The sequence below is a fragment of the Notothenia rossii genome, assembly GCF_949606895.1.
Source record: "Notothenia rossii genome assembly, contig: scaffold_121, whole genome shotgun sequence".
NCBI classification, from domain to species: domain Eukaryota; kingdom Metazoa; phylum Chordata; class Actinopteri; order Perciformes; family Nototheniidae; genus Notothenia; species Notothenia rossii.
The window spans coordinates 1-72,089 of record NW_027639504.1 but is presented as its reverse complement, the minus strand read 5'-3'; the positions used below and the strand labels follow the sequence as shown (position 1 = coordinate 72,089).

General features: G+C 41.4%; 3 protein-coding genes across 6 annotated transcripts in view; all 3 read left to right on the top strand.

Annotated features, from left to right (window-relative positions):
- The window catches only part of grin2ba (glutamate receptor, ionotropic, N-methyl D-aspartate 2B-a), a 90,446-nt gene extending 71,827 nt beyond the window's left edge, over window positions 1-18,619 (top strand). The window contains exons 12-13 of the mRNA XM_079696059.1: window positions 792-1,030; window positions 10,901-18,619. Coding sequence (XP_079552185.1) covers window positions 792-1,030; window positions 10,901-13,219 — 2,558 coding nt within the window. The 3' untranslated portion in view covers window positions 13,220-18,619. The remainder of the gene's footprint in view (window positions 1-791; window positions 1,031-10,900) is intronic.
- A 20,208-nt stretch (window positions 18,620-38,827) lies between these two features.
- On the top strand, window positions 38,828-57,996 carry tcf20 (transcription factor 20). Of its 2 annotated transcripts, none has more exons than XM_079696061.1 (6): window positions 38,828-39,313; window positions 42,239-50,266; window positions 51,634-51,727; window positions 52,276-52,325; window positions 52,462-52,562; window positions 56,578-57,996. In XM_079696061.1, exons 2-5 carry the CDS (start codon window positions 43,334-43,336, stop codon window positions 52,519-52,521), a joined length of 7,137 nt encoding a protein of 2,378 aa, XP_079552187.1. In that variant the 5' UTR covers window positions 38,828-39,313; window positions 42,239-43,333; the 3' UTR covers window positions 52,522-52,562; window positions 56,578-57,996. The 2 variants fall into 2 exon arrangements, with proteins under 2 accessions (XP_079552187.1, XP_079552186.1); XM_079696060.1 differs by having other exon boundaries at window positions 52,276-52,339.
- Window positions 57,997-58,219: 223 nt separating this feature from the next.
- On the top strand, window positions 58,220-71,880 carry LOC307027754 (germ cell-specific gene 1-like protein). Of its 3 annotated transcripts, none has more exons than XM_079696062.1 (5): window positions 58,220-58,627; window positions 60,197-60,321; window positions 65,036-65,351; window positions 71,123-71,170; window positions 71,697-71,880. In XM_079696062.1, the coding sequence occupies exons 3-5, from the start codon at window positions 65,054-65,056 to the stop codon at window positions 71,876-71,878; spliced, it is 528 nt and encodes a 175-aa protein (XP_079552188.1). In that variant the 5' UTR covers window positions 58,220-58,627; window positions 60,197-60,321; window positions 65,036-65,053; the 3' UTR covers window positions 71,879-71,880. The 3 variants fall into 3 exon arrangements, with proteins under 3 accessions (XP_079552188.1, XP_079552190.1, XP_079552189.1); XM_079696064.1 differs by having other exon boundaries at window positions 71,123-71,166; window positions 71,697-71,785; XM_079696063.1 differs by lacking the exon at window positions 71,123-71,170.
- The last annotated feature ends 209 nt before the right edge of the window (window positions 71,881-72,089 follow it).

The following is a 72,089-nucleotide window of genomic DNA, read 5'->3' as shown; positions in this document are numbered from 1 at the left end:
TAGTTTCCCACCCTTTCTTTATTTCACTTCCCGACATGATCCTGTCTCGCCTCCTTTAACCTCCTTTCCTCTGTCCTTACTATTTTTCTTCTGAAAGAAATTGGCAAAAACATTATAACAAATATTCTCTAAATAACTTTTTACAAACAAATAAAATGAACAATATAATCAATTACGTCAAAAACATGTTTAAAAAATAACATTTTCTGGATAAGTGGGAACATATTTGTACATCTGGTGGTGGTGGGCTGATTTTGATGTATTTTGGGTCGATTTCAACGTTTTAGGGGACTCAAAACTGCCAATATTCATCTTTAAAATGTCAGAGTTTGATTCAACACCCTCAGTAACCTCCAAAACCACTCAGAAATTGTCCAAATCGGTGAAGCCATTTGTTAGCTATTGTCTGCGTATGCACTTATGCTTGTTGTGCAAATATGAGGAAGTTAGCATCTGGCATTTTCTATGTGCTGGGGACCCGTACTATACTTTTGTTACATAAAACTTTTAGGTTCTCAACATTTCCGGGTTCACAATCGGACTACGAGCCGGCAAATAAACAAATTATTATTATGCTTCAGGGTTTTGTCTAAACCGGTAACTTTCAGCGTGACGTTGTTGAGGCGCCATCTTGTTTACGGGCGTCATGCTCTCGCCTGAACTGATACATCTTATATACAAAATCAGCGCCACAGTATTGCCCTCAAACTATATTTTCCTAGATAAACCCCTGTGTTTATTGTAACTTCTTGTTACTCCTGCACAAGTCTTAATCTTCTCTTATCCTCCAGGTGAGATGGAGGAGCTGGAGTCGCTCTGGCTGACGGGAATCTGCCACCACGAGAAGAACGAGGTGATGTCCAGTCAGCTGGATATTGACAACATGGCGGGTGTTTTCTACATGCTGGGCGCCGCCATGGCTCTGTCGCTCATCACCTTCATCTGCGAGCACTGGTTCTACTGGCAGCTGCGCTTCTGCTTCATGGGAACCTGCTCCGGGCAGCCGGGCTTCGTCTTCTCCATCAGCAGGGTGAGGAAGGGAGGCTTGAGCTTCAACATCAGGATCCATGTATCTGTGATCCTCTCCAGAATGGAAGTAGTCATCACATACAGAGCATCAACTAGTTCCTGAACAGTGTCCTTCACGGTTAGAAAAAATCACGGTTGTAAAAAATACAGAATTTTGATATCAAAATTCTGTATTTTTTCAAAAGATCTTCAAATTCTGTCTTTTTTCTCAAAATCTCAAAATTCTGTCTTTTTTCTCAAAATCTCAAAATTCTGTATTTTTTCTAAAAATCTCAAAATTCTGTCTTTTTTTCAAAATCCTGTCTTTATCTAAAAATCTCAAAATTCTGTATTTTTTCTCAAAATCTCACAATTCTGTCTTTTTTTCTAAATCAAAAAATTCTGACTTTTTTTCAAAAAATTCTGTATTTTTCTCAAAATCTCAAAATTCTGTCTTTTTCCATAAAAATCTCAAAATTCTGTTTTTTAAAAAAAAATCCTGTCTTTTTTTCAAAATCCTGTCTTTTTTCTAAAAATCAAAAAATTATTGTATTTTTTCTAAAATATCCTGACTTTTTTTCTAAAAATCAAAAAATTATGTATTTTTTCTAAAAAATCCTGACTTTTTTTCTAAAAATCAAAAAATTATGTATTTTTTCTAAAAATCTAAAAATTATGTCTTTTCTGAATCTTTTCTCAAAAGCATTTTTCTAAATACTTCAAAACGTTAATAATCGTCACCGGCTTGAGCTTCAACATCAGGATCCATGTATCTGTGATCCTCTCCTGAATGGAAGTAGTCATCACATACAGAGCATCAACTAGTTCCTGAGCAGTGTCCTTCACATGCTGATATCCAAGAGAGGGAGTTACACAGTCTCAAGATGGAGGAATAGAAAGCAGTATTCAATGTTTACTTCAGATTAGCTGAGACCCACGTAAGCAATAAACATGACAGTCATGTCTATCTCCCTAGGGGCTGTGTCATGTTTAATCGTTGAACATAGCTATCATATGTTCAAGGCAGTGTCTCTTGAGCTTCTTCTATGTAAGTACACAGCTACGTACACAGCTACGTACACAGCTACGTAGGGCCTTTGTTATCATGTGTACTCTGATATTAGACGAGAACATTCAGTATTTTCCCAACAGGGAGGAAAAGGGCTCAGACAGGATAAAAGTCCAGAAATGATTCATTCTCAAGATTCAAGGCTTTTCTTGTAATTCGTACATACTGTAGCTACACTGTAGTTATGTCGATGTAAATCTTAGGTCCCAAGCTCCTTGGCTTGGACATGATAATAATGATAATAATAATAACTTAGTTTTATATAGCGCCTTTCAGGGGACCCAAGGTCGCTTTACAGAAAAAACTGTCAAGACCTCGACACAAACTGATGAACCCAAATGCACGACCCAGAGACAAAGTCTTGAATGTAATAAAAAAGAGTGTATTTATTTTCACAAATCAGGTAATCCCTCTTAACAGAATAGGTAGTGGAAATAACAAAAGGCGCTCATAAGGAGGAAAAAACTAAACGTAACAAAAAGAGGACTTAATAAAAACTTAAGCCTATAAAATAAACAAAACAACAAAACCTGACATGAGAGAGCTGAGGCATGGCACGACCATTCGGGGAAACAAACAAGACGCACTGACACAGGACAGGGGAGAGACAGGACTATTTAAACATGAGGTGAGAGGGAACAAGTGGAAACAAACAAGACGCACTGACACAGGACAGGGGAGGGACAGGACTATTTAAACATGAGGTGAGTGGGAACAGGTGGAAACAAACAAGACAAACTGACACAGGACAGGGGAGAGACAGGACTATTTAAACATGAGGTGAGAGGGAACAGGTGGAAACAAACAAGACAAACTGACACAGGACAGGGGAGAGACAGGACTATTTAAACATGAGGTGAGAGGGAACAGGTGGAAACAAATAAGACGAACTGACACAGGACAGGGGAGAGAAAGGACTATTTAAACACAATGTGAGAGGGAACAGGTGGAAACAAACAAGACAAACTGACACAGGACAGGGGAGAGACAGGACTATTTAAACACGAGGTGAGTGGGAACAGGTGGAAACAAACAAGACGAACTGACACAGGACAGGGGAGAGACGGGACTATTTAAACATGAGGTGAGTGGGAACAGGTGGAAACAAACAAGACAAACTGACACAGGACAGGGGAGAGACAGGACTATTTAAACACGAGGTGAGTGGGAACAGGTGGAAACAAACAAGACGAACTGACACAGGACAGGGGAGAGACGGGACTATTTAAACATGAGGTGAGAGGGAACAGGTGGAAACAAACAAGACAAACTGACACAGGACAGGGGAGAGACAGGACTATTTAAACATGAGGTGAGAGGGAACAGGTGGAAACAAACAAGACGAACTGACACAGGACTATTTAAACATGAGGTGAGAGGGAACAGGTGGAAACAAACAAGACAAACTGACACAGGACAGGGGAGAGACAGGACTATTTAAACACGAGGTGAGTGGGAACAGGTGGAAACAAACAAGACGAACTGACACAGGACAGGGGAGAGACGGGACTATTTAAACATGAGGTGAGAGGGAACAGGTGGAAACAAACAAGACGAACTGACACAGGACAGGGGAGAGACGGGACTATTTAAACATGAGGTGAGAGGGAACAAGTGGAAACAAACAAGACGAACTGACACAGGACAGGGGAGAGAAAGGACTATTTAAACACAAGGTGAGAGGGAACAGGTGGAAACAAACAAGACAAACTGACACAGGACAGGGGAGAGACAGGACTATTTAAACACGAGGTGAGTGGGAACAGGTGGAAACAAACAAGACGAACTGACACAGGACAGGGGAGAGACGGGACTATTTAAACATGAGGTGAGAGGGAACAGGTGGAAACAAACAAGACAAACTGACAGGGGACAGGGGAGAGACAGGACTATTTAAACACGAGGTGAGTGGGAACAGGTGGAAACAAACAAGACGAACTGACACAGGACAGGGGAGAGACGGGACTATTTAAACATGAGGTGAGAGGGAACAGGTGGAAACAAACAAGACGAACTGACACAGGACAGGGGAGAGACAGGACTATTTAAACATGAGGTGAGAGGGAACAGGTGGAAACAATCAGGGGCGGGGCAGACACTGATGATGGCGGGAAAAACACACAGGGGGAGGAAGAAACAGGGCCTGAAATTAAAGAAGTAAAACAACTGAAGTAAAAAAAATAAAAAAAACAGACAGACAAAACAACAAATAAATTAGGGGCCGACATGATGAAGGTCGACTAAGGTTGTTAAAATTAATCAATAAATCATCAATCAATCAAGGTTTATTTTTTATAGCACCTTTTAAACTGTTTCAGGCGCTTCTCAGATGACTGACAGGTGCTAAAATAACAGAAAAGACCAACAAAAAAAATTCCAAATGTAATAAAATAGAATTAGCTATAACAGTAAAGAGGGTAAACCAGTATGGAATAAAATCTAAATAAAATGAAGTCTGTTAGTCAGTAATGCATGTGTTTATTTCCTGGGCTTTTTATTTTGAAAGGGAGGTTGCAATCATGGTGTCATTATTCTACAACCATTTCATTGTGCAATAAACATTAACTACATAATGATAGGTCAAGTAAAAAGGTGGTCTATTGCCACTTTAACAAAACAACCACATTTTTTATTTATTTACTTTAGTCACACTGATTCCTCCTTGTCTGTAAAGTGACCTTCGCTATTCGTCCCTAAATCACCAGCCTGTAACCAAACGTCACTTCCAAATAGACACGGGGGCTTTTTTCCCTTTTTGTTTCCATGGTCAGGCCTTTCTGACATCCGCAGGGGTAAATATTTACAAAATCTTGAGCCAAAATCAATATTTCTCTCAACAAAAATCAGCCACACAACCGGAGAGGGTAGATTACTGGATCCCAGGAGACCAAAGTCACCCCGAGGTATTTGATTTGCATTGCAATTGTTTTGACATGGCTCCGGTGTAATTCACTGCCTCTGAAGGTGAACCACTGCGGGCTAAACCACGTGGCTAATTTACAGCACACACACACACACACACACACACACAAACACACACACACACACACACACACACACACACACACACACACACACACACACACACACACACACACACACACACACACACACACACACACACACACACACACACACACATACATTTGATATGCCGGGGCTGCTTGTACCAAGAGAGCAAAGCAGAAACAAACCAACATCACATTCTCCCCCTCCCTGCTCTAATATTACGCTCCAGTGCCCAACTTTGATTATTTTGTACAGTGTTAATTTTACGTTGTCCCCTTGTTTATGCTTGCGTCTGTTTGTGTAGAAGGAGTGTGAAATATCAGTCGCTAAAAATGTCTTCTCATTTCCAAACGACAGGCTGCTTGGTGTTGTTTTTGATTATTACATCATTAAACTGTGAATGGGGGTCTGGATCTGGGAAGCAATTATGCTTGTGTGTAACATTGGTTGATTGCTCCCATTTACAGACATCACCTTCGACAAATGAACAAAATAACGACCAGACGATTCAGATTTATTCAGGGCAAATATTCATCAAGTGCTCATTTGCATATGAAGCATACGGAAACACGGAAAGAAACAATGCAAATATGGAATCACAAATGAGCCAAAACACATGAAAATATTCACCAAATTCACAAAATATGCGCTTCTTTACTTAAAGCGCTGCATAAACGAAACACAAAACGCTACAAAAAGCTTCAGAATGAAAAAAGGGACACAAAAAAGTGATGATATTTGCAGTGTTTCGTTTATGCAGCGCTTTTTGAAAACGTCGGTGGATACGTTTCTCATTGCGTGTGTTTTGGGCCAATGTAGCGCTTTCAGCCACCATAGCTCAGGAATTGCAAAAAACAATGTTGGAAATGACGTGTTATTACCTTCCCACATTCCTCGACCAATGCCTCACATTGTCTCCGTCCCGAGTATTTTTCTCAGGCCAGTTATACACTTCTCCACTCCCCCCTCCTCCCTTTCCTGATTCTGCTTTTTTAATTTCACAGCATAATCCAATAAACTTTATTGTCCGCAATTAACATTTAAGCTCTGGAGTGTAAAAAATTAGACATCTGTCACGGTTGGCGTGAGCCACGTCACGGTCTTCATGCCCGGTTAGCCCCCCCCCCCCTCGGCTACCTGCTCCAGGACACACCTGCTACACTGAGACAAATTAATTATATCGATTTAAAAAGCCCCTAATGACTTAAGACCTGTAAATGTATTAGAGGTTTAATCGCTCCTTCTTTCAGCCCTCGGTTCATTCGCATTAGGCGCCATATTCTTACAGAAATGATTAGCGGCAGCATGTACAAAAGGCACTCTATATGCAATCGTACATTACAGCCGCGGCTAGTTATTTGTTGATTTCCTGCCTCTCTGTACCAGTGTAATCACTTATAGATTTTGCTGCGATCCCCGGGTGGATTTAAAATTCCTACAAACCCTCAGGCCACAGTTATTGCTATTCACACATCCTGCCCAAATAATCAGCGACTGTAGCTCTGGGCCCGGCAGCAATCTGCCAACTGTGACTTTCTGTGGGCATGTAGGGTAGACAAAATCTGCTGCTGAATACGAAGCAGCAATCTCTTTGTTAAATGCCCAAGAATTGAATGTACAACAGTTCTTTGTTCCTCAATTAGAAGTAGAAATTCAGGATGCGAATGAAAACCCTCTTTATTGAAACCAAACACATGTTCACACTGCAAAATGTGGCATCTGAATTCAAACCATCCTTGTACCAGAAGCAGTTGGCAGCTAATATATGGCAGTTTGGGGAGATGGTGGATCACGGCATAAAAGCATGAAAGAAAAGCTAAGAAAAAGCTTGAAACCATAAAAAAATATTTATCCTGAACTTGCTTTTACACACCGTCAATGCTGAATACAAAACATAACCTAAAGTGGGGGATGTCTTACTAAAATGATTGTGGATGCTTCTGGAAAAGTCTGACCGAAATGGATTGTTGTCATAGATGCCACGAGAGGGAAGAGACGTGACAGCTTTGGCAGCAGGTGCGGTGTAATCAAGACAATAAAAGAAGGAAAACAAAAGATATGAAGTGATGACAAATTATATCAACAGGCAGATGGAGGAAGGAAACACAGATGAGACAAGATAAACATTGAAATATGGGTACAAATAAATCTGGTTTGATGTATTCAATTGTCCTCCTCTGCAAGACTCTCATCCAAAAGCCATATTTCTGAAGTCTTTTCTGTTTATGTGAACTTCTTTGAGTTGTAGCCATTGTCCGGCTTTATATACTCGGGTGTTAACAGACTGTGAAATTGAAATAAGTAATACAGTTATCCATAAAAGCGGAATGAAGGATGAAGGACTCTTTTTGCTGCAATGCAGGCACTGTCCATGTCGCTAATTAACTAGCAGAAAGGGGCGGCTAGGGAAAGGAGAGCCGAGGGTCAACGAGTGGAATTAGTGGATAAACGACGAATGCTTGAGTCGTAGCTTAGCAGCGGAGAATATTTGACAGCCAGCTGACCTCTTGTCTTGACCTCTGCATCTGCAGGTCAGCTGGTCTTTTAAAGGTCCCCTATTGTACTGTTTTTCATTACTTTATTTTAGGTCTCAGATATATCCAGAGCCTGTCTCTGATTGTCTGAAACACCAAAGAGATCATTGCAGCATTACCCATAATCCCCTCTGTTTCAGCCCTGTTTCCAAAGTGCTGATTCTCTGCCTGTTACTTTAGATGAAAACAAGGAGCCCCTCCCCACGCCCCTCTGAGAGACATTTGGTTACAAAGAACTCAATGGTGCTCTAGGAGGAGATTCAGGTGATAAGGGGGGGGGGGGTTACCTTGGTTGCTGATTGGCTAATGGTTGCACAAGACAAAACATCGTTATGACATCATAAAGTGGCCAAAATCTGATCAGCTCATTTTCAGACAGGTTTTTATAGAAATGGATCAAAAAGAGAGAGAATCTTTGTTCCTGAAAGTTTCAGAGTCTCTTTCCACAGAGGGGACACATGTTGATGTAGAAGAGACATGAAGAAGAGGGGACACAAGTTGATGTAGAAGAGACATGAAGAAGAGGGGACACATGTTGATGTAGAAGAGACATGAAGAAGAGGGGACACATGTTGATGTAGAAGAGACATGAAGAAGAGGGGACACATGTTGATGTAGAAGAGACATGAAGAAGAGGGGAAACATGTTGATGTAGAAGAGACATGAAGAAGAGGGGACACATGTTGATGTAGAAGAGACATGAAGCAGAGGGGACACATGTTGATGTAGAAGAGACATGAAGAAGAGGGGACACATGTTGATGTAGAAGAGACATGAAGAAGAGGGGACACATGTTGATATAGAAGAGACATGAAGAAGAGGGGACACATGTTGATATAGAAGAGACATGAAGAAGAGGGGACACATGTTGATGTAGAAGAGACATGAAGAAGAGGGGACACATGTTGATGAAGAAGAGACATGAAGAAGAGGGGACACATGTTGATGTAGAAGAGACATGAAGAAGAGGGGACACATGTTGATGTAGAAGAGACATGAAGAAGAGGGGACACATGTTGATATAGAAGAGACATGAAGAAGAGGGGACACATGTTGATGTAGAAGAGACATGAAGAAGAGGGGACACATGTTGATATAGAAGAGACATGAAGAAGAGGGGACACATGTTGATATAGAAGAGACATGAAGAAGAGGGGACACATGTTGATGTAGAAGAGACATGAAGAAGAGGGGACACATGTTGATGAAGAAGAGACATGAAGAAGAGGGGACACATGTTGATGTAGAAGAGACATGAAGAAGAGGGGACACATGTTGATGTAGAAGAGACATGAGGAAGAGGGGACACATGTTGATGTAGAAAAGATATGGAGAAGAGGGGACACATGTTGATTTAGAAGAGACATGAAGAAGAGGGGACACATGTTGATGTAGAAGAGACGTGAAGAAGAGGGGACACATGTTGATGTAGAAGAGACATGGAGAAGAGGGGACACATGTTGATGTAGAAGAGACATGAAGAAGAGAGGACACATGTTGATGTAGAAGAGACATGAAGAAGAGGGGACACATGTTGATGTAGAAGAGACATGAAGAAGAGGGGACACATGTTGATGTAGAAGAGACGTGAAGAAGAGGGGACACATGTTGATGTAGAAGAGACATGAAGAAGAGGGGACACATGTTGATGTAGAAGAGACGTGAAGAAGAGGGGACACATGTTGATGTAGAAGAGACATGAAGAAGAGGGGACACATGTTGATGTAGAAGAGACATGAAGAAGAGGGGACACATGTTGATGTAGAAGAGACATGAAGAAGAGGGGACACATGTTGATGTAGAAGAGACATGAAGAAGAGGGGACACATATTGATGTAGAAGAGACATGGAGAAGAGGGGACACATATTGATGTAGAAGAGACATGAAGAAGAGGGGACACATATTGATGTAGAAGAGACATGGAGAAGTGGATTTTGGATAATAGGTGACCTTTGAAAGTGACCGAAAGCATTCCTTTGTTTCGTTCTAAAGACGTCCAGAAAAACTGAGCAAAATCATTGTCTTGAATTGATCTGATGCTGCACCGCACCGTGCCCATCCGTCACGCCTGGTTTGCTCTCCTCTGTACATCCATTGTTATCTGAATATTGTATCGTACATCACTGGATGCAAATGGAGCAGTTTGTCTTTCTGCCACCGTCTCCTTGGTTAAGCCTTTCTCTTTCGAAAGGGAGATTGTGTTCGCCGCAGTGGAACTGAGGTGTTTAATAACTACCGGAGGATATTGTTCAGCTGAATTCTAATCACATTGATTAAAGGTATTGACCAGCAGGACCCAGGTTCTTTTTACAGCCCCTTTGCCTTTATCAATCACCCGCCGTGCAGCCACACTGTCCCCCCTGAATCTTCTTACTATACGCTCACTTGCACACCAGCTAATGTACAACACGCTACAGTCTATAAATCACACGTTGCATCTGTTTTTACCGATGTATTGAGTAAGGTTTTGACAGAATCAGTGAAAAAGAGCTTCTACTCATCAGGACGCGAAACAGCTGCAGTCTCGTATTTTTGGCAAGCAGCTGCATTCTTCAAAATACGTTCACAATACACAGTAAATCATGTCCATTTAACAAAATGCCTACTAACATTCAAAAGCAGTTCCAAACCACAGTCATGAAATACCCAACCAGGCCTCCTAACTGGTTGGGTAGCAAGCCCTGTGGAACAACCATCAAATCACACGGCTGATCCATAATCGGAGTTAGAACGTGGAGGGGACTTCACCCAGACCTTTCAAGTGTTACTAATCATCAACAATTCAAAACTAAAGTAAAAACAATTATATTTGCAGATTACTCCAGCTAACAAGTATTGGATATTCCCAGTATTACTTATATATGCATTTACTTTTTTTCCTGCCCTAACTTTTTTTTTTTTTTTTTTTTTTTTTCCAGTTTTCTTTATTTCTTTGGACTCCTTAATTTCTATACGTTTTTTACGAAATAAATGCCATTATTATTATATTGATGCTAATGATGATGCACGGGAGGGCTACTCCCCATAAGCTATGCTTCAGCCCTCCCGCTTCTACTAATTTTGTTCATTTGTGTGTATGAATTATACGTTTTTGTTTTTGTATGATTTTAGTAGAATAAATAAAAAAAGTCAATTTTGACCAACTATAGCTCCTACACTGACCATAGAGCATGTGGAAGGTCTAACAGACCATTTACATGCCGTTATAATTCAATATTGGTCCACTATTTACAGAATGCTCCCTCCCTAATGCTTCCTCTTGCCTGTGTTTCCCCACAGGGCATCTGGAGCTGCATCCACGGGGTGCAGATCGAGGAGAAGAGCAACAGCTCGGCGTTGAACTCCCCATCCGCCACCATGAACAACACCCACTCCAACATCATGCGCCTCCTACGAACCGCCAAGAACATGGCGTCCCTGTCCGGAGTGAACGGATCGCCCCACAGCGCGCTGGACTTCATCCGCCGCGAATCTTCCGTCTACGACATCTCCGAACACCGGCGCAGCTTGGCGGGACACTCAGACTGCAAGCCGTCGTACCCACCGGAAGACAACATGTTCAGCGACTACATCAGCGAGGTGGAGAGGACGTTTGGTAACCTCCACCTGAAGGACAGCAATCTGTACCAGGATCACTACCTGCACCACCACGGCTCGACGCTAGGGCTCAGCGGGCCGCCGCCGCCCAGGCCTCATAGCTTGGGTAGCGCAAGTTCTCTGGAAGGGGGGATGTTTGATTGTGAGAGCATTGGAGGAGGGGTGGCGCCTATTTTCACCACCCAGCCCTGCTCGGCATTGACCCACAGGAACATGAGCAAGTTTGATTTGCTGTCTGGACAAACCCCTCCCTCAGGGCAGAGCTTTAAGGGAGGCTTGCCGGACCTTTACGGGAAGTTTTCCTTTAAGGGAGGTGCCTCAAGCGCCACGTTTATCCCCGGGCACGGATACTGCGGAGGTAGAGGAGACGACGATGGGAATATGGATCGACGGTCGGACGTCTCGGATATATCCACGCACACGGTGACTTACGGAAACCTGGAGGGTAACGCCAAGAAACGCAAACAGTACCGCGATAGCCTTAAAAAAAGGCCGGCCTCTGCCAAGTCCAGACGGGAGCTGGACGAGATCGAGCTGGGCTACCGGAGGAAACCCTACCACATCAGCCACCATCACTACCACGGCCACCGCTCCGCCTCCCCGCCGCTGCTGCCCCCGGAACGGAAGAGAGGCTTAAGTGGGAACAGCGACGGGAACTACATGTTCAGAGAGAAGGAAAGCGTTAGGGATTTCTATTTGGACCAGTTTCGGCCCAAAGAGGGCGTTCCTCAGTGGGAACACGTGGACCTGACGGAAGGCCCTGGGAGTAGAGATGGAGGCAACTGCACCACCCTGGTTCCAGTTGATGACTTTCTCAAGCAAAGCAAACCCAAAAAGTCTGATTTAAAGAGTGGTGTGGGAGGATCTGGGCTGGCAGGGGGAGAGTGGGAGTGCAGGAACTGTCGGGCTAGCGGGGGAGGCAAGCAGATGTCGATGCACGGCGGTGTGTACGGTGGTGGTATGAGCTGTGGGACGTCGGGAGGCGGAGTCAACAGCCGCCCCAGCTCTGCGACCTGCATGCGCTGCGAGGGTTGTAAAAAGACAGGAAACCTCTACGATATCAGCGAGGACAACAACCACCTCTTGGAACAGATGGGGGGAGGGAATGGCGTTGGTGGGGGAGGTGGAGTCATGGGCCCGGGCCCTCAATCTCAGGGCCAGCAGAGGAGGAAGAGCGGAGGACTCGGGAAACCACTGAGGCGGCAGCACTCGTACGACGCTTTTGTTGACCTACAGAAAGAGGAATCGGGCGGGATGGGCAGTTTAATGGGTCTGGGAGGTGTTGGGGGGGGAATGGGGAGCCAAGTTATGGGAGGGATGCTGCCCCCACCCCGGAGCGTTAGCTTGAAGGAGAAAGAGCGCTACATGGAGGGCACCAGCCCCTTCGCACACATATTCGAGCGCCACGGGGGCTCGGAGCGAGAACGGGAACGAGACCGGGACCCGTTGTTTTACGAGGCTCGCAAACGACCCGGGTCACCGTTCGGTTTGTTCAGAGGAGACGGCCTTCACCGCCGCTCCATCGGAGAGAGAGACATGCGAGACAGGGACAGGTCTCTGATGGAAGGAGGAGGCGGGGGAGGGTTCTCTTTATCCAAATCTCTTTACCCAGACAGGGTCAACCAAAACCCCTTTATACCCACCTTTGGCGACGACCAGTGTCTGATGCACGGAGCCAAACAATATTACATGAAGAAGCAGCAGCAGCAGCAGCAGCAGCAGCAGCAGCAGCAGCAGCAGCAGCAGCAGCAGCAGCAGCAGCAGCAAGTTCCCAAACCAAGCCGAAGTGACTTCAGGAGCCAGATGAGCACGACGTCATATCTGTCGGCGTCCGCCACGGCCGGGGTGATGACCAACGCCACGCCCCGGTTCCCAAAAGAGCTCAGCCTTGGCGGGATGAACCACCACGGCTCCATGCTGGGGGTCGGCCCCCCGCGTCCCTTCAATGGAAGCAATGGCCATGTGTACGAGAAACTGTCCAGCATTGAGTCTGACGTGTGAGATCGACAATTGGCGAGTTAGGAGTGGACGATGGGCGAGGGGAGGTGGAAGGGAGGAAATCGAGGCGTGTCGTGTTCGGAGATCAGGGATGATTTTACAGACACTGTCCAACACACTGCAACTCTAGCCCCATATTGGGACAGCACGGTGAAAGGGGAGAGAGCTGTGAAACGGAAAAGGGTCAAATCCCTGTGGAGCTGTGGGACCCTAACCCCTCTCTCTCAGTAACGGGCAAAGCTACTTTTATGTCCAAAACACAGTCAATCAACATTCCCCTTAACATCGCACTCAAATCCAAGCCTGTCATTTCGTGAGGCAGAAGTCGATGTTCTTAGAGAGGTGACACTTCGTCTCAGTTTGATATTGGACTGTCTGGTGCGATGGCTGTCTGACAGATCTCCCGCTGAGTGCTCTTGAGGAAAAAGTGCGAGAAACGAGCTGCCCATCTGCCCCTCGAGACAATTTCACGTTTTACCCCCGAGCTGCGGTCCTTTATCTCTTCACCCCCAACCCTCCTCCCCCTCCTCCCCCTCATCTCTGACGCCAAAAGAGCTGATCTTGTTTGCTATGAGAAATACAATCATGAATGATAATAAGATATTCTTATAGAAAAAAACAGGGTATAAGAACAACAATAATAATATTGTGAATAACAAAGATGTTAGTGCTGATTACGATAACACTGCTTACGATAAGTTTTTTCTTGTTTTATGTTTTGTTGGTATAATATTTCACTACTGTTTTAGTATCTGTAGTTGTAATCCTGTGTGCAAGCAGGACGGTTGTTAAGTTCAACCAACAAGCCAGAAAGACTGAGAACTTCTTTTGAATTCTGTTTTTACGCCATGCTCATACATTGATTTGCTCCTTGTGGAAATGACTGGACACGTTTAGAGCTGACAGATCCTTCGTTTGATGTTTTCAAGACATTACAAATCACACACACTTAAAACACAACTTGTGTTACTGTGAACGACGTCCCGAAGCTGAAGACACCGAGAGGAAGGACGTGCCTTAATGGTCTCCGGTGGATGTGTCCTCCGGTTCAAACCAGGGACGGACCGGCATGTTTTTCAGGCTGATCTCTTTTTCGTGTATGAGCCAAAAAAAACTGCAGTGAAAAAATTGACATCAGGCTCGAGGCGCTGCTGCAGCCGATGGTTTCCATTCCAAGAGACGTTTTATAACTTCGTAAACAAATATTTCATACGGCGAGTTTGAGCAGCGCTTTACGTAGAAAAAGCATTCAGGATGTCACGGAGAGCGTCTCACTTCACAACACGGCAGCCTTTAGACCACTTATTTTATTCAGGTTACATGATAACAGTCACCGGGCACTCTTTCTTTATTTCTTTGTTTGGGCCTCTCAACCGGTATCTCGTTGAAGGCGTTACTTTCCACTTACAGAAAGCTTTGTTTGTACATTGTGTGTGATTAATATATGCACTGTTATGTTGGCGAAACAAAACAACGTGTAGGAGATGTGTTCCTGCGACAATGATGCCCGTTAAAGCTCGAGCTGAGGAAGGTGTCTATTTGAGGCGTACCGGAAGACGGCCATCTTGCGAAATCTTGATGTAGATATCGTCCTTTTTTTTTCGCTTGAGAGGCCTCATTTATTGCACAGGACCTTTTTACTCAGTGTAGGTTCAGGCACTCAGTAGACATGCCTTATCATCCCCACCCCCCCCCCCCCCCCCCCCCCCCCTTCCCACCTGGAGCTGTCTAATGATGACTCATCACATTACTGTACAGAATAAAGAAGCCTGTATTTAAAGGTTTGATCTTCGATTAGCTGGCGGTGTCAGAAGTTCAAGGGCTGCGGGAAGATTGTGCAGAGGGATCTATTGTTCATCTTTTAACCCCTAATCTAAATGCATCAATGTAAGAGGTTTGGTGTGTGTGTGTGTGTGTGTGTGTGTGTGTGTGTGTGTGTGTGTGTGTGTGTGTGTGTGTGTGTGTGTGTGTGTGTGTGTGTGTGTGTGTGTGTGTGTGTGTGTGTGTGTGTGTGTGTGTGTGTGTGTGTGTGTGTGTGTGTGTGTGTGTGTGTGTGTGTGTGTGTGTGTGTGTGTGTGTGTGTGTGTGTGTGTGTGTGTGTGTGTGTGTGAGTGAGTGTGTGAGGAGGGAAATCACGATTGAATGATAACAGCTGTTTTTTCTCGCGACTGGTAACTGCTCATAGGTTCAACCCCTTGCTCCACAGATAACACGGACGAAATGAGACCGATCGAGTTAGCCTTAAATCAAACAGATCTTACCCCCCCTCCACCATGACTCTCCTAATAAATAGATTGGGATCTCTGGAATTTTTATACGCACACATTTTTGAAAGTTCAGGTTTCAACTATTGTCAGCGAGACGGTTTGAAAGAAGGATAACGGGATAAAAACGACGAGGAAATAAGACGGAGCAGACGAGAGAGACCTCGGTGTGTGGGCATCAATCAGCGTCAGCATTTGTACGTTTCAATCTTTTTCCTTGTAAATAATCTATTTAAAATACTCTTTTCACTTTGTACAGTAAACAGACAGACAGGATGTAACTTTCAATATGTTTTACAGCAATTTAAGAAATAAAACCAGGATAAAAAACTCTTTAAAAAAACTGGAAAATTACACAAATAAAAATATGCAAAATATAGTTAAGACACAAATATTACTAATCATAAGTGATATAATTGAACCTCTTTTTTCTTTGAATCTCATGTTATTTAATTATAATAGTTTACCAATCAGTATACTGATTATGTTAAGAATTATGCTTTCTTTCATATTTTCACTAAAGTGTTGGAAATCGAGGATACTTTACTGTAGGTGTAGACGTTTGGTGATAAAAAGGGGAAAGTTTAGTTTTAGGAGTCTTTGCTAAGTTTCCCTTGAATTGTGTTAGATTCTCTCTTTTTAAGGTAAGCTCTTCTTCATGCTTTTTGAGATAAATTCAATTATCTACACATTTATGGAATACAATATTACATGTATACATAGATGATATTTGCATATAGAGGCAGTATATTGTGATCCTTCATTTTTAGGCAGTTAAAAACAAATACTTGTGTTTTTGTTGCCCGTTTTTTTTTTTTTTTTTAACCTGGGCTCTGATGGTGATTGCACAGAATTTAGAGCCATTGTCGGCCCCCGGCCTATCCTGTTCCCTCTCTTTCTGTGTGGGATAGACATCACTGTGGTAAAGAATATACACACACACACGTATCAACACACACACACATTGAACGCTGCAGTCTTTCAGCACAATATTAATGCGAAAAAACAAGAGCGAGATTGAGTATTGAGAACCCAACAGGGAATGGGAAACAGGGTGCATTCTGGGGCCATCTTTGGAGGATAGCGTCCGTAGCAACAGCATGGTTATGGCTAGAAAGGATCCGTCTTGTGTAAATATGACGTCACGTTCTCGTTGTAACTCTCGTTGGAGCGGAAAACACTTCTACAGCAGTAAAAATGCAACATACAAATTAATGCAGCAGGATAATAGTGAAACACTGAAAGGGAACATTATATTGCACCAGGAGCTATCTTGGGACTTTTACTGCGACAACGTTGACTTGCCTGTGAATAAAAAATAAACCATAGTGTTGGTGATCTACAGTGTTGTCATTCTTCTTTGAACACCAGCAAGACCGCTAACACCCTATTTCAACAATCACACTCCCTGTCATTGACATAATTAATAGATAGTTTAGCTTCTCACCATCATTTGCTGTGGCCCACTGATGTTAACGATTGTAACTGAAAGGCTGCCTGCCAAACGTAAACATTCAGCATTATTGCAAACTCTCGCGAGAGTTTTACACTAGACGGATCCTTTCCAGCCATAACCCAACAACAGCAGCCGCCAATATACTGTATATCAGCATTTCCTGGTCACCTGGCGTTTTTTTTTTAATCCAAAATGAATAAAGTATGCGTGAAATATTAACGACTTACAAATACAAACTATAGGAGCGTTATTTTACAAAATAAAGTTAATTAATGCCATCTGTACTTATGAATTAAGAGAAGAATGAACCAATCACGGTTATTGATGTCGGTCCTCTCTGGTCTTTGGAGTGAGTGTCTCCAGCTGACGGAAAATTCAGAATATTAAATATTTACAGGCCCATGTCAAGTTTACAAACAGGTTGATACCGGACCTTCAAATCTACAGGTTTATAGAAAACGATAGTCATCCGAAGACAACTAATGTTATGCTACAAAACGCCGGCTTATCATGCATAAGTAATCTTGTGGTGTATGCAAGTATACTGCTATATGTTATGTTATAAATCATATTCCCAGTGTAGTGGTTTGTGTTCCTGTAGTTCAGAAGAACACAATTCAGCGCCTCTTGCTGATGTCTCCCTCCTCTGCCTTTTAAAGGAATAAAATCTAATCACATGGTCCTTGTTTTTGTTTTGTTCATTGATCATAGGAGTGGTTGTTACAGTGACATAACAGTGCCTACCGAGCATGTTTTAGAAAGTGAACAAGTTAACCTCCTTTGCTCGCCGTACTACAGGTTAAGTCAATAAGTTGCATTCGCCGGTATCCTCCAAAGATGGACGACTTGCCGTTAGCGACGCCACATTCCCATTCCCTATTGAATGCATTTGTGCAACCCCCTTATTAATTAAAAGGTGCAACATTTGTCATCTCATGTAGACTTCTGCTTCAGGGGAATATAATTCAGCTCACATTTTACTAAACTGTATTATTTGACAGATGAAAACACTTGAGAAGCGTTGGATTCTTATTTATACTTGTGCCGTGCTTGTTCTCTCAGTACGAGACGGGATATATCATTTGTAATTTGTTGTATATGCAATTTTTGGTAGGACTTATTCCCCCCCGCTCTTCTTCTGTACGCTACTTATACCAATAAGTCTTTTTAATCGTCACCCGGACCCGGAGAGAAGGAATCCATCTCTCTTCTGTTTTTCTCCTCAACTGCTTTCATGTCTACAGGGTTGATTGAAAAGTGAAAAATGAATCTACGTAAACTCCGACATATTTTTCCTTATTTCCAATAAACAAGATGACCAAACAGTGAAAAGACCTCACTGTACGTGCCAAGTCATCACTTCCTGGGTTTTGTTTTCCATGCGTTTCAAGGGCGAGTGATATTTAAGGCCAGTTTTCTTTTCCAGCTGCTGGTATATGGAAGTGAAGGTGCACCTGACACTGTGGTAAACATGCTATCATCAGGCCTTTACCACCTCCAGCTGCTCCGCTCTAAAGCCAGATAGTGCAGGTCGGGGTCGTGATGCAGAGTAAATCTTTATTTCCCTCCTGGGTCTTCTGCACACGAACATACCACAACGCATTTGTTCAACAAAAAAAAAGGGAGGTCGTGTAGAGCAAAACACTGTGTCACATTTTTACAACGCAAGGAAAAAAATGGCGATTATAAGTAGGGAGGGATCATCCTCAGCGATACTGACACACGGGACCAAATAAGAGCAGGACATGGTCAGCTGCAGGGATCGATGTACCGGTTAAACTGACTCGTGAACATTTGATGTGTTTTTGGAGGGAAGTTATTTGAAATTTCTAACATTTTAATTTGCTTATCCCACCGGCTTGTTTTTTTTTTCTTAATCCAAGAATTATACTGTGATATTACATGATTGTGTGAAGGTCCATGTATTTTAGCTGCTTATGATTTCAACCCTAATTCAATGCATATTTGAAACCTGTGTGTACTTGTGTTCATATGTATTGATATCGCTTTATATTGATGCATACAGAATTTTCTATTAAATTGTGTACAGTTTTGTTTGTTTGTTAATATATTGCTATTTTCCATCGTCGTCATTTATACAGATTGCTTTACCTGAATGACATATAAGGGGTTGCCACCAAATGTGAACACACAAACTACATGATTACATTTACTGTGGGTTGACAAATGTAACTTAATGATATACATAATATTATTCTCGGCCATTCTTTTTCTCTTTTTGTGGCCCGTTTCTTTGAGATAAATCCCCCACATTTTTACACCATATGAACAGAACAACGACACAAAAACAAATAATTGTACAGGTTGTGTAAATACTGAATATTGAGGGGGGGGGGCATTTACCTTGTTTTTTTGTATGGAAACGTAATCTCAATAACAAAATTAACCACGTCATGACAAATTGCAAAAAACATCATTAAGGTACTTTCTAATAAGAATAATACTGATATCTACGATTATAAGTGCTCAAATAAGACTATTCTTTCTCTTTGTACATGATGAACAAAATGAAGTGTTGAGTATTAATAATAAAAAACTATAAGTTTCACGCACATGGCACTGACTCTTTTTAACCTGTTTTGTGTTTACCTCTGAATTTTGATACTTCATTCCTTTCGTTTTGCTGCTGTATTTTGGACATAAAACCCATTTTCATTTGGTTTGTAATCATTCGAATTACAATATATGTTTTTCATTGTATCTGTCACGCATAAGCACTCCAAACAAGATCTCTGGAAGTCTTACACAAGGCTTTAACTCAGGAGACGGCTGTTCGTGTCTCATATCTAAAAGTCAACCAACAGCTAAGCGTAACTTAATTTTCATAACCTACTTATTTTTACCTTAACATCAATCTTTTCGTAAACCAAACCAAGTCATTTAGTTTGAAATGTTAACTGTGTGTTTCTGCTGTTGAGCGTCAATACGGTCCGTATATAAGGCTTCACGTTGATTGCTTAATTTACCGAAATAAATTACTTATTTTAATCAAAAAACATGATATTTTCTAACATCTAACCAAGTAGTTTTAATGCCTTAACTTAACCAAGAAGTTTTGTTTGAATTCACAATGTTTACGTTTGCTACTTGACCTAAATACATCACTTAATGTTCAAATGTTTAACCCAAACAATGATCTTAACCTACACTAACCATGTCGTTTTGTTGGAAATTATAATATTAACCATGTGTTTCAGAGTGCTGCCCAATCCAAGTGTGTTTGCGTGATGACGTATTGTAGCAAACATATTTATTTAAGTACTTATTTTAAACAAATATCTTATACCAAGATTACCCAATTTGTTTTGTTGGCTAAACTCAACATCAATATTTTAGTTTGAATTGACATGGGTTTAAAACTTGGGAAGAGAACAGGGCATTAAATAACTTGTGAACTTCAACACGAAAGCTAAAAACTCACTGGAAATGTGTTGAGTGAGCTAGCTGAGTTATGAATGATAACATTGGTAGCTAAATAACTAGCTACCAATATTATCATTCACAATACCAAGTCATTACATATTGCTTAATTAACCTATTTAGCACACTGATGACTCATATCCTTCAACAGAATAGTGGTTCTTACATTAAATATTGTAAGAAACTCACATGTATAGTGCAGTGTTATCTAACGCAATAACTATTGGTCCTCGACTTCTGTTATGTAGCCAAAATGGCGATTGAGACACCTCAAGCGTTTCACACTCAAATTTGTCAAAATGAGTCACAGGAACACTTTCATAATCTGAAACCCTTCATTTATTCCTTTTCATCTCTTTTTTTGTTGTGCTTTCTGTCACAAATGCGTTGTCTTCCTTTCACACACAAGCTGGCTCAGTCTCTCTATAAGGCAGGGATTCCTGGGGGAGGAGGGTGTGGAGAGGCAAGCCTGAGAAAGTAGGGCCATATGGTGACTGTGGGGTGGAGTGGTTGGGTCTTCCCCCCTCAACAACCAACACTGCTGCTGGCGCTACACACAGCTTCGTCTGAAGGGCTCCATCAGGCTGCTTTATCCTCTAAAGCTGTCCAGTTGCCCCGTGTTAGACCTGTTGTGAGTCCTCAAATTGACATAAATATGATACGATAGGATAATACTTTAATGGTCAGATCAAGTCTGAAATTTTACTTCCATCACAGCAAATTTCCGACTTGATCTGACCATTAAAGTATTATCGTATCGTGGGTTAAAAATCACTGTTTCCATTTCAATTAAATTATGATTTTACATGATTTTCTTCAAGACACTCCAACATGAGGTTGAGGATGTCTTTCACGGTGCATAATAACTATCTGAGGTCAGGGAAGCGGGACCGATTGAAAAATCTGGTGGATAGAAGTTAATGAAAAAAAAAGAGAAACTCTCCCCTGTCTCGCCAATTGCCATCAAACTGACATTGAAAAGGGCATTTATCTTCCAGCAGCAGTCTCCATCGCTGTTCAGTTGCCAATAGTGTAATATTGTGTTTGTAACCAGCAGGTCCCTTGTGCAAATGTATTTAAATGTGTGAATAATAAGCAGGAGGATACAGGCGAAACATGCCAGAGAAAATCAAAGCTGAACTCCTGTCGATGAAGCTACTCTCTTTTTCAGCAGCTTGCATTTTAAACATTGCTTTTCTTCCATGTTGTACAATTATATACACCAGAATCTATCCAGGTTTTAAATTATGATGCTTCATTGAATTGGAAATCCATTTTCAACGTGGAGGTGTGTTTGATTAGCCGTGATTGCCTCGCATTAAAATAACAAAACTGTTTTGTTGTTGAGTAGAGCTGGGTTGTGTGGTCTGTACATTTTATATTTTGACATTTTAACAAGCAGATCTTATCCAGAGGGACTTGCAGTAACATTTGTACTGCCACTGCAAGATGGCCACTATATATCTATTATTGTTGATCAATAGCAATGACTCAACGACTATGCTAGGTACTTTCAACGCTCTGTATGTCGCACATCTGGTCAAGAGAAAGGATGTTTGTCTATCATTGGCATAGTGAAATACTATCTTGCTAATATTTTGAAGGTAATATCTACCATGTTCTCTAGTTCAGGGGTTCCCAAAGTGGGGGTCGCGAGATGATTACAAAATAAAAATGGGAAAAAAAAGGAAAAAAAATGGAAATGTGTCATTTTTTAAATAATTTTTTTCTTTTTTAAATGTATTATTAATAATAACGTTTGCATAGACATTCTCAGGGGCAGATTAGCCATCTGTATAATTTCCCCGCAAGGAGGCTCTGTTTCTGTTTCACTGGGGGGGGGGGGTGCTAGTGATTTTGGGGGGGTGTTATTTTGGGGGTCGCGGGCTGAAAAGTTTGGGAACCCCTGCTATAGTTAAGGATTATAGCATGCTAAAACTTTGGATGCTAACACACTAAACTAGCATGCTTAGTGTTAGCATGCTAGCACTCGATTGCTAAAGAGTAGCATCAACAGAAACCACACTACAAACTGATGGGAATACTAGTTTTTGGTCATAAACTGAAGTATTTAACTAATTCAACCAAATGTAAAGGCCAATCCATCCAATAATTGTTAAATTATATCAGATTGGAGTCATTGGACCAATGTTCAAATTGATTTATCTACTGACACAATCATCACTGGAGTTGCTAGCATGGCATGGCTTTGCTAGCGTGGCTAAATATTTATTGGGGTTAGAAGATACATTGAGTGAAAAATGAAAAGATGTATTGATTGTGGGGTATAGAAGAAATAAAGGGTTTTTAGAAGGAGAACAGAGCGAGAGAGTCACATATAGGGTTAACTCATCTTTACAGCCACCTCCCAAAATAGTGAAGACGAGATTAAGTGGCTGGACTGTCTCCCTGAGCAGACTCTCACCTGCTTCAGTCCCCACAGACCACAGCTAGGAAATTAGGTGTCTGGGAGGGAACATGATGGTGAACTCGACCAGACAAGACAAACACAGTCTTGTTTCTGCAATGTAGTACAACTCTGACCTGGAATTATTTATAGGCGATCAAAATTGTTACGTTAAACTTTGTAATGGAATGAAATCAGAAACTAGAAAGAGTTTTAAGACAAAAACATGGAATAGGTAGCAACATCGTAAAAAGGATACCAAATGGGACCATCTTTTAAAAAAATAACATCATGTATCATTTTCTGTGGGACCAATAAAGGTATTCTGATTCTGATATTCTGATCATGCTGTACTGAATAAAACGTCAAAAGCTATTGAGACCATAAACTCCAACCCAGTCTCACGGCATTTCGTGTCATAGTCACGAAATTAATGTAATCTATTGATTTGTGTTCACCAACATGATTTTAGCATTTTTTTCGTGTCAAACAGAGCGATTTTAAAAGCAATGTATTTCCATTGGTAATATGTCTCGTGCCTGCAAAACGTCTTTTTGTCCGGTCGGGTCTTGGAAGACCAGAAGCTGTGTGGTTCATAAAAACATTTTCTTACTCAATATCTTACCCTAAGCCTAACCCTTTTATTTTAAATGTTATAATGTCGGAGATTTTTGCCGTCCGTGAGAAAAAGAAATGGCTCAGAGCCTCAGAACACTGACATCTGTACTTTTGTTTTTTTAAATGTTCCTTCTAATTTGTTATTATTTGGTGCAGGCACGAAACATGCTACCAGTAGAAATACATTGCTTCTAAAATCGTTCTGTGTCAGAATACTGAAATCTGATTAATTTTTTTACTATAACACAAAATGCCGGCAGGAATATGTTTACTAAGGTAATATAGCAAGGTATAAGTCATGTCATTTTTTTCATAGACTTCTATACAATCAGACTTATTTCTGCAAGGAGTGGGGTTAGAAAGAATTGAGGTTTAAGGACCAAATGTCCAATAAGGTTTCTGTCAATGTTTCCTGACTCTTCCTATGGATTTTCTGCTTTAGTTTCTTCGTAACATCCTGGTTGGTTCTTCGTTCTGTGTTTGCTGCTTTTCCATGTTTCGTTATTTTGCCTGCTCATTTAGTTTAGTGTTTTTGAACCAGCTTCACTTTACCAAAGTTTGCCTTTTGTTGTTTATACCGTGGGTCCTGTTCTCTTCTGTGTTTGGGTCTAACTGCCTTCGAGACCTTGTGAAATCCCCGCTCTACGTTCATCAGATTGAGCAGCTCATGCACAAAGTCTGAGAGCAAGCGTCTTCTGGTTGGTGCTAATGGGGAAAAAAACCTTGTCAAACTAATGTGCGAACAAATTATTTCAAGCAAGGAAGAAAAGCTAGTCTGTCATACGAAAGCAATGATGAGCCGATTTTTATTCCATATTTTATTCCTTCTTATTCCATCCCATTGCAATGTAAATACCGTTATATATTTTAATATATAATATATAACAGTATATTAAAATATTTGTTATCCCTAGGGAGGTGTTCCAGGCACGTCCAGCTGGGAAGAGACCAAGGGGTAGACCTAGAACCAGATGGAGGGATTATATCTCTTCGCTGGCGTGGGAGCGCCTTGGGACCCCCCAGTCAGAGCTGGTTGATGTGGCCAGGGAAAAGAAAGTTTGGGGCTCTCTGCTGGAACTGCTACCTCCGAGACCCGACCACGGATAAGCGGGAGAAGATGGATGGATGGATATATATTTTAATATATTTTTATTATTTTTAACATTTGTTCTAGTTCTCTACCTGACCTGTGTTTTTCATTTTTGTTTGACACCAAGTAAAATTCCTCGCACGTGTAAACCTACCTGGTAATAAACCTGATTCTGATTCTGATGAGATATAGTTGTCATAAAAACATTCTCCCAGAACAAGAGGCTATTTTGACACGGGGCCAAACACATTGGTTTTACTTTTCTAACCCTGAGGTTGCCACTATCTGCCGTACACAACTATAACCAACTAACTCAACATCCACTCTGTATGCTAAATATCTGCCCTCCCCTCACCTCTACACCTGCACCCAGCTATGATGACACCCACGTCCTCATCCATCATCTCTGGATCCGCACGCCCCCCTCACTCCGAGCTTACATTAATTCCACACCGACGAGCAAGATTTATTAAATTATTGATGGAGGGGAGTGAGGTGCGAGGGGAAAAAGGGATGAGATATATAAGATAGAGATCCACACGCAACCTAACTGTGATTCTGCGCTGCTATTTTTGTCAAATCTTTTTTTCCTTCTGATTTGGAGACCGTGTGAACTTTTGTACAGAAGCCCGACGTCTATGTGAAGGCCGAAACCTCAAATAGCTCTGATTTAAAAGCCAGTCCGAGGCAAAAGCTTTCCTTTTATCTCCCTCTCGTCACTCCATCTTATTCTCTTATATTCACCTGATACTCTCCCGACTGTTTTCCTTCCCTTTATCCTCACTTGACCCCACCTTTCTGCCTCTGTCCCCTCTCTCTCCACCTCATATTGTGCTTCAGGTTGAATTATTAGGACGGAAGAAGGGGTGGATGTTGCCTCCCTTTAGCATGATCTTGATTTGGGTATGTTATGATCTCTGCTTTATTTTGTAGGAACAGTCTTCTGTTGTGGTTTGGTTTCACTTCCTGACTTTGTGTTTTCCCGTCTGTTTGTGATTGCTTGCCCCACCCTGATAATGTCAACCTGTGCAAAACGTCAACATCTCTGATTTAAAAGCCAGTCTGAGGTTGCGGTCCAATTGTCAAGTTTGCTTTGGAAGGTTCCTAACAGAGTGAGATGACCCGGTAGTATCTAGGTTGCAGCCATGATGAGAGATGTTGGATTCTTTATATGATAGGAAAGGATCCTCAATGCTTCCTTTATAATCTCCTTTAGTTTAGGAAACAGTGGACCACCCTTTACGAAAAGAAAGAGGTAAATGCTGTCCAAACTCACTTACGTTCTGGTGCCTATTAAAGGCCCATGTCATGCTTTTCCAGTTATTACCCGTCCCCTTGTGTGTTAAGAAGGTTTCTCTGCATGTAAACGGTCTGCAGAGTCACAAACCCTCAAAGTACAGCCTGTAGCGAGTAAAACTCTAACACAGAGAAGACCTGTCTATGCTGCCCCAAAACGCCTCGTTGGACATTTCACTTTTTTCATTGTTTGCTTCCTGGGTTCTGTGACGTGTGAACACCCAAATCAACAACGAATGACCGGATTGGCCCAAATGGACCAATCAGCGGAGCCCCTCACACACCAGGATCCCTTGGCTAACAAACAGGGAGTCCCATTGACTTGCATAGAGCTCCCTGAACGCCGGTAATAGACGAGTTGGGATGGTGGAGAAATGCTCTCCGCAGACCCATTCTCACAGCGTTACAAACCTTTTTCTTACTCAATATCAAGCCACACTTATTGTTTTTACTTCGGCTGTGAGTGTTTGTGTGCTCAGGATGAGTTTCGCTTGTTCTCGCTGTATCGCCGACCCGGAAACCTGTCCGCTCCTCGCAGCAACGAGCCTCGCAACGTCCAGACCAATCAGAGCACACTGGGCTCACAGGGAGGGGGGGGGGGGGGGGGGCAGGAGCTCCAACAAGCCGTGTAGGACAGAGAGTGAATACACATACTACATAGAGATGCTGTCTGAGAAACCAATGTGAGTTTGGAACTTTGCAAAATTTAAATCTATTCTAGTAGACCTCAACAATGGAAATATGATCAGTAGAAATGGCCATGACATGGGAGCTTTAAGTCCTTTTCCAAAGTGCTTTTGCATTGTGTTGAAGTTTAAACACAGTATTAAATCAAAAGGGGAAATATGAACATAGTGTCTATTACAATAAAATGATCAAAGTAAAGAATTCATAGTGTTTGCCGAGTTGTGTGGGACTTCTTAAACTTTTTAAAACATGTTTGATGGATGTGTAGTCCTAACAAGTTATGCATATATTGAATAGAGTTGTTTATTTTACAATATCTTAATACAATCATACGCATTGGCATTCATGTGGATTAATACGTGTGAACCGGAGGGTGAGTGCGAGTTACCTTAAGTTTAACTTTCCTTAAAAAAATGTGATTCCAACCTGTAATGAAGAATATACTATATTTGCCATTGTTGTCCACGTTCACAAAACAACTCCATTAGAGCGCAGGGTGTATCTAGGTGCGCTCATAGTAGTCTGATTTAAGGAATACTGTATTTTCTTAACGTCCGTGGGCATATCATAATGACGTCGGATAGTTTAAGTGCAGGCGGATTCTCGAAGCACCGCATTTGTCTTTTCCTAAGTCCTGATGAGTTGTCCTATCATCTTTCCTTAACGCCATGACGTTTCTCACATAGGTTAAGGAATAGCGGTTAGGAAAAGACGATATGGGCTGATTTTTCAATTCGACTGCAACTCAAGGCAAAAGCTTTCCCCGTAACTCTCGTCACTCCATCTTATTCTCCTATCTTCACAAGGTACTCTCCTGACTGTTTTCCTTCCCTTTACCCTCCTTTGACCCCTACTTCTCTGACTCTTTCCATCTCTGTCCCCCTCTCTCTCCACCTTATATTGTGCGTCAGGTTGAATTATTAGGACGGAGGAAGGGGTGGATGTTGCCTCCCTTTAGCATTATCTTGATTTGGGTATGTTATGATCTCTGTTTTGGTTTGGTTTCACTTCCTGACTTTGTGTTTCCCCTCCTTTTCTGATTGCTTGCCCCACCCAAATACTATCCACCTGTGCAAAACTTCAACTGATTGAAAAGCCAGTTGTCTTTTCATAAGTCTGGATGAATTCTCCTATCCTCTTTCATTAACTCCATGATGTTTCTCACAGAGGTTAAGGAATAGTGGTTAGGAAAAGACGATATGGGCTGATTGTTGGACAATTTGACCGCAACTCAAGGCAAAAGCTTTCCATCTACCTCCCTCTCGTCACTCCATCTTACGGTAAGTCCACACGGCAGCGTCGCGTTGAAGCTTGCCGGTGGGCGTGTCTGCCGTGTGACCAACAACCAATCAGATTAATCTCCCGCCCCGGACACACAAGCACGCGGTTTGATTGGCTAGAGCTTGTACTGGCATATGATTTGATTGGCTGGCTTGAACTTTTCTCAACTTTCGAAGCGAGCAACGGAACCACAATGCAGTTCGGGAAAGCGTGACGTCACCCCATTCAAAGTGAAGGGTTGAAGCACGCAAAGCTGCCGTGTGGACGTACCGTTATTATATATATATATATATATACTATCTTCACAAGACACTCTCCTGACTGTTTTCCTTCCCTTTATCCTCCTTTGACCTCTACTCTTTCTCTTTCCATCTCTCTCCCTCTCTCTCCAACTTATATTGTGCGTCAGGTTGAATTATTAGGGCGCAGGAAGGGGTGGAGTCGGTGTGGGGCCATCGTGGTAATAAAAGAAAGAGGGGCACCGTGAGTTATGGACCAGAGTTCACTGGATTATGGAGAATGAGAGGGGGAGGAAGAAGAGGGCTAGAAAAGGACAGATGACAGAGAAGCAGCCCTTCCATTGGTCCAATGAAGCAAACGTCCAACACAACTCACTCCATCCTTGAAACGCACGACCTTAGACGACTCATGTGTTCGCTGAATATCGCTCGGCTTTTAGTGCTGCGTCGCATCAAAACACTGCCACTCTTTTTTTCTGTTCCTGTCCTTTCTGTTTCTGCTCTTTATAAAGTACCTGCATTTTAACAATTAACAGTTACCTAGCAACTAGATATATTATTTAAAATAAAACAGAGAGAAAAAGGGGTCTGAGGCAGTGATGAAATATGAATCACGTTAGTGACTGTGATATTGTTCCCACCAATAATGCCTTTTTGCATTTAATTCCCACATTTGGTACAATGGAAGTCTGATGTGCGACACGTGTTGATTACTCACCTCCGCACACACACTGATTTAATTTGTCTGTGTGTGTGTGTGTGTGTGTGTGTGTGTGTGTGTGTGTGTGTGTGTGTGTGTGTGTGTGTGTGTGTGTGTGTGTGTGTGTGTTTGTGTGTGTGTGTGTGTGACAGAGATGAATACTTACAGTTTAACAATTAAGGAAATACAAATATTAGCTTTTTTGGCTATAGCAGATTGATATCACTCGTGTCTGAATGCTAGATATGAAGCTACAGTCAGTCCCTGGTTAGCTTAGCTTAGTTTAACATAAAGACTGGAAAAATCGCGGACACAGTTATAAATAACTCTGTAATAAATACAGAGTTATACACGGACTGTATAAGAAGTAGACGTTGTTACTGTGAAATCACCGAAACATTGGTGGACTATTGTTTAGAAGCCCAGAGTTTGGGTTTTTGGCAGTTGCCATCTTGTTTTTGCAACCTGTTGGGTTCAGAATTCCAGAAGAGACAGACAACTTCGAAGTTTAACTATTTATTGTAAAGAGAGCAAAATATATATATTACTTGGCCAAGGACTCATCACGTCTTTGGGAATCACAGGCAGCAAAGCTGTAATCTGTAACCACCAAATCCGTCAAGAGCCTCGAACCTCGTGCGACAATACATTTTATTACACTGGGCGTTTCCCGTACATTTATGATTGGTCAAGACTAGCTGAAGAGATACCGCGGTTTAGACTTGGTTCTCTTTGGTTGGTGCGCTGACTCAGATAGAGTCTCTTGGCAACACGATCCTCCAATCATCATTCGGCCGGCTGGTGAAGTCCCTCCCTACTCTGTCTCTATCATACGTAATTTGTTGTCTCTAACGTTTTTTCAGATATAGCGGAAATCCATTTATTCCTAAATCACAGCACATACAATGAGCACAATAAGCAAATAATGTAATAATAAGAATCTTGTAATGTTATATAAAAATAGACTCCGCAAACCAGCAGTGACATGATTGGGTGAATCAAAATAAAATGTAACAATTACTTTAATCACTATGTCACACTCGCTCTTCTATAGAGAGGCGAAGTCCCGCCCATCTAATTCCGGCCCATGGGACCTTATTTCGGAAAACGTATGTGTTGAAGTCAATGGAGAGAGAAAGATTATCTTTCGATCCCGTTTGAATTGTGCCACGAATTACACATATGATGTTTGTCAATCTTAAAAAATCATTTCCATGTCAAAAAAGTCGTAAGACTATAGACTATAAGACTATGAAAAATACGCAACTAGAAAGACTACAAATCCCAGAGTCCCGGTCCCGCATGCTGGCTCTTACGAAACCGACTAACTCCCCTTGTGTGTGTGTACAGCTCTCAACATGCCCAGACTTGGAGTGATTTTCACCTCTTTTAATACTTTTCGCCTCATTCTGAAAGAAAGAATTGAAATGTGCCAACGTGACGGCCGTCTTGGTGTGTGGTGCGAGGCGGAAGATGTAGTTCATTGAGCGCTTTCACACAAAACAAAGTGTTACTTCACAGTTTTACGACACATTTTTATTTTTTTGACTTGCAAAATTATCTTTTAAATTGACAAACATCGTATGTGTAATTCGTGGCACAATTCAAACGGGATCAAAAGATAATCTTTCTCTCTCCATTGACTTCAATACATACTTTTTCAGAAATAAGGTCCCATGGAGCTCCCCCGGAAAGGGAGGGACTTCGCCTCTCTATTGTCTAGCGCTCCAACACATCACACGTGATAGTCTAAGGGGCGGGACATCTCTAAGCGGTTGACTAATCACAACAGAGCAAGGCAGCTAACCAATCAGAGCAGACTCAGGCTCTGGTTTCAGAAAGAGGGTGAAAAGAGGTGCTGCAGCACAGGCAGTATGAGAAAACACATGTCACAATAGAGGCACAAAATACAGATTTGTACCTGAAAATGAGCAGAATAGAGCCTCTTTAAATCCAACTAAGTGCTTGTTTTTCCTGTCTGGTGTATATTTCAAATATACAAACATTCACATCCTGTCCAAAATGACTGATTAGTATTGTTGGCATTTATTTATTTACTGTACTTAACGTTCCTACATACCAGCAGTCGTGTTCGAGCCCCATGTTTGTAAAGTTTTCACATCCTCAATAACACCTGCAGTGAAACATTGACTTCCGGACACTTAACACAGTTTAACAGAAATCGTTACTGTTCTCGAGCACAGTGTGTTAACAAAGCACATGTGTGCCGACAAAATGACAGGTGTGCCGCCATGAGGGTGAATAATCAAGAGGAGGACGAGAGCGAAAAGCCTCACAAATCAAGAGTCTGAGAGAGATGGATCTGCGTGGGGAAGAGGCACAGATGGAGTGACAGGACATCAACAAGTGAGAGAGAGTGCTGCCATGGTAAAAGACAGAAGGTGAAAAGGAAGTGCCGAGGAGAAAGGGTTAAAGAGGAGAGGGGAGAGAGACGGTTGCCTCGGCAACAGCAGCCAGCATTTCCCTCACTTCCTTGTGCCCACACACACAGATTCACACACACACACACACACACACACACACACACACACACACACACACACACACACACACACACACACGCACACGCACACGCACACACACACATTCAGACACACACACACATTCAGACACATACACACACACACACACACAGACACACACACACATTCAGACACATACACACACAGACATATATACACATGTTCTCTCTCCCGCCTTCGTCTCAGAGTTAAAGTTTTTTGCAGGCGTACATTGACAGATTTCTTCAAAGCACGGTGTGTGTGTGTGTGTGTGTGTGTGTGTGTGTGTGTGTGTGTGTGTGTGTGTGTGTGTGTGTGTGTGTGCGTGCGTGCGTGCGTGCGTGTGTGTGTGTGTGTGTGTGATGCCGTGGCAGCAGTCAGAAGCACAGGATGTTCTTTGAAATGAATGGTGTTGTGCAACAAATTCAACCATTAAGCTAAGTCATGTAAAATATGATCATATTATATATCAGTATACGAGCAGAAATAATTGTAGTAGTGACTTAGAAAATATGAATTATATCCTAGTTGTATGTTTGTTTATATCGTATTCTTACACTGCTAAGCTAAAGGCAGCTAATGTTAGCATTATGACCATTAGTCGTCTCGTTTAGTCATGTGTTAGCAATTTCTAGGACACATAGAAGCTTAAGAAATTCACCAGTAGGGTATTTACTGACATATTTCATATAGAAAACCCTTGAAGTGCTAAAATGCTCACTAATCTGGGTTTAAGGACTCATTCCATCACTTTACTCCCATTAGAAAAACTCTCACATGTGCAACTACATCACAAAATGTAGGATCATATTGTATTTAGTCTGTTTCTCGTCTCATGTCACTTTTCAGGTATCGTATTTTCATACTGAACCTGCAGTCATGCATGTTTCTGTGTGACAGCGACCGCGGGGGGGAGGAGATCTACTGTCTAAGGTCACACGAGGGGTGTGTGAAAGCGAGTGTGTGACTGTGAGTGACGATCATGTGTAGGTGTGTGTGTGTGAAAGTGCGCTTTCTTTGTAGTCTGCACGCATTACATGTACAGGGAATCTTTGTGTGTCGCGCGGAATTAAATGTGAAGTGTGTGATGCTATGTAAGATTGCACTTATTATGGTTTTTATTTATACAATATGATATTTGTTAGAGTTAATAAAAATCACATGTTTTAGAAATTTATAAAATGTTGTGTTTTTTTTAAATATGATATTCTTTTAATGTTTTTAAAAGTTTTAAAAAATATGATGCTTTTTAGAATTTCTTGTATTTTTTATTTTTTCAGAGTTTATAGAATGTTATATTTGACAATTATGATGTTTTCAGGGAATTACACAATTTTAGAATTTTTTAGAATTGATAAAATTGTGACGTTTCATATGGTTTATAAAAAAGGATATTATTTGAATTTATAAAATAGCTTGTTATGAATAAACAAACCAACAGTTTATACAGCTTGTAAAAGGATTAAGAGATCATTAAACAATTATTTTCAATATATTGGGTGTTTTTATTTTCGTTCTACCCTGGGCACATTTAAAGTGCGTTTAATACTGTCACTGTAAATATACTTTTACATTTTAAACATTTCAAATGCAGGGCTACACCATGGTATAAATACTTTTACTTCACTAAAGGATTCTTCCCCCACTGCCCGTGTGTGAGAGAGACATAGATCACCTTAGAGACCCCCGGAGGACGAGGGGAGTAATAAAGCACCGCAGCGAGTCACAAGGACAGAGCGGGATGATGATGGCACCATCAAATGTAATGTGCTGGTGAGAGTAGAAGAAGAGGAAGAAGAGGGAGAGGAGGACGAGGAGCTGAGGGTGGGAGGACCCTGAGCGGCAGGGACCCTCAAGACAAACAGGCTTAATTGGGGCAATCACTCTCTTCCACTTCACAATCTGCAATATGCCTGATTTGAATTATGATCTCAATTTGTTCCCAAGAACCTTGGCTCTGTGATTCACCTCACACACCCCCACCAGGGCTCAACATGCTGTATAATAACCTGTAGAAAGAAATGTAATCAGTTACCTAATCTAAGTATGACAATAATGAAATAGAAATAATGTAACCTGTTATTTGCATTGATTACTGCCCTTAATTCAGTTAACAGACGTATGTAAACAATGATCTGAACCAGGGGTGTCAAACTCAAATACACAATGGTCCAAAATAAAAAGATGGGTACTAGTTGAGGGCCGGACTGGTTCAATGTTTATTGCAGAACGTATTGAAATGAACTTATTGCACATATTAAACCTGGAACTAACAAAGCTTAAATGATTGCCTATAAAAACAACATTAAACGTTAAATAATCAGTTGCATTCATTTCTTATGGCTGTATGTGTCTCTACTTTAAAGAGTCCTCTCCTGTTGATGTTCAGGTGTATATCAGTATGTAGTGTCTCTACTTTAAAGAGTCCTGTCCTGCTGATGTTCAGGTGTATATCAGTATGTAGTGTCTTTACTTTAAAGAGTCCTCTCCTGCTGATGTTCAGGTGTATATCAGTATGAAGTGTCTCTACTTTAAAGAGTCCTCTCCTGCTGATGTTCAGGTGTATATCAGTATGTAGTGTCTCTACTTTAAAGAGTCCTCTCCTGCTGATGTTCAGGTGTATATCAGTATGTAGTGTCTCTACTTTAAAGAGTCCTCTCCTGCTGATGTTCAGGTGTATATCAGTATGTAGTGTCTCTACTTTAAAGAGTCCTCTCCTGCTGATGTTCAGGTGTATATTAGTATGTAGTGTCTCTACTTTAAAGAGTCCTCTCCTGCTGATCTTCAGGTGTATATCAGTATGTAGTGTCTCTACTTTAAAGAGTCCTCTCCTGCTGATGTTCAGGTGTATATCAGTATGTAGTGTCTCTACTTTAAAGAGTCCTCTCCTGCTGATGTTCAGGTGTATATCAGTATGTAGTGTCTCTACTTTAAAGAGTCCTCTCCTGCTGATGTTCAGGTGTATATCAGTATGTAGTGTCTCTACTTTAAAGAGTCCTCTCCTGCTGATGTTCAGGTGTATATCAGTATGTAGTGTCTCTACTTTAAAGAGTCCTCTCCTGCTGATGTTCAGGTGTATATCAGTATGTAGTGTCTCTACTTTAAAGAGTCCTCTCCTGCTGATATTCAGGTGTATATCAGTATGTATTGTCTCTACTGGGACATGTCTCCATGCTTTAATGTTCAAAAAGCTCTTTATTTTTCTTATACTTCCTGTGCTGCAGCACCTCTTTTCACCCTCTGTCTGAAAGCAGAGCCCAGTCTGCTCTGATTGGTCAACCGCTTAGAGATGTCCCGCCCCTTACCCTATCATGTACAATGTGTTGGAGCGCTAGCCAATAGAAGAGCGAGTGTTACATAGTGATGTCACTTTGTTAGAGAAGAACACAGGAGTCCATTTACATGCACTAAAACCTACATAACATAACAGGAAAGGGAAAATCCCAAAAAGCACATTGGGCCTCTTTAACCTTTGCACACTTTCAGTTTTCCTTCCCCCTCTTCCTCGTTTCACACCCTCCCTCCCTCCCTCCCGGTATCCGTAGTGATTGGAGGCAGGAATCTGCGGTTGCTAGGAGACGAGGATGAGTGTGGCAGCCGGCCTCAGTGTGAGAGCGTTAGGGGAGAGAGAGGGGGGAGGAATATTAGGAGAGAGCCCCCCCTGCTGGTGGACATTGATACCTGCAGGATGGATCTGTTTAATAGCATGGATAACACAGAAGTCAGAAGTAAAAAAAACAACCAGAATAAGTGTAGGCTATATCTTTTGTAAACATGTTAAATATAGAGACGAAAAGCACACAATAGTAATAGAATTATAAATAAAGATACATCCATCACATAAGTAACACATTAAGGCGTTGAAACATTATAGAAATGTTGGGACATTTATACAAATGTGTGTTTTTACCTCAAAGTGATTATTGCACAGTACAATTTGCACAAAAAAACAGTTGTTAGCCAAAGTGTTATAGCAGGTAAAAAAAAAGGCAAGCAATAATAAAGCCATTAAGCTAACATTAAATATAGAGAAGAAAAGCCCTTTAGAAATGCATAAAACAATAAAGACATCCATTGCATAAGTAACACATTAAGACGTTGTGATATGTATAAAAATGTGTTTTTACCACAAAGTGATTATTGCAAAGTACAATTTGCCAAAAAAACGTATTGATATTCCACATTGCAGGTAATGTGTCCAGGTGGGATAACTTATGTGTAACTCTTACTGGATTTGGTGATGGTGGTTTGCATTTTGATTATGCACTCTTGTTCCTTTGCGTTTGCATCATGGTTCTTTGTTAAGGTCACAGATTTAGAGATGGGAGTGTATTTCGTCCGGCTGCATCATGCTCTTTAATCTAGGAGAGTTTCTCTGAGGTTGTGAAAAGGGGGCAGCTCCACACCGAGCAGCAGCAATCAGAGTTCAACATCTCATCCGTCCACAAACTCAGAGTGACGATTCCAGCCTATTTTATCAAAGCCTTTCCACTGAAATAATACTAAATGTCCGTGGGACTCTAATTGTGATACAGCAGGATCAAAGACTGTGAAATTGTACCCAAGTATAACTTTGGAAGCTTCAAAGAGATTGAGGAGTTCAGAGAAAATCATTTAAGGGCTGTTTCTCCATCTCTTTCAGACAGCTGCTGCGAGGACGGCTCTGAGCATGTTTGTTGTCTGACCCTGACTCCATGTGGTCATCCAGGAAACTGCAAATCTCTGCTGCTGTGGGGCACCTCAGAGACTGTTGCTGCATTCATTGGCTGCAGCAGGATGGTGCGTATAGTCTAGTATTTATTTCATGTGTTATTATAATTAAATATAGATAGTCCTATTAAAATAGTTTTTTAATAACTGTATTTCGATGTTTTCTATTGAGACAAATATATCTTTTATTTTATACAAAATTAATGGCAATAAGAATATTATTTTATTAAGATTATCCTTATTAATTTTATACATATATGATATTTTCAAAACAACATTTTATAGAGGTATTTTCATATACACATATATTTTTTTATATATCTTAGTAAAAAATCTATGGCACAATTTTAAAGGCATTTTTTATGTACACTTTTTTAAATCTATATATTTTTCAACTCATCAAATGTTATAGCCATATTTTTATATAGGCATATTTGGTATCTATATATATATATGTTTTGATCTATTTGAAAAATGAATGGCACTTTTTATAAGCGTATTTTTTGAATAGGCATTTTTTAAGCATACATTCGTTATCTTATTAAAATAAATAAGTGGCACAAATATATAGCCAATTTCTAAATATGCATATTTCCTATCCATAATATATTTGCTTTACCTTACGAAAAGAAAAGAGGCAGGATTTGTATACGCATATACTGAATAAAACCCATTTCTATTAAATGTATATTTTATAGTCAATAAAAATTAATATCAAAATAGATGCACCACCTGTTAATGAAATATTTGTTCTTATTGTCTGTATAAAACTCACAAAATCCTAACGCATGTTCTTTGTAAAGGCCGTTCTGCCTTTGGAACAAGTGATTCTAACAACTATTATCACAGCACTCAGAAAGCAGCCATTACTGGTTATTATATCCACCGGCGGCATTCAGCAGCAGAGAGAACCTTGTACCTCTGCTCACTCCGTCACATAAAACCCACACTTCAGAGCGGGTTGTATTCACGCTTATTACCCGCTCTTCTCTGCATGCACTCAGGTTATAGAGGTAGGCTGTGTTCCAGTTTTAATTGCCCATTCACTAACATCCAACGAGTCTCAGGCCTGCAGGCACTGTGGACCTTCTGCAGGAAAAAACATTAAATCCATGTAAGTGTTTTTCGTAAAATATCTTCATTTAGTTTTGACATTTCAAGGACAATTCATTTCTTTTTGTGAGAGGGATTTTAAATGGCAACTCATATTTTCTCTTATTTTGGTAAAAGTAGTAAAAGTGCTTTTTCGTGCAACATGTCTCTACCTAAATGAGGTGTTTTTGTCTTTGTTAGAGTCCACATGTTGTTAAGTTCTCATAATTATTCAAGGATTTTTTTTTAACATAATGACAATGTTTCACAGCCTTGAGATGTTCCCTGTCATTAAACTATATTAAATGATTCCTATTTTTATCATGATTTGAAAGTTCAAAAACCTTGTCAATGGTTATAAGACAACAAAAATGGTCATTTTAAAGCATGGAGACATGTCACAGTAGAGACACTAAATATTGACACTGATATTAACCTGTATTAATATAATAACCCACCTTTAAAGCACTATCAATGGTTTGTCTTATTTGAAGGCTACATACAGTATGTACAAAAGGTTGCTTTCATCCTCTACAACCGTGTGCTTGGAGCCTCCTCTGTAGAAGATTGTGTGCCCTTGTCCGTGATGGAGAGAGAGAGAGAGTGTGTGTGTGTGTGTGTGTGTGTGTGTGTGTGTGTGTGTGTGTGTGTGTGTGTGTGTGTGTGTGTGTGTGTGTGTGTGTGTGTGTGTGTGTGTGTCCCAGCAGGCGTTCCTGTTGATTGGATAGGCCTGGCTGGCTGACTTTCTGGCCCAGAGTATCATCGCCCTTTATCTCGCATCTCTTTCGACTTCAGTGTCAACACAAACAGCACAACACACAACAAAACGTGAGCGTCTTGCTTCAAATCACACATGTTTAAAAAAAAAAAAGAGGCAAAGTGTAGATACGAACCCTCAAAATTATCCACAGTTAAAGGCTCTGTGATGCAGTTGCTATGGCAACTATGATAGAAATAGACGTGTATCTGCGAGGGAATGAAATGTATTGAACTGTTGTTTGGAAACTGAGAGATTTTATTCTTGTGATTGGCAGGTTAAGTGAGAAATGTGTGTGTATATGTGTATTTTCTTTGTACATTCATGTAGGGTTCTTTGTGTGTGTGTGCATGTGTGACACACAGCAGTACATTAAAAGTGGATGGGGGGCATAGGGCACATCATTATGAAGGTGGGGGAGTGTGTGTGTGTGTGTGGGGGGGGGGGGGCTGCAGTGCACTCGGCCCTGTGTGAGAGCAGATAAGCTCAGGCGGAGACAACACAGTAAATTAAATGGGGGAAAGGATTCTGTGTGTAGCCCCTCCATTGTTGTTCTGAGTGTGTCAAACATTAACCAAGATATAATGATATGGTTTAAGTGGCTTTTCTTTATGGAAAAACAATAATATAGCTACTCTCCAGCATCAACAGACCAGCATAAACTGCTTGCAATCTGTTTCTAATGCAGGCGTGCATATTTGCACACATTCTCTGTTATTGACTTATTCATTGTCAGACATAACCCTCTTTTCATTCAGCCCCTGTCTCCTCTACATATTGCCTTTGTACCCTGGTGCCTTCATTAGTCTACCCTAATTCATTTTCACTGTGGAGATGCAATAAGAACAAAGGAGCTGTGATTAAAAACCCTCTAGCGCAGGCATGCAAAAATAAAATGTATTAGAAATATTACTATAATGTTATTTTTTGTATGTTGAAAATAAATAAAAAAGCAATAGGGAAAGCTTTAAGGAGAGGGAGGGGAGGTGGAGGGATGTGATGGAGAGAGATGAGGGAGGAGGAGGGGGTGCAGGAATATGAGTGTGTATGCATTTTCAAGGCGGTCTTTCTGTTGCAAGAAGAAGAAAAAAAAACACACAGAACAGGAAAACGAATAGGTCGTAGCTGCTGATGAAGGAATGCAATTCTTGGTGACGGGAAACAGGCGTGTGTATGCGGTATAGAGGAGGCTAGCGAGATGTTTAGTTGGAGATATAGGTGGAATAGGTGAAAGAGGGAGAGAGAGAAGAGGGAACAAGAGAGGGGGCGGGGGTGTGTGGACCTCACTGGCTACGGGACCCACAGGCACCCCGATTGTGCTCATCATTTCTGGAGGTGAGGACAAAAGAAAAAAAGGAGCAAATCGGAATAAAACGGGCCGGGGATCCGAGCGTCGTGACGGGGCCCCCCTCCCCGACTCCGGTTGTCTGGACGGGAAAAGGGTGAGGGGAAAGCGGCGGAGAGAGTCGACTCAACACCGGGGTTTCCTGCCACAGATTGTCACAAAACGAGGGGCCTTGTATTGCTACGTTTTCAGGTATGCTTTACGTTAGCTAGCATCTCCGTAGCTACCACATTAGCTCTGTTTATGCAGGGAAAATGTCACGCTGTGTGGAGATCATTTTCTGATGCAGTGCTTTCACTATGTACGCATTTATTCACAGTTTTTTTGTGTCTGTACAGGGGGGAACATCTGCACCTAATCACTTCTCGTTTGTAGCTTTAGCCTGCTCCTGTTTAATAACGTAATAAAGGCAAATTAGCTTGGATGCTAACTAGTGGTTGTAGCTTAGCTTAGCTTAGCTACCCGGCTGCAACGCACATTCTATTTGAATTATGTGAGGTATTCTGGCTAAAGCTAAAGAGCTACAAAGCTAATTGTAATGCGTATACCTTGCTATTGGCTAATGTTTCTACTGTGCTGGGTTGATGAGACGCAACACCATCAGAATAAAACAGAGCTGGAGTTTTATCTGCATTAACATTGCGTATGTCAATCAGTGATGGATAGTAACTGAGTACATTTACTTGAGTACCATTTTGAGGTACTTGTACTTTACCTGAGTATTCTCAGTTAATGTTACTTTATATACTTCTACTCCACTACATTTTTTAGGCAAATGTTGTACTTTTTACTCCACTACATTTTCTACATCACTCACAGTTACCAGTTGCGTTGTACATGTAACAGACATGATATGCAGTGGTAGGAGTACTCACTCAGATCTTGTACTTGAGCAAAAGTGGAAGTCCCAGACTGTAGGAATACTCTGTTACAAGTAAAAGTCCTGCTTTCAAAATGTTACTCAAGTAAAAGTACTAAAGTATTGGCATCTAAATATACTTAAAGTACCAAAAGTAAAAGTAGTCATTGTGCAGATTGGTCCATTTCAGAATAATATGATATGTTTTGTAATGGTTGATCATTATAAGTGTTATAAAAGCTGTTAAAGGTGTAGCTAGTTATAATGACTGCGGGGTAGCTTGTGAATTTGCTCCAGGTGTAACTAAAGTCTGATTTAAGTGTTGATTACATTTCACATAATTTAAACTAAATCGACAAAAGTAAAGTAGGCCTACAAGTCCCTAATAATTATACGTAAGTAAAGTACTTGAGTAAATCTACTTTTACTTAATTAATATTTTGAAATCGGGACTTTTACTTGTAATGGAGTATTTTATTACCATAGTATTTGTACTTTTACTTAAGTAAAGGATCTAAGTACTTTGTTGCTAGTGTGCTGGGTTGATGAGATGCAACACCATCAGAATATAACAGAGCTGGAGTTGTATCTGCATTAACATTGCATATGTCAATTAGGCAGCTATGTAATTGATGGACTTGCTGACAGACTGCAATGAGAATCTGTTGTATTGTTATTATTATCAATGCTGCAATATTCTGTTACGCACAGTGAGCTGCTGTGATTTAATTAGTAACCAAGGCAGGAGCTGATAGTTTTTCTAACCGTTTTCTAATAATACATTGCATCTCCCACTACCTTAACCTTTAAAAGTGTCACTCAATCTTTATTAGAATTGCAAGCATCAAATTGAACTCAAATACATTAACAAGGTATGACCAAATATAAGTAATCTTCCTTTTTCTGTTTTTTCCCATGCTCCTTCAACTGCTCGTCGCTTTCTCTGCTTTAAAATAGACATACATTACATTAATGAATAACAGCAGTTACCCTTAGACTTATGTCTGTAATCATAAACAATGATGCCTTGTTATTGTGTTGCTCAGTGTAAGGCGACACTACAATAACAAAAGTCACCTAAAGTTGCCATTAACCATTTTACTGCGGGACAATAGAGGCTTGTGTCACACGAGGCAATTATGGGGCTGACCTCATAAAGGTAGCGTCATGCCTTTTTAATTATCCCCCATAATCGTTAAAGACCATTAAAACAGTTTAAAAAAACACTAACATTAATCGTTTAAAGTGTTGTTTTGTGGTGGTAGGAAAGTTACTGCTTCTGTTTTGGCACCACAGCTTTGTTTGTTTACATGTTGTGACCTTTTCTATGCTACTTTGTTGACTAAATTGTATGCTGCCCCTCAACCTATTTTCTCTTCTCTAACTCTGTTTGTTATCAATCAGAAGAAGCAGCATTGTTAACGATCCAAACCATATTAAAAGTGTTATTTCCAGTGTGTTACAAAAACAATAGTGTTGATATAAAGCCAACAAGGCAATCTTGTTAAAACTATTGGTGGTTTGATGAATATATTTGTGATGCATCTGTGTGACTTCAGTGGTTAAAATAAGTTCACATGGGAAATAATGATGTCATCTCTAATATTTGACACCGTGTTTTGAGTGCAAATGCTCAAAACTGATTACATTTATTAAGATTGTAGTTGCATTAATAAAAATGTCATGCGTCATCACTGAATTGTTGAATTAAAAAAACACTGTCAAACAGCTTTAAAGGTGGGGTAGGTACGTTTGAGAAACCGGCTCGAGATACACTTTTTGATATATTCCATGGAATGCTCTTAACATCCCGATAGCAATGAATATCTGAAGTGCTTTGACAATAAATACATAAAAAAATGTCATCTGTGGAAGCCAGTAAAGTAAAAAGCATGACCAATCATCTGAGCCGGCCTGTCTATAATAACTGGATGGCCTACCTGCTTGTCAGCCTTCCATCTGTGCACAAACTTATCTCGTGCCCTCATTGGTCATGTGTGCGTTCGTGTGTGTTGGAGGAGGGGCTCTGTAAGGAAGTGGCCGATTTTTTCCGGCTGTGTATTTTCAAATTCTAGCGCACTCCAGCTGGTTTCTCCAAAAGTACCTACCCCACCTTTAACTATCAAAAAGCGTTTTAGTGTTATTAAGACTGCAGTTAATTTCTCTTTTTAATTATTTACTACTAGCACAAGTTACATTTAAGGTTGAGTATTATTGCGTGTTTACTTTTTTTGATGAATTCCTTTGTTTTTATGCAGGATTATGAAGGCCAGCAACTCCCGGTGAAACCGAACTTCTCTGCATTGGAATACTGAAGAGAGGACAGAAAAACTGGAGCTTGATTTGACTGAACCTGAAGTGGAACAAATGGATTATCCTCCTTTTGGAAAATTGTTGCCATGGAACTAGGTAGAGTTGGATAATGGTTGACAGAAAGAAACAAAGGTAAGGCAGTTACATGCTGAAGATACAGGAGAGAACCAAGAAGAATCTGAATCAAGGAAAGAACAAATACTAAATAGGGACCAAAGACTTAAAAAAAAAAAAACTGTATTCGAAGGGAATGACCAAGACAAAGAACATTACACTCCAAGAGCCGATGAGAATATCGATGGAGTGTTTGCCTCTGAGAGTGTTTAATGAGGGTCTGTATTCAGACCTCCTGATTCGTGCAGTTTTGGTCTCACGCAGGTGTGAGGCAGGTCGTGGCAAACATATTGATGAACTGAAGGATTGTTGTGAAAGAAAACATTCTCAATGGTTTTATTGAGTTTTTTTTTTCAATTTTGCACCAGTTGCTTTTGTACCACGACACAATTCAATCCTTAAAATAGCTCTGTTTGCTTGAGCTGCTCGTATAAAGTTGAGCATATACATGTAAAGACATTTGAACATATCACGTGGTGGTGTGTCATGTGTTCATGATATCATTGCCTGCTCAGTGCCAAACGCTTCAGCTTCAGTTCAAATCTTATTCTGCAGTAGAAGCCTGTTTCTCTACATATCTTTTCCCTTTTTTTTAAGTCCCATTTTTTAAGACCCAGCTGTTTTAAAAAAAAAGTGAACTCAACCATAACATTTCACATTGAAGAAGACTTTTACCATTTGGCCTTTTCACATATTGACAAAATCAACCCGACTAACTTTCTGATACAAGAAAGGGACATCTGCGATATATATATTCCTCAGCTTGAACTCTTTGCTTGTTCAAAGCATTTCCTTGTTTTACTGCCAGGCCATCGACTCTCTCTTTGTCATTTATGGTCACTGCCGTAAGCCTTCCAGTTCCTGATCAGAAGCATTCCCTGGTGTAGACACTTACCGATATTTCCATTTCTAATCCAAACAAAACAATGCAGAATTTTTCTAACAGCCCGGCTCCCCCCTCTGTCCCCCCGGGGTTCAGTGGGAGGGGTGCAGGGGGAACTCCCTATCCCCCTCAGCCAGCAGACCCCCAGATCTCCCCCAGGATGACGGATGATTACGCGGGGATGCAACAGCAGAGCCTGCACAGAGGCCATCACCACCCCAGTCAGGCTAGCCACATGCTAGCTTACAGTGCTAGAAACAGAGGGGCTGTCGAGGCGCCGCCACCACAGGGTAGCATTCACAACACTAACAACCCTTACAGGAAGGAGGCCATGGATTATTATTTTGCAATGGGTGGAAAGGACAGGCACCGAAGAGGGGGGATGGCTTACGGGGCAGGATTTGGATATCCTAATATCGATGGACATATACCTCACCAGTACCGACATGCTGGGTCTGGCTCTGCAGCAGCGTCTGGGCTGATGTCACCGTACCCAGTAGATTATGGATCCAGTGCTGGTTCTGGTGGAGGTGCTGGTGCCGGAGCGTTTTCTCCCTCTCATCAGTACAATATGAGTCAGAACGCTGCAATGCAGGCAGTGCCCGGATCTCAGATGCAGCACCGCCAGCTTGGACAAACCTTCCCGGCTGTCCACCACGGGCAGCAGCAGCAGCAGCAGCATCGCAGCTACCCCCACTCCGGGCACAGGATGACCCCCCAGTACCCACACTACTCTCCGCAGGGTGGATCATCCACAGCAGCGTCGTCAGGAATGTACAGCCCGCCTCCGCAGAGGTATCTTGACGGGGCTGCGAGCGCCGGGTTCGATCCCAAGGTCAACAGTTCGCCTGGCCTCAACGCCAATTCAAACTCAATCTCCGGGGCAGTTGCTGCTAACAACGTGGGGCAGATGGAGAGCATTCAACAGAGTTACCATGCTGCGAATTATCCCGGATATTCCCCACAGACACTTTCACTTCACAAGCAAGCCACACTACAGCACCGCAACTCACAGCACAATTTAGGGGTAGGTTATGACAACTCGCTCAAGATGCAGCACCAGGGCCCGTCTCCAGGCTCTGTTTACGCTAAACATCATCATGCCTCCAATCCCAGTATACCTCAAGCAGCATCTCAAGAAATAGCCAAATCCCCAATGCATCCCAACGCTCAACAAACCCAAATTAACCAAAACTTCAGCCCAATTTCGAACCCATCACCAGCTGCCTCTGCAGTGCATTCCCCCAGTTGTAGCTCCTCCCCTTCCCCTTTGATGGGTGTCTCAGATGTTCATGGCCACCCCTCAGGTCACGGCCCTTCGCATCCTCCTACATCAAACCCCCGTAGCAGCCATGGTCAAGGTAGATTACTGCAGACCATGCCACAGTTGAGTCCCACGCCCAACTCCAACAGCAGCATCAGTAGTTGTGGTAGCAGTGGCAGTCATAAAGCTCACAGTTTGAGTGTTGGAGGGAGTAGCCTTCCTCCAACAGGCCGCAACAAATTAGGTCTCGGCCCAGGAATGGGATCTCGAGAGGAGGGCGCCTCTATTTATTCCTCCTCTCCACTTGACAAACTGCAGGATTCTGCCCTGAATAGTCTTAATGCCTTGAGTTCACAAGTAGCCAATTTACCAAACACAGTTCAGCACATGCTCCTCACCGACTCAATGCTTTCGCAGAAGAAGGGGAAAGACACCGGGCATATTCAACAGGCACCATCGCAACCGAGGAGTCGAAACGCAAGCGCAGCCTCGAGCACGAGCACGGTTAAAGATGGAAGTGCGCTGGGGATCGGGGATGGCGTCGGCTTAGATGCCGGCGCTGATGAAGACTCGTCATTGATGTCGGCTGGAGGCTCGACTGGGACCAAGGTGGAGCGTGAGGAGCAGTTTTCTGAGGGGGAACATGGGAGAATAAGGCAGATGAGCGGCGCAAGCAGTGGATCTGAACCCACCGGTTATCGACCTCCCTCACAGAGTCATACTGGGCAAGCATCAGCTGTAAAAACCTCAGATTTGCGGTCAAAAGAACCAAATGTGTCTAAAACAAAAGCAAATGAAGCCCCCCCTTCATTAGCATCTCCCTCCTTTGGATGTCAGTCATCAGAGACCGGCCACACTTCACGTTCAACACCTCAAGTTTCCTCACCCCCCTCCTCTAATATTCCTCCCCAGCAGCCAAATAGTGTCTCAGAGCCTGGTGTAAGATATAATGACCACAGAGGGGGCCATAGGAAGACACCAGAAATAAATAATGAAGTCATCAAAAATGAAAGTGAAGTTGAAAAAACAGGAAGGGGCAGAAGCCAAAGGCAGCGAGATGGAGGAGTCAATCCACAAAACTGTCAGGACAAAGAAGAGAGTTTGCACACTGCATCCAGATTACACAATAATGAGAGGGGAGAAAAGCTCCAGTCGGAGGAACAGCAGAGTGTTGGTGTGATTGTTTCAGCGCGGTCCGAAGGAAGTCAAGCTGAAAAGAGCAAGGAAAACTGTTTAGAAGAAAAAACGTGTAAAAGAGAAAGCAGTCACAACGGGGAGGAAGGTGTGGATCTGAGTTTATATTCCCAGAAATCTAATTTTGGACGGCCTCAAAACCCTCCCCAGTCTGGACCGAATAAATACAGCTATCCAGAATCAACATATGGCTCCGATTTATCAATGAAAAACAGAGGGCGGGCTGGCCCAGCAGAATCAAATTCCAGATATTTAGGGTACCAGCAATCACAAGCTGGTTATGGCTCTAAAGACGCTGGTCCTGCAGCAGAGGCTTTGGTGAAGAGAGGACAAGGAGCTAAAGGTCACGAAGATAATTCCCAGCAATTTCCAAGCCTCTTACAAGAGGTTCTTCAAGGTTACAACTTAGATAGACGTTATGGCAGACCAGAGCAGGCATTTCCTGCCCATCTCCAAGCTCAACAACAGTTTCAAAGCAGAAACCCGTATGGAGAAGCTGAAGCTTTGGGTCACTCTGGACAAATGGGGAGCTCTGGAAAGTCCCCACATGCAAACCAGAGGCATGGGAATGAGCCAGAATTTTCCACAGATGCTCATTCGTCAGTGAAGTCAGAAGTGGCTATTACTAAGATATTGCAAAATGCTCCGAAATCTGAAGTGGGTGGGTCCCAGAGTCATTTAACACAGGCTGCAGAGTCTGAGCAGCCCCCGACAAAACACATCAACTTAGCAGACTATTCTCTCCCACAGAGAAAAGCCTTATCTAACATTTCCACGCCGTCCTCCGCTGTGCAGGAACTCCTTTTGCAAGAGCCAGAGCCGCTAACGGGCAACATTGGTCAAGCTGAGTCTCAGAAATCATCCATATTAGCCCCGTCAGAGCGGCGCTCCGTCATTTGTGATGTGTCTCCAAACAGACGCAGTACACCAGAGAGGGAAATTGAAAGGGAAAGAGAGAAAAGTCAGAGTGTGATTCAACAGCCATTTTCCTCTCCAGCAGCAGCAGCAGCAGCAGCAGCCAATGATCTGAGCAGAAAAGACATAGGGGAGAAACAAGTGGTCAAAATGGAAACGGTATTGAAAGAAAGTGATCACCATGGTGGAGCTAATGAGGCTGATCTAGAGTATCATTCCAAGTCCGTTCATTCATCTGTTGTAATGAATGCTGACCCCTATAGGCGAGGTCATGTTGATATAACACCCTTGTCTTCTCATCCGTCGAACACTAACCCTTTATCTTCACCTCCGAGGCATCAGTCCTATCTTCACGGTGTCGATTTATCAACTGGCAGCGGTGGCAGTTTTCCCGGATATCGATTTGGAGACGCAAGAGAAGGGAATATGATGCCACGCAGTAACCCCCATTTTCCCTCCCACCATCCATACCACAATTTATCTCCTCAATCTGCAAATAAGATTCAGATGTATCCCCACCCCCGCGGCCCCCCTCATCACCCCCCCCACGACATGAATGACTGGGTGAAAGCGATGAACAGGCCGTCAAAGGAGATGATGATGCAGCCCGGTTTGTCTCCAGGAAGACATAAGGGCGGCGGCCAATCGGAACAGAGGCAGAGAATCTTACAAAGTGAAATGCCGGGTGAACAACTTGGGAGCAAAACTTCTCTCCATCAACAGGGCGCTTTCTTTGATTTGAAAATGTGGGAGTCGACACACTCTGGAAGAGAAGGCGCTAGAATAAAGGAGGGAGATTCCTTTTACAGAACACAGCCTCCCCCCCCTCCTCCTCCTCCTGTAGCTTCACACATCCCTGTTCCTCCCCAAAATGCAGCTGAGGTTCCCAAACATCCCCTCCCACCTCCTCCCACTAAGCCTCCTGCAGAAATGAACTCCACTCTACAGCGTCCGACCAAAGCTGGCGGTTCTGGAGACACAAATGCGCTGATGTTGCGAAGACGAGTTCGTTCTTTTATCTCCCCTATTCCCGCCAAAAGGCAACTCCAGGAAGCCTCCCAGCAAAGGGCCTCCACAAATTCTCACCACTCCCCCGGGGCTCAGTCTGAGTCAAGCCATCACAATGAAGACGACTCATCCAGTTCAGATATCCCATGTCCCAGGCTTTCTTCCCCTTTGTCTGGAGAAAACACATATTCACAACCTTTATCTCCAACGAGTGGAAACACCAAGGCTTTGACACACAGGAAGGGACGAGGTTTGAAGCTGGAGGCGATAGTGCAGAAAATCACACCAAATATTAGAAAGCCGGCAGGCCACGTTGACGACGAGTCCAATCATTACCCGGGTTTCCCTCACTCCGAAATACCTTCGTATAACGACTCGCAGGACCAAGACTTGACTCATTTCCCCAGGGTTTCCGCTAGCGATGATAGTTACATGGATGACAGTCACTCATTAAATGATATGATTCCCTTCAGAGGGATTGATGAGGCTGGTCCTTTACCTCCGACCGCCTACCCATGTGACCCCCATCACACGACCCAAACCATAAAACAAGACTTTGACTTTGGATTAGGTTCCGCCGTGGCGTCAGGGTCTGGCGACAAGGAGGATTTTGCTTTGCTCGGACCTTTACCCCCTCCTCCGCCTCTTCTTCGCCCAGTCCAGGATTCCCCCCCTCCGTCTTCATCCGCTCTGTCAGACATTCAACATTTCACCAACACTTACCAGCAGCTTGAAACCAGAAGAGGAGAGCAGTCTGCTGATAACCTCTTGCGACAGAAACTTCAAGAATCTGGCATTGGGTTTGACGATTATCCCAGGAGCGATTACTACGGGTCCACGTCTCCCCACCATGGCCAAGGACACATGAATAGGCATCAGGTGTCCTCTTCTAGGTCTAGTATGTCGCCACAAGACTCTAAGCACTCGGACAGTTCTGTGCCCAAAGGCTATTTCCCATCTGGCAAGAAGAAGGGCAGGCCCGTGGGGAGTGTGAATAAACAAAAACGAGCCCAGGGTCAAGGCCAATCACCAGTGCAAAGCCAGCCCAATGCCCAGGGTCAAAGCACTTCCCCAAGTGCTACTCCGGCCACTCCAACTACAACTCCAGCTACATCACCATCACATGGTCAGACCACCTGCAGCTCACCCCAACCTCCTGAAGACCCCCCTCTTGCAGACGATGATACTGCTCGCCCGCTGACCCCGCCGGTTTTAACCCAGATAGTGAAAGTGGACGTGGAGAGCGAGGAAACGCAGCCGGTGGTCGAGGTCAAACCTGTACGCCAGCGACGAAGAGGCGTGAAAAATGAAGACGGGTCGCTAGAAGCAAGAGGTCGACAGAGGAGGAGGAGGAGGGTGGCGGCACCAACGGCAGCATCGAGGGCTAAAGAAGACCCAGATACAGCTTCAGGGGCAGGAGGGAGCCCCAACACAAGTGGAGATTCAAATAGAAAGGGCCCGTTTATCCCACACATACATGTGGAGAACAAAGTACCAGAGATTGGGGCGGTGTGCACCATTGTAAACGGCGAGGAAGAGAAAATGAAAGCCGGGGGGAAAGCGAGCGGGAGTGGAATTGATTGTCTACTGACCTCCGCTCTTTCCTCCCAGTTGTCTAAGAGAGACAAAGAAGCAGAGGAAAGGGATTCAGACGATGAGGAAACTACACTTCAGTCGGGAAAAGCGCTCCCTTCGTCCGACCATGTTGTTTCAGGCCCTGTGATCACAGAGACCAATCACTCGGGCCGCCTGCTCTGCTGCCTGTGTCAAAAATGGGCGAATTACAAACACCTCGGTGATCTCTACGGACCTTTCTATCCGGCTGAATACGCCGCAAGACTCCCCAAGAACCAGCCTCAAGTCCGACAATGTCAAGCGGCCACGGGTGCAAACAAAACGGGACCAAACTTGGACATGAACTCAAATTCTTCGAACATCATTCAAGAAATGCAAACACAAGAGGCTCAGTTTACCAAGCCCCCAGCTGACAGCCACTACAACATCAACCTAGAGTCAAACCCAATACCTCTCATTAAAACAGTCAGAGCTGCCCCGCCAAGAGAGGAAATGATGATGCACATGACTGGCCAGTTCAATACCACCCCTTCCTCTTCTTCCTGTTCCTTCTCCTCCACTTCCTCCTACATCAGTAAAACAACATCTCTAACATGGGACATGAATCTAGACATCCGGCCTATCCCTACGCTTAAGAGAGAGCCAGATTTCGAGATGGACCAACAGCAACAACCACAGCCACCGCAAATCCAGCAACAACAGCCGATGGACGACGCTCAACAGCGACCTCAACACAGAAAGCTGACCTCGCATCCTCGCTTTAAAAGGAGGCACAAATCCAGTGAGGATTCCCCCAGAATGGTGCCATCCAACAGCAAGGCGTCCCTTCCTTTCCAGCCTCCTCCCCCAGCTTTGGACTCTTTAGGGCCCTTGGCACAACTGGCCCAGCTGCCTCAGATGCCCATGGACCCCGAGGAGCTGTGGGTCCACGAAGGATGCATCGTGTGGACCAGTGGAGTGTATCTTGTCAATGGGAGACTGTACGGCCTGCAGGAGGCACTAGATGGTGCCAGAGAAACAGTGAGTGGTCTCTGCATCTGTTTTCATTTTGGGGGTATTTTTTAAAGATAAGATAAGACTTTATTCATCCCGAAGGAAATCGTTGTGCCAGAGTTACAAAAATACAATAAACACAGCAGCATAATAGTAAAACTGTACACTAACAGTGTAGTAAAAAGAGCAATTAAATATCTACAGGACACATCGTTAATGTAAATAAAAGACACAACAAATGCTCATCTATATATAGTTTTTGGTATAATTGATTAAGTTATTACAGCACAGACAGCTTTATATATATATGCACAGAAAAGACAATTTCTCAAAGTAAGACTAAGGCAAAACAAAACAGGGGAACGGAAGAAACTGAATGATACAACATGGTATTGGACTTATGGGTGTGTAGTTATAGGGTGTGTGTTTTTGTGGGGTTAGACCAGGGGTGTCAAACTCAATTTCATCACGGGCCACATCAGCATTATGGTTGCACTCAAAGGGCTGGTTGTAACTTTAAGACTATATATAAAAATACATAAATATTTTATATATATAAAATACTGTATTGTATGAAGTTATTTCCTCTGCATTGTATTATTATCGGATAGGGTAATAACCAGGGGTGCACATAAGTGGTACGCATGCGCGGCAAGAGGGCTTCATACTCCACTAGCCCCCCCCCCCCCCCGTTGACCTTCGCGATACAGAGGGCTTCATGGGAACTTTGAGGGGAGCCAGAAGTTGGAGTACCAAACACTGACTCCAGGTACTCATCTGAGTACCTCACTGAGAAAGTTGTGTGCACCCCTGGTAATAACCCCATAATTAACTACGTCTGAAAGCAGAAGTCTAGGGCAAATAATTGCAAGTCTCTTCCGTGAGAATGTCACAAAATGATTTAAAAAGAAAAGCCAAATTCTGAGAAAAAAAAGTGAAATTTTGAGAAAGAAAGTAACATTTAGGAAAACAAATCTAATTCTAAGAAAAAGACAAATTCCTTAAAAAAAAAAGGCATATTTTGAAAAAAAAAGACAAATTCTGAGAGAAAAAAGTCAAATTTGAGATGCATTGTGGGACATGTAGTTTATGGGCAACGTGCTTCTGTAAAGTAGCATATAACCGTATAATAAACATTGTATTCTTTGCAAGCTCTTATGGGGCCACATGAAATGAAGTCGCGGGCCGGATTTGGCCCCCGGGCCTTGAGTTTGACACCCCTGGGTTAGACTGTGGGGTAATACAACTACATTTATCTTTAATTCAGATATTCATATTTTGTTACCTGTTCATAATCATTCCAAATATACAATTTGAATAAGTTTGCACGCCTGTGTGTGGATTATTCTATTGGTATGGGTTTATTGATTTCTTCTGTCTTTTTCTCTGCTCAGTGCTGCTCGTACTGTGACATGGTCGGATCGACCCTGGGCTGCTACAGTAAAGGCTGCACACTTCGCTACCATTACCTGTGTGCTATTGAAGCAGGTGAGTGCATGCGTTCAATAAAAGCAAGGAAGGAATACTTCACCTCCAAAATGATCGATTACTTGTTACCTTGAGTTTTTGAAGAATAGGTTGTTTTTCCCGCATGCCCTCACGATGAAAATCCAAAACCCAGACAAATAAATTCGAAGTGTGTTTCAAAAAGCAAAACTATTCGAAAGTCTCAGATAAATGGGACTTGGGGAAATCCTGCACGATTTGAGTGAGAGTTTGATTACACGTGTTTTGGTATATTGCCAGGGGGGCGTCTTGCCTTAATTCTCCGCGCGCAGGGGGGGGGCGCCCTCTCAGCCCTGGTCTGGCGGAAACACTGCTGCCGACATTTACTTAAATTCTTCCTTACTTTTGTAATGTTTTTTGATTCTTCATTCGGCGAAGTGGCATGCGAGAAAAACTCAAAATGTCTTCAATAGATCAACACAGGGAGGCTTTGGAAGGCCTATCACCCACCCATTGAACAAATCCACCAAATGTTATGATGATTAGATCAATTCTAGTATCGTACTAATAAGCTCTGCTCCCCCTTCCAGATTGTTCTCTGAACGAAGATAACTTCTCACTGCGGTGTCCGAAGCACAAGGTAAAGAAAGAGAGGTTGGTGTTTGCTTTAAGAAACTCAGTGAAAGTCCTCATCACCACCCATTCAGTGTTTCTAATCACTTCTTCAATCCCTTCCTCTAACCTCAAACTGTTTTCTGTCCGTCTCCTTCTCTCAGTTTACTCAGAGCATTCGGCCACCCAAGTCAGTTTACCTGGAGCAGTCAGAGAGAGGCTGAGGGAAACGCAGAAGAAGGAGAGATACAGGAGTCATGGAGCTGTAAGTTTGGACTCGGTTGTGTGTGTGCTTGTTTTCTATTTCAGGGTTTCCGCTAGGATTCTTTCTTGCCGGTCAAGTGTCCGGAAATAATTAATTTTACCGGACAAATTCTAAACTTACCGGTCATGTTTCAATAATAATAATAAGAATAAGAATTTTGTAGCAGAATTTCCGTTAGCAGGTAATTGCCGGACTATGACCGGATATGCTAATGTTTAAAACTCACTTAATGACAGATCGAAAAATTCAGATTCATTTTTCAATAAATGATACGCTTCCACGAACAACAAACACAACATAATTATTACATTCAAACAAACTACTTGTCTTAGATGAAGTACATTATTCAAAAGTTGACGTTAACTTTGAACAGTAACACAGGAGAAACGGATCCTCTCTCTCTCTCTCTCTCTGTCTCTCTCTCCCTCTCTCTCTCTCTCTCTCTCTCTCCCTCTCTAAACAGTGGGCGGGGCTTCAGGTGATCAAAGCTGCGTGTTTCCGTCAGGCTCCGCTGCAGCTGATCTGATCTCTCTCGCCCGTCCGGTTATACTTCACTCGCGTTTATGTCCATATCGCTCAGATCCAGCTCTCCTGACCGGTCTTTATAGAGAGCACCGATCAAACTATTAAGAGTGAATATCGGCCGATAATGACCGGCGGCCAATCGATCGGACCATCCCTAATTATTACCAGACATTTTGACCGTTTTTTTCTAAATGTTACCAGCAAAAAAACGTTTTTTTCCGGCTAACTGAAACCCTGCTGTATTTGTGTGTGTAGTACGTTAAGTGATTATTAATCTTACTTACAAACAAATGTATGGAAAAAGGGCTGCACAATATAAAAAAAACAAATAATTGTCATTATTTTTGACAGATATTTTCAGAACTATAAAGCAGGGATTGGACATTTTTGCCTCCTTTTCATTATCATTTAATAATATATTTTAAATGATCATATTTTTATTTTATTTTTATTATCCGTACCAAACAAATATGCATTGTTAAGTTTGTAGAACATTATGTGTAGCCTGTGATGGCTCTGCAACTCAAAAACTCTTTAAATGTTTGTTTTTTACATATGTTCTGCAATTTGACCATTGCACTAGTCAATATTTCGATTTCCGTAAAATGTAGATTACAGGTAGGGTAGGTAATTAACTTCAGAAACACTTTTTGTTATATTCCATGCAATGCTCTTAACATCCCGATAGCAATGAATATCTGAAATGCTTTGACAATAAATACATACAAAAATTTCATCTGTGGAAGCCGTGGCGCTGTAAAAAGCACGACCAATCATCTGAGCCGGCCTGGCTAAAGTAACTGGATGGCCTACCTGCCTGTCAGCCTTCCATTGGTCATGTGCGTGTTCGTGTGTGTTGGAGGAGGGGCTCTGTAAGGAAGTCTGAAGGAAGGGGCAGATTTTTTCCAGTTGTTTATTTTCAAATTCTACCGCACTCGAGCTGGTTTCAACATTCTTACCTATCCTACCTTTAACTGTTCATCCTTGAATGGAAATTATTTTCAAAACATGGGCCAGAATGGTGCAGCCATATAACACCATATAGATTGTAAAGAACACCTTCCTCCCTTTGTGTTAACATGTAATGAAGCACATTATAGCAACCCAACAGGTTCGATCACCACAAGTACATTTTTTTTTCTGGGGAACATAATTTGGTTTCTCATTAATAAACTGTCAGTGAATGGGTGCTCATTTGTTGCCTCAGGGCTGATTATACATTTCCTATTCAGATAATTTAATTTCACACAGCAGTACAATAGCTACTCTACTCTATGTTGGCTCGTTCTGAGAAAATAATTATTTCTCACACTCCTCCTCGCCTCACCTTAGAGTCTGAACCGCTGCCTGTCTCTTCCTCCCCCTCACCGCCTGTCCTCATGGAAACCAAAGACAAAACATAACTCTCCTTTTCTGCATCTTTCAGTAAGATTTCTGCCTTAATGTCTTTTTAAAATGGGTTCCAAAATTGGCTTTTACAAATCGAAATCCATTTGATTAAAAAAAAGAAGCAAGATTTGATGTGCTTGACTCAATTTGCATTGACACATTTTAATAACATGTCTGTCAGTGAGTCAGATAATGAGGTAAAAAGGAGTCTGCCAACCTGTTATTATCTGACCAATTCAAAGCCCTTCTGACAGAAGTCTACTTCAGTACAGAAATTTCTAAATGTGTAAAAGCATTGCATTGTAGTGGCTGTTTTATATTACATTGTTCTCAGCCCACTTTGTTTCCAAGGCGAATTCCAATTTTCCAAGCGTCGAAATAGCTTTAACCTTTGTGTTGTGTTCCTGATTTGACTGTTTATAAAGCATATGTGACCTGGGGAGTATACTACGAAGCAGGATTTTAGCTTAGCTCTAACTTCAGGGAAAATTTGGGATTTCCGGTCCTACGAAGCTGGTTCTCTTTTTAGCAGGCTAGATCTCCATGGTAACTTATGCTGTGCGGCTAACCTGCCCCGGAGCAGGTTAGGTTCCAGGCTAAGAGCTCAACTCAGTGAAAGCACTGCCTGCTGACCAATCAGAGCTCAGTGTGCTGAGTTTAAAGCGATCAAGTCATATTACAGGAGAAAGGAAATACAGAAAAGCTGCCGTTGAAGGAAAGACGGCCGTCAAAAATCACCGACTGTGTGAACGTGAACATTAATAGAATATCACCTCCCATCTTCAGAGCAATCTGACTATTAAAACATTAGCGTTAAGAAAGCTTACTTAAATATCTGCCACAACATAAGTAACCGGATCAGAGTAACATTAAGTACAGTCCGCGGCATATCACATCATAATGTATCATATATCTCCTTATCTGAGTCAGCTGAGCCGTACCTGGCCGTGCAACACTCACAGTGTCACATACTGTATGCAGAAGTATTATTTTAAGCAACACATTAAGTTGACGAAACACTCGAGACAAATGTAATTAAAGTCAGATCGTGTCTTAGACGGGGCAGTGATATCATAAACCTGTTAATGTACGCATTCAAACACTTTTTCTGTTACCAGCTGTATTCACCTTGCAGGTGCAGCTATGTGGCTTTGATTCTGGATAAAGTGTTTGAGTCATGGATGTTTAAAGTTTAACGTCTTCATATGTCTAATATTATAGTTCACTTTTCATTCAGGAAGTATGATGCGCTGCGCTGTCAGTACGCTTCTCCATGTTTGTGATTGGTCGAATGCTCCAGATACCACCCCTTTCATGTGAACGCGCACCTAACTAGATAGGGCACGGCTGGCTTGAGCGATCCACTTGATAACCAGCGTCGTAGTACAGCTTAGCGAGAGCGCGTATGTTTTGGATTAGGCCAACCGGCTAACTCAAACATATCCAGGTTAGGTTGAACCAGCTTCGTAGTACAGGCCTCTGCTCCATCGAAATCAGTCGCATTGACCCGAAGACACATTTTGAGTTGTATACGCTGCTGGAAAGAGGAGATTCCTAGCTTTCTAATGATATCAGGATTGTTGTTGTTCTCCAAATATTAAGCAAAATATGTCACATTATATAATGACTGTCACCGAGTCATCGTTTTGAGAAGAGATCCCCCCCCCCCCCCCCCGCCCCGCCCGTGTTATTATCCAAAGATAATGTACTTCATTTGAATGTAATAATGGTGTTGGTCGTTGTTTGTGGAAGCTCCATTAACTGAGTTTTAAACATCACTTTAAATGGAAGATCCCCATAGGCCCCGCCCACTCGATCGGATCGGCGATCAGCATTGGCCGATACTGATTCCGTCTATCGGCCCCAAAATTGGCGATCGGAGCGTCCCTAGTAGAAACTGTGCAGAGTAGTCTATATGCAGTAATTGGAATATTGAGATATGTGAGTTGCAAACAGATGAATGTTAGGCTATGTATGTTCTTTCAAGAGTTCAGGTGTTGAACAGTCTTATGGCCTATGTAAAGCACTTTGGCTAAATGGCTCATAGGGCCTTGTTGATGATGCTAACCTCAATTTCTTTTGTGCGTGTTTCGTTTCGCAGGTTAGTTTTGGACCGTAGAAGACCGAGAAGATGAGACCCGAAATGTGAACAGGACTGGCAATCCGTGACGGAGAACAACGTAAAAAAGGGAATGTACAATTTTCTCAACGGGAATCAGCATTATTTACACTTAAAGACAATGGAGAAAAGATTTTGTTGCTCTTTACTTTAAACGCAGAAAAAACGACAGACGTGCAACATAGAGGAACGGAGAACAAGAAAAGAAAAAAAACTACAAAGCGGAATAAAAAACGAGACGTCGAGACCGATGTAGGAACTAAAGGAACTTTTCCGTAGAGAACAAAAGAAACAAACTTCCTCTCTAGGCTTTACTTTGATTTTCCTCTGACACCCTCAAAGTCTAAAAGTCTTTTATAATCATCTGTATCATCATTTATCTGTTTGTTTTTTGTTCAATTGTTGCCTTAAAGAGGCGTATTGGGAGCAAGGAAAGGAGAGCATTTAGTTTCCTCTCACAAGTAGTATCTTATGTTACGATATTAGGATATATTCTAGTCCTCATTTATTATTTTTGTATTCTCATCAGTATTTACTCATGAAATGAAATGGATGTATCTCACTTTATATTCATGACTTGGATTAATTTCTTTTTTTTACTTTCCATTCATTCCTGGAGAGGGAGGAGTGATGTTGTCGGGAATGTCAGGGTCGAGTTTTGCCACAAAGACATTATTGCCTTGGAGAACGGACATCTGTTGCCTTTCAAAAGTCACGTGAATGAATGAGAAATTAGTGTGTGTGAGAGCGTGAGTGTGTGTGTGAAAGAAACCGAAAAAAATGCCAATATCTTGGGTCTTTGATTCCATTTTTGGTCCTTTTTGAAAAGTGTTCTTATTTTTCATCACTTGGGGTTTTTACGGTACAGATAGTATTCATGGAGAATCCGATGGAACAATCTTATTTTTCAAAATACACAAAAAGGAGGACAGAGCCTTTCAAGAGGAGATGATAACACTATGGACTAATTGTGTCCGCCATCTTTAAAAAGGAGAAAGATCAACAGGACATGGAAGAGTTTTCATCGCGTGTGTACTGGTTGCACGTAGGAAGTCATGAAAACATTTTTGGAACTGGAAACTTCGGAGACGTTGTCATACATGAACGCTGGGACCGATCAATGGGGAGTAAGCCTTACCAAGTACTTATGAATGGTTTAATTCATAGTGAAATCGCAGCGATATTTGATCGGGAGATGCAAAATCCATTCAAAAGAAGCATTGCCATAAAATTTAAAAAAGTGCGTCGTACATGGTGTTGTGTCTTTATCATTTTTTATTGTTATTCTTGTAAAAAAAAAAAAAAAAAAGCTGGAAGAAGACAGTTATCAAAACCATGCTGTATTAGAAACCTGTCAATATGTATATGAATTATGAATACACTTAAAAAATGCTTCAAGTACACTCTCTTCTTATTTCAGAAACCTATTTTTGTCACTTTTGTTGCACATAAAAAAAACACCTGTTTCAGTTTCTTAAGACATTTCTGCCCCGATTTCTTTCCCATTTTCACCAAACTCTGCCTCATGTTTTCTTTTGCATTCCTATTCTCGATTGTTTTCTCTATGGCAGGTAAGTAGCTATCTCCGTCTCTATTTATGTTTCCTTCCCTTGTTTCTTCTGTCTGTGTTTCGGTTTCAGGGGAGTGGATAACCCCATCCTGACTCTTCAGTTCTGTCTTTAGAAGACGTGAAGTTATGAATGCTCATTTTCTGAGTCTAGAAACTTCTACCTGGGCAATTCTGTGCGTCAGTCAATCTTGTGTCTGGAAAAAGTGAGGGAAAGCCTAAAGAAACTAGGGCAGCTTCAGGGTAAAAATAGACAATTTTATTCCAAATTCCCTACGGTTAAAAGTTCAAATAGGTGTTGAAATGCAGATGCAATTTTCCAACTTTTGTAGTGGCAATTGTATTATGTTAATGTGTGCATTTACCTACGTTTTGTTATGGTACAAATGTAGATCCTTTAGATACATTATGGACCAATATTGTTTTCGTACAGTAGGACAGGTACTTCTGCAACGATGCTACATGGTAAGTGGAAAGAAGCTTTATTTGTTCTTATTAAAAACGTTTTTGGGTTTTTTATTTGATTTACTATTTAAATGTAAGCAACTAAGGTAACTAACTTAAGTTAATTGATTGGCCAAATGGTCAAAATAGATCGTTACAAGTAATGGATCAAGAATACAAATAGCCTACTAGCTATTGATGGATAGATTGTTAGCCAACAACGTTAGCTAAAAGTAATAAAAAAAATATAGCTGAAATTAATGAATAAACTGCTGAATTATCTTAAAGTAATACACACACAGTAAGCCATTATTCATGAAAATACAGTTGATATAGAAAGCTAAAAGTAATTGACATGTAAAAAAGTTGCGAACAGCGTAGTGCATAAACAGTTGAAATAGCTGATGTCATTCATTAGCTAAAACTAGCTCGTTAATTTGCTAAAAGTGATAATTATGTTAAATGGTCAAAAAAAAAGTAGCTACAAGTAATGGATAACCAAAATAAATAACTAGTCAAAAGTAATGGATACATTATTTAAAAAGCTAATGTTAGCTAACAGCAAAAATAAAAATAGTTAGAGATGTAAGTATGGACATACTGATCAAACAACAATTACTGTAAATTAAACAATAGTAAGCCTTAAGTCATAGATACATTTTTAATTAAAGAAAGCTAAAATCAATTGAAACATAATTAAAACACTAGCTAACCGTAGTGCAATTAAAATAGCTAACGTTAGCTTAAAGTTCATTAAAAAATCATTAGCTAAAAGTAATGGCTAGCTAGCTAGCTCAAATTCATGCATAAAACTGTTTAAAAAGTTAGTATAACGATTGAAATAGTTAAAAGTATAAACTAAGTCCTGAAATAGAAATGTAAATCAAAATGTAACTAAGACATTTTACAAGATTTATATTACGATATTTTCGTCCAAATCTAGAAGTAGAATGAAATGAAAACACTCCAGTAAAGTATGCTAACAAAATAGTATTTGTATTTGCTTATATAATTAGTATTTAACAGTATCCCGTTAAGTATCCAGAAGGATTAGGTTTTCTTGTTAACAGCTTAAAACATTTGCAGTGAATGGAAATCCCTTCACTGCAAATTGTCCCTAAACATTAGTGTTAACATATGGTACTGCAAAGCTATTTTCCCCAACTAATAGTGTCTGTATCTGACATATTTATACCCCATTTCAAAGTCATTTAGATTTTTCACATCAAAACATTGAGTGAAAGAGGGATGGGGGTGAGAGATGGATGAAATGGATCAAAAATAAGTCCAAGAGTCATAATGAAAACAGATGGAACAGAGTTGTCTGCTCTGGATTTATACAGATGGATTAAAGAAGAGGACTGTGTGTGTGTGTGTGTGTGTGTGTGTGTGTGTGTGTGTGTGTGTGTGTGTGTGTGTGTGTGTGTGTGTGTGTGTGTGTGTGTGTGTGTGTGTGTGTGTGTGTGTGTGTGTGTGTGTGTGTGTGTGTGTGTGTGTGTGTGTGTGTGTGTGTGTGTGTGTGTGTGTGTGTGTGTGTGTGTGTGTGTGTGTGTGTGTGTGTGTGTGTGTGTGTGTCGTGTTTGTCAGCAGGACGGCCAAAATCCTCCATCACTCTGATATCTGATGAAGAGGCCGGATGTTTCTGTCTTCACCTTCATCGCCTCACTCGATGAGAGAACTGAGGACACAGTTCGAAGAATAAGAAGCCGAAGGAGGTGAGTGATTTAAAATGTGTATTGCAGGTAAATGCCCTTCTTGACAACGTGGAATTATACTTTCAAGTGCCCAAAAAATTATGTGGAAACGGTTGAAATACCTCAAAGATGGCTAATCAATTGACAGCTTTAGATGAATATTGAGCTCAAAGTTAAAGAAATGTGGATTAGCTTTAAAAATCGTACTCAAGTAAAAGTACAAAAGTAATATAATCAAAATATAAATAACGTTTTTTTTGTAGTATGGCTGATTTCAGATACCAAATATATAAAATGTATTGGATTTTAATCAGCGCTGCATTAATGTGTTCATCACTTTAATGTTGTAAAATTGGAGCTTATTTTAATTACTTTACTGCTGCCTAGTTTGATCTATAATATAACGTATAATATGAAACTCCACTGCTGCTGATGTCAAGGTACAGCTATGAGCCTCTGTCTCTTAGAGATGAAAAACTATTAAACCTCTTTTTAAACCAAGGCTTTTTTCATTCAGCCTTGCAACAATCACCAGTATTGTGCTGTTTTTCTGTCACACTGTTTTTATTCTTTAAATGAAATTAATCAAGTAAAACTCTGGCACCCTCTCTTTCAAACACTATTCTTCTCAGAAAATTGTGCAGTGCTGCTTCTCCTTGGTTACTAAATACGTGCTGGTGATATTTTTAGTGACATGCAGTCGGGTATTGTAACTAAATATATTTACTTTGGGTATTTCCATTGTATGCTACTCTTTACTTCTACCTCACTACATTTTGTGAGCCCATTGTAATTTTTTGTCCACTAAATATATTTTGACAGTTACTTTTGAGATTAAGATTTGGTAAAGAAAAACATTTTTTACGTGAAAAACCTTTGACATAATCTCTAAAGATCAAAACAACTGTTACAAAAAGAAAACATTATCAAATACGTTACAAAAAGAACACCCTAAACATAGATCATTTGTGTAGTAGATAATTGTATATATATAACGGTAATATGCTGCTGTGACAAAATAAATCACAATTTGGGATCAAAAGATATATCAAATCTAATTTAAAGGGGACCTATCATGCAAAATGCACTTTTTGATGTCTTTTATACATAAATATGTGTCCCCCCCCCCCCGGTGTGTCGGGGAACTCACACAGCGTCAGAAAATAAAACCCTTTCTCTTTTCTTCCACATCTTCTAAAAAACGGGGGTACAACAAACGGATACAGATTTGCTGCTGATATTACGTAATTTCGGATGGTTGACCCACAGAAAGTTGCTATCAGAAGCAATGCCTGACTTGTTTTGGACGTAATATGGTATTTGTTTACATTAGCAAGCATCGCTAACACTCAGAGCTAACCAGAGCAGGAAATAAAAAAAGGAACTCACCTTGTGATAAACCCGCAACAGAAAAAGCATTTGAGCTCCATACTGTTGCAGAAATAATCCTTGATTTGGTTTAGAACAGGATGGCGTTTTATCACTGCAGAATTTAACTTTATCTCCGGTAGAATTTTGATCAGGCATTAGCTCCGCCTCCTCTTTTTTTTTTTTTAAAGCTAAGGACCCAAAATCCGCGTTTCTCTAACAGGGCTGGAACAGAGGGATATGAGGGATTTCTAAAATGCATGATCTGTTTGTATTTTGAGAAAAACACATCATAAACATGTTTTTATATATTTGTATATCTGAGACCCATAATATATGCCTTAAAATAGCATGATAGGAGCACTTTAATATCGAGCTGACTTTTAGTTTTCCATGTTTTGGATATTTGACCCTAAAATATGCACACATCTGAACATTTCTCTTAGCTCTTTTAAAATCTACACAGCTCTCTACATTAAATTCTACTATTTTGTCCTATTTTTACTTAATTCTTTGTTGGTTTATATTTTGTGTAAATATTTATCTTATTTTTTCATTCAATAGTTTTTTTTATAAAAGCACTATTTTTGCTCCTTAATACATTTTTACAGCATTAGTGTATGCAAAATTTACACCAAAGCCAAATGCTCCTATGAAGAATGAAAGGAATATAAAAAGGTTAGAAAAGTGTCAAAATAACTATAATTTCACGGGAACACTAGGGGTCGAGGAATGTGAGAATGTGGTTAGGGGTATTGTCAAATATAATGTTTCTAATGCTATTTTATGCTCTTAAAGGTCTCCTATTATACTGTTTTTCATCAATATATTACAGGTCTCAGATATACACAGAGCCTGTCTCTGATTGGCTGAAACACCAAACAGATCATTGCAGCATTACCCATAATCCCCTCTGTTTCAGCCCTGTTTCCAAAGTGCTGATTCTCTGTCTGTTACTTTAGATCACTGGTTCCCAACCTTTTTTCCCAAGAGCCCCCCCAAATTACTCCTGTTGGAAGTTGCGCAACAGCAGTAATTAAAGTTTAAAAGTCTCAAAAATGCTACAAAAACTGTCACAAACTGGATGACTGTGAAGTATTTTGTTAAAGGAGGATGAAAGCGTAATTAAGGAGCACTATTGGAGTGACTTTGATGGTTATTGGACTCAGGATTCATTCATTTGGATTCCCGCTGTATGAAGAAATTAAAGGACGGCGCAAGTGGAAACAATTCACAAAGGGATTAAACTGTTTAAAGCACATGCTCAAAGTAAGCCGGATTTTGCCGATGTGTTTATGTGGATTCAAAAGTCGTAAATAATCTACAAAATGGAGGAGACCGATCTGATCGGAGCAACTGTGACAAATAATCCAACTGAAACCGGCATGGACAATGACTGTTTTAAAAATGTGCTTATCCAGAAAAGCCCGGTTTGGACACGGGCAGAAGAAACATTTCTATTAAAGAAAGAATTATACATTTCTGTCTTTTTATGCCTTTAATAGCTACTAACTTGAATTGTTATTCAAATTAATTAATCAATTGTTTTTTATATTTTATTTTATTGCTTTACAATTATATGTAAAACAATTTTTTTTAAAAGTCGAAATATGATATTTGGCCTTAAATCATCTGAGGCCAGGCCCTGCGATCTTTGGCTCCCCCCCCCAGATAAAAATAAGGAGTCCCTCCCCACGCCCCTCTGAGAGAGATTTGGTTACAAAGAACTCAATGGTGCTCTAGGAGGAGATTCAGGTGATAAGGGTGGGGGGGGGGGGGGGGGGGGGGTTACCTTGGTTGCTGATCGGCTAATGGTTACACAAGACAAAACATCATTATGACATCATAAAGTTGCCAAAATCTGATCAGCTCATTTTCAGACAGGTTTTTATAGAAATGGATCAAAAAGAGAGAGAATCTTTGTTCCTGAAACTTTCAGAGTCTCTTTCCACAGAGGGGACACATGTTGATGTAGAAGAGACATGGAGAAGAGGGGACACATGTTGATGTAGAAGAGACATGAAGAAGAGGGGACACATGTTGATGTAGAAGAGACATGAAGAAGAGGGGACACATGTTGATGTAGAAAAGACATGAAGAAGAGGGGACACATGTTGATGTAGAAAAGACATGAAGAAGAGGGGACACATGTTGATGTAGAAGAGACATGGAGAAGAGGGGACACATGTTGATGTAGAAGAGACATGGAGAAGAGGGGACACATGTTGATGTAGAGGAGACATGAAGAAGAGGGGACACATGTTGATGTAGAAGAGACATGGAGAAGAGGGGACACATGTTGATGTAGAGGAGACATGAAGAAGAGGGGACACATGTTGATGTAGAAGAGACATGAAGAAGAGGGGACACATGTTGATGTAGAAGAGACATGAAGAAGAGGGGACACATGTTGATGTAGAGGAGACATGAAGAAGAGGGGACACATGTTGATGTAGAAGAGACATGGAGAAGAGGGGACACATGTTGATGTAGAGGAGACATGAAGAAGAGGGGACACATGTTGATGTAGAAGAGACATGGAGAAGAGGGGACACATGTTGATGTAGAAGAGACATGGAGAAGAGGGGACACATGTTGATGTAGAGGAGACATGAAGAAGAGGGGACACATGTTGATGTAGAAGAGACATGGAGAAGAGGGGACACATGTTGATGTAGAAGAGACATGAAGAAGAGGGGACACATGTTGATGTAGAAGAGACATGAAGAAGAGGGGACACATTTTGATGTGGAAGAGACATGAAGAAGAGGGGACACATGTTGATATAGAAGAGACATGAAGAAGTGGGGACACATGTTGATGTAGAAGAGACATGAAGAAGAGGGGACACATGTTGATGTAGGAGAGACATGAAGAAGAGGGGACACATGTTGATGTAGGAGAGACATGAAGAAGAGGGGACACATGTTGATGTAGAAGAGACATGAAGAAGAGGGGACACATGTTGATGTAGAGGAGACATGAAGAAGAGGGGACACATGTTGATGTAGAAGAGACATGGAGAAGAGGGGACACATGTTGATGTAGAAGAGACATGAAGAAGAGGGGACACATGTTGATGTAGAAGAGACATGAAGAAGAGGGGACACATGTTGATGTAGAAGAGACATGAAGAAGAGGGGACACATGTTGATGTAGAAGAGACATGAAGAAGAGGGGACACATTTTGATGTAGAAGAGACATGAAGAAGAGGGGACACATGTTGATCTAGAAGAGACATGAAAAGGTGGATTTAGTATAATATGTGACCTTTAATGTTTTTCATTTTTATGAAGCACTTTGAATTGCCTCATGTGTAAACCTACTTGACAATAAACCTGATTGTCTCTCCACCTGTTCCCCAAGGCTCCATCTAACCCCCAGATGAAGGCGTTTGTGAAGCAGATGCGAAGCCCCCCTCTCTCCTTCCTCCAGACCACGGCCTCCCTCTTCATGGCCGGCTTCGCCCTCTTGTCCTCCTTCTGGTGCGAGGGGAAGCAGAAGGTTCCCAAACCGCTGTGTTCTCCGGTCAAACACCAAAACTGCATCCCCGTGCCCGGAGTCGCCAACGCCACAAACATCCATTTCTCCTGGGAGACCGGAGACGACCGCTTCGTCTTCCCCACCTTCCACACCGGACTCTTCCTCATCTGCGAGGAGAACATCTACAAAGACGCCTGGGGTAAGAGATTCCACCATCAACACCTAAAATGATGAAGGCACTGACAAGGTAGTCCGCCACGGAGCTCCACAGAAGGTCTTTCCTCCCACTCTTCACCCTTCAGTAAAGGGAACTGAGAACTTCCACACCAACACTATGTGCGATATAAATATACTTACATTACAAAACACTCGCTGCTATATAACATGTGCAATATCATTATTATTTATTAGTAATAATGTCCTATAATAACGTGCAATTACGTATCTGCCACTATGTCTTTTGCACTATTAAATACTGTTAATATTTACTTTAATTATGTGACCGTCTATGTTTCCTGTATTATTGAATTGCTCTTGTTACTGCACTGTTAGTGTACAGTTGTATTATTATTGTGCTGCTGTGTTTATTGTATTTTTGTAACTCTTACTTTATCTTAGTGCACAATGAAATTTAGGGATGCTCCGATCGATCGGCCACTGATCGATTTCGGCCGATACTCACTCTCTGCAGATCGATCGGAGCTCTCTGAAAATGCCGATCGCGAGATCCGATCGCATGACGTAAAATATGACGGCGGCAAAACAAGCTCGCCAAAATGGCTTCACCGGTCTGGCAGTATTTTAAATAAAATAAAATAGCGGTAAGCAACGTGTGTGAAGCAGAAATCCTGCAGCTCCGCCCGCTGTGACGGACCGGTGAGCGGAGCGAAACACTCACTAAGAGTTAGACCTAACACAGTTAGCTAGTTTATCTACCTCTGGAACTAAACTAGTTATACATATATTTATTCTTCACTGTCGGGTCGCTCATTACTGGATCAGTGAGCTGCATGAGATACTGACAGGCTGTCAGGAGAGAGAGAGCACTTCCGCTCATCTCTCCCGTGTTATTCTCCAAAGTTAATGTAAACTTGAATAATGTGCTTCATCTGAATGTAATAATTATGTTGGTTGTTGTTTGTGGAAGCGCCAGTGAACGAGCCCCATTAAGTGAGTTTTACACATCACTTTAAATGGAAGATCCCCATAGGCCCCGCCCACTCGATCGGATCGGCGATCAGAGCGTCCCTAATGAAAACCATTCCTTCATATTTACCTCCTCTACCTACTTACTTATGGTCCGTATCAGAAACTTTTTTGTTGTTCGTGTTGTTATTTCTCAACGTTTATATAACTGAGATCTTGGGTAGATAATGATAAGAATACGTTCTTACCTAAAATTACTCTTTTAAATAGTTACTGATTGGTTTTGCTTACACTCAGACAAATAGCTCCCCAATTTCAACCAACTGAAAAAAAATAAAACAAAGCAAAATAAAATCACGCAACATAAAAAGATATTAACTACGAGTGAAACAAACATTTAAAATGATATGAACTAGTTTATAATCATTAGTGTTGTGTTTAAAAATAAGTAATGTGTCTTAAAAGGTGAAAACAAGACTAAAAAATCCTCTCCTTGTCAAGTCAGGGGAGAATAAAAGGATCACAAAGAAAGGTCAAAAGTTCTTTTACAGAAGTGGAAAAAACGAATGTATACATATAGTAAGATTTACAGTCAACAATCAGCATTATTCGCAGAGATGTTCCAAAGCGTGGTCATAAATGGTGATCAGGTTTTGTGAAGTCAATGATATTCTGAAGGAGAGATAAGGATACAGAAACAGGAAGTGAGAGCAACTGTGGCACTAGGTGCGATACACAATGAAATAGGACGCAGCAATCCAAGGTGATGATGTGAAATGAGGCCACGGGTGTGTTAACTTGTATTTGTGTGTGTGTGTGCGTGTGTGTGTGTGCCCAAAGAGGATTATCATCAGTGTGTGTGTGTGTGTGTTTGTGTGTGTGTGCTGCTCACAGAGATTTAGACTTCAACAGCATGACTCAATTATGGATTAGAAGCCCTGAGAGAGAGAAAGGTTAATAGGATTCACAAACATCGGCAGGGTTTTAACCGTCTCATTTGAGGCTGATTTGCAACTGATTGCAAGGATTGAGTTTGAATGAAACCGCATTGCAGCCCAAAGTTTTTAACTGACCTACTAGGAGGTCAATATATACATAGAGATAGATCCTTATTATGGTTCATAGTTTGGTAATGGTTCGAAATAAAGCAAACACACATCATCCTTTCTGCGCCAAGAGGTACAGATGTCCTTCTTTATGTATACATGAAGGTGTTATTTGATAAGTAATGTGACATATGTTGTTAAATGTTTTTTTTTTGTCTTTCGCCAATTTAAAGCTTTAACGGTACGTCCACACGGCGGCGTGCGTTGAAGCTTGTCGACAGGCGTGTCTGAAGCTCGATCAACAACCAATCACATGAATCTCCCGCCCCGGACACACAAGCACGCGGTTTGATTGGCTAGAGCTTGTACTGGCATATGATTTGATTGGCTGACGCTTCCGTCGAAGCTTCAAAAGTAGAACATTGCTCAACGTCAGCAAAGAGAAGCGACGGAATCACAATGCAGTTCGGCAAAGCCTGACGTCACCCCATTCAAAGTGAATGGGCAGAAGCGTTGAAGCTTCAAAGCACGCCGCCGTGTGGACGGGCCATAAGAGAGCTGACAATTGAGGGACACACATAGGCGAATATTTGCACTTTCCTAGTATTGATTACGATTAAATAAAACAAATCTGGAATACTGACATTTGGAATTGAGTTTCAGAGTAATAACTAATGCACACACAAGAAAAGTAGGCCCCTCTAAGCATTTAAATGAATATCAATGAGTTATGTAGAACGGTTCCCCTGAGAGCTCTGTGCTGTAACTTAAAAAACAACATAGGCAAATGAAGGCAAATCTATAAGACCGCTCATGCACAGCATTTAGAGATAAATGGGAGAGAACAAATAAATAGCAAAAAAAGCTGCAAATTGAGTTTTCAAAAACTTGAAATGGGTTATTTTTCTCACACATTTTCTGTTTGCATCTGTGTTGTTAAGTCCCAGTGTGTGAGCTTAGGGTCCGGCGTAATTGAGAGGCATATGCGGTCCTCTGATTATTGCAGCTGGCATGTAAACACTTTGGTAAACAAGCCTCAAAGAAGCTTAACCGTCTGCAGAACCGGTTGTTCCTATTTCTCCAAAATGGCTTTCCTAGCAGTGGAGGAAGAAAAACACTCAACGTCAGTGTGGCTGAAAATAAATCATTTATGTAAAAAAAAGAAACACCAAAATAAAAACTACAATACTCATTTTGTGCAGATTCTCAGTTTTATTGTAAACCCACTCCCTGCAGGTTTATACAGAATAAATCCTATAATCTCCTATCAGTTTAATTCAACTGTTCCCTCAATCGGACCAATTTGAAAACACATGCACATAGGGATGCACGATATTGGTTTTTTGAAACCTATACCGATAACTTCCTGTTTCTCAAGACCGATACCGATAACCGATAATAATATATATATTAAATATACCTGTTGCCTTTTTCCCTCCTCGTGGAACTTCTGCATTGCATTTGTTAATACAAATAGCAAGCGAACTATCTAACTCTGAAACTTTGAAATAGTCCCATACTACCGACAACATGTTTGTTTACTGTCCTGGCTTCACGGCCGCACACCATTTACGTCACAGCCAGGCATGAGTTAGGGAGCGCTGGATTTGTGAAAAACTCCCCTCTTCCTAAACCACTAATACCACAGTACTGGCAAAACGGGAGGAGCCGAGTGAAAAACAAGCGCCCCTCACCCCAATCCACCCACACCGCAGTATTTTTTTCTTTTTTTTAATCCAAAAAATATATTGTATATTATCGGGGCTATTAATACTTTTATCGGGTTTATCGGGATGACGTCATAATTCCTAATAAGTAAAAGCAACCGCGTTTTAAGACAAAACAAACTAAATTGTGTCACATTGGTTTAGTTTTTCTTACTTTTTTAAACGCTGTGAATATGTAATACGTTTTTCTACCTTTTCTTGTTGTTGTTTGCATCTGTTCTCCTTTGTTTGAACTCTCAGGGCCACCGTCGTTTTTAGCCTCAAACAGCTGTCATGCAAACACATTGGCAAAAGAAAGTGAACTCACTAGCAGGAGAAAAAACACAACTAAAAGACAAAAATCATTCATGTAAAGAAACTCAAATAAAACCCCCAACAGTAGGTTTAATCCGAATAAATCCTATAATCTGCTATCGGTTTAATTTAACTGTTCCCTCAATCTGACCAATTTGAAAACACATGCACTAAAACAACCAACAAAATGTTACCATGTTTGTTGTTTTTCAATTTGAAAGCGAAGTGTTTTTTACCTTTTCTTGTTTTTGTTTACATGTGTTCTCCTTCGTTTGAACTCTCAGGGCCACCGTAGTTTTTAACCTTAAACTGATGATGGCAGCCGTCATGTAAACACTTTTGGCCACAAAGAAGCTTAACCGTCTGCAGAAACCGCTTGTTCCTATTTCTATGATGTTCCTATCTTATAGCATTGCCTGCAGTGGTGAGAAGAAACTCTTACGGGGAGAAAGCTAAATGCTCTCGTGTTGAAATAATAAGTGAAATGAAAAACAAGACACACCCACAGAGTCTTGTTTGTGTTTGCTACTCAGATTGTTCCCGTAGTGCCGTTTCCACAAATCTGATAATCTCCCAGCAGCTTACAGCAGGACGTGAACACTCTTTACCTCCTTCTGGTTATTCTCACAGTAATTAGATTGCAGTGTTCATTTCAATGTATAATATGCACTTTAGGCACAGGCTGGAGGATTCTTTTATAATGGGAAGACAATGGAGAGTTTGTGAAATATCAGAATACTTTCATTATCCTATTTGATGCTGTTGGTACTTGTAAATGTCGATAGGTATGTAAATGTATAACGATAAGAATTGTACGGAAGAGGATTAGGGCCACTGTTGTGTCCCGTCAAAAGTGTTGAGTCTACAGAAAGTCATTTTTCATGTTTAGTTAATTTTTTTATTGTCTCCCACTTCCTGTTTTGTTTTGTTATTTTCAAATTCAAGCGCACTCGAGCTGGTTTCTCCAAAATGACATACCCTACCTTTAATACCTCATTCACACCAACGGTGTTTCAGGGCCGGTTCGGAGCTGGAGCTTGAAAAGCACCGGGTTTTCCTGTTCACACCGCAGCGGAGCAGCCTCTTAGCTCCGGAATCCGGTTCGTTTCGAGAACACCAAAAAATTGTCCGGCCAGAGCAAAAGCACCACATACGTCACGCTTACGTCGAGGCGGGGGCAGGGGCGGGGGCAGGGGCGGGATCAACTCCTGAACAATAACAAAAAGCCGGCGTTTTATCCAGTTTTGGTTTCCGCGCAGTTTGACTTTATGAAGCAGGCACGCAAACGATGACGCAATGACGCAGCACCAGTCGGACTCTGGGCAGTGTGAAAAGAGCCGGAGCTAAACCGAAGAACCGGTTCTGAACCTGAAAAGCTCTAGCACGGAGCTTGAACCGGAGTTGCGTTGGTGTGAATGAGGTATAAGTGAATAAGTCCAATAAAAGATCAAATTATATAGAATAAAAACATATTTATTTATTTGACCTTTATTTAACCAGGATAGGTCTCATTGAGATTACAAATATATTTTTCAAGAGAGTCCTATATAAACATGAGAAGTTAAAGTGTGCAATAAAAAATATATTTTAAAAAAAAATAGCCTACTCAGTAAAGTAAAAATGTCCGCATTGTACTACAATATTTCACTGCTGTGGGGGTCACTTTAACATCTCACTACTTAAAAAAACGATTTGTTTTAAAATATCAATTTAATGGTTTATTTTTGTGTGTTTTTTATCTGTCCTTTGATTCTTAGAGGAGAAATGTCGAGGGTTTTATACTTTGACTCCAGGATCTGAAGTAGGTAAATATCTTCATCACGTTCTCTTGTGTTTCTTAGTTGTCTGATTGTTATCCAAACCCTTCATCAGTGTCGTCCTCCTGCCTGTGGGTTGAAGGCCAAAGATTCACGAGGAAGTTTTACAAAATATCCTAATTCTGGGTGGTTTTAAAATCAAAGATGGGTTTGGGTGACAGTAAAACAGGAACATGTGTTTCAAAATGGATGAAAGAGAAGGATGAAGGGAATATTAAAAGATTAGAAAACTGTCAAAGAACTTTCATCTCACGGGAAGAGTAGGGGTCGAGGAATGTGAGAATTTGGTTAGGGGCCAAATATCTGGAACGAACCTGAAGGTCCGCTGCAACTCTGACTACTTTTAAATCCAGGCTGAAGACTTTCTTTTTGCCGCTGCTTTTAATTAAACTATTCACATCTCACACTGCTCTGTAACTTTTATTCACGTTTCATTATCTTTTCTTTTGAATGTTTCAAATGAACACTCTTAATGTCTTTCATTTGCCTAAAGCACTTTGCCTTGCCTCCCCAGCGATGATGTGGTTTTCTGTCACTCTGGAGATCCTGTACGTGGCTCTTCTGATGATCAGCTGTTCTCTGCTCTCGGTGCAGCTCTGCATCCGGACCTTCTGCCCGTCCACGCAGCGCTGCGGACAGCTGCTCAACGCCTTCGCTGCTCTCTCCACGGTCCTGGGAGGTGGGGATACTATTTAAAGGTCTCCTATCATACAACTTTTTAATACGATAACACTTGAATGATCAGATCAAGTCTGAAATGGGACTTGCATCACAGCAGCTCCATCAACAGACACATATCAAAACACAATACATGGAAAAGAAACATTTAACATAACAGCACGATCAGTGAGAGAAAAGCTGCTCAAAGGGCCTTCAGCGTGCATTTGATCTGGACTCAGCTGTGTTT

Coding starts and splice junctions, on each gene's coding strand:
- tcf20 (XM_079696060.1), top strand. CDS start 43,334: ATGCAGAATTTTTCTAACAGCCCGGCTCCCCCCTCTGTCCCCCCGGGG. Junction 50,267..51,633: donor TAGATGGTGCCAGAGAAACA/GTGAGTGGTCTC, acceptor TTCTCTGCTCAG/TGCTGCTCGTACTGTGACAT. Junction 51,728..52,275: donor CCTGTGTGCTATTGAAGCAG/GTGAGTGCATGC, acceptor TCCCCCTTCCAG/ATTGTTCTCTGAACGAAGAT.
- LOC307027754 (XM_079696062.1), top strand. CDS start 65,054: ATGAAGGCGTTTGTGAAGCAGATGCGAAGCCCCCCTCTCTCCTTCCTC. Junction 65,352..71,122: donor CATCTACAAAGACGCCTGGG/GTAAGAGATTCC, acceptor TTTGATTCTTAG/AGGAGAAATGTCGAGGGTTT. Junction 71,171..71,696: donor GACTCCAGGATCTGAAGTAG/GTAAATATCTTC, acceptor TTGCCTCCCCAG/CGATGATGTGGTTTTCTGTC.